This window comes from Schistocerca nitens, chromosome 4, assembly GCF_023898315.1.
Source record: "Schistocerca nitens isolate TAMUIC-IGC-003100 chromosome 4, iqSchNite1.1, whole genome shotgun sequence".
Lineage (NCBI taxonomy): Eukaryota > Metazoa > Arthropoda > Insecta > Orthoptera > Acrididae > Schistocerca > Schistocerca nitens.
In genome coordinates, this window is record NC_064617.1 from 765,049,935 (window position 1) to 765,122,023 (window position 72,089).

The 72,089-nt window shown below is 42.0% G+C and overlaps 3 non-coding genes across 3 annotated transcripts; all 3 read right to left on the minus strand.

Moving 5' to 3' along the window:
• Positions 1-44,343: 44,343 nt before the first annotated feature.
• On the minus strand, positions 44,344-44,417 carry Trnat-ugu (transfer RNA threonine (anticodon UGU)). Its single transcript has one exon. It is a non-coding gene; the product is annotated as a tRNA-Thr (tRNA).
• A 365-nt stretch (positions 44,418-44,782) lies between these two features.
• On the minus strand, positions 44,783-44,856 carry Trnat-ugu (transfer RNA threonine (anticodon UGU)). The gene has a single exon. It is a non-coding gene; the product is annotated as a tRNA-Thr (tRNA).
• Positions 44,857-45,221: 365 nt separating this feature from the next.
• Trnat-ugu (transfer RNA threonine (anticodon UGU)) lies at positions 45,222-45,295 on the minus strand. The gene has a single exon. It is a non-coding gene; the product is annotated as a tRNA-Thr (tRNA).
• Between the last annotated feature and the right edge of the window lie 26,794 nt (positions 45,296-72,089).

A 72,089-nucleotide genomic window follows, 5' to 3' on the forward strand; every position in this document is an offset into this window, starting at 1 on the left:
TGGCTGGCTCAGAAAACTTTAAAACGAATTTTCTGAAGAAGTTATTCCAATGAAATGAACTATCCCTTTCTTAGTCTTAGGAGGGCGGAAACTATAAATAGCTCAGGTCCTAGACTGATCAGTTCTGACCCCTCATTTGAGTCTAATTACCTTAGAAAAGATATCTTACTATCAGCTACGTTAACTATAGACTGTTCGACAGTTAGCCTTTCTAACTGTCCAAAACCTGTCTCAAATGCTCCAGGTGCTCGGGGAATGTGGTTCTGTAAATGACAGTATCGTCCATGAAGTTATACACACACTTGAACTTCAGTTCTGTGAGCACAGAATCGAGTAACCCAGAGAGATCTGTCACTCTGGTAAAAAGGCCGAAAAGCACCTGGCTGAATTCATATAAATTCCAGTCAACTGAAAAGGCAGTGGCCACCTTGCATTCTTCGACAAGGGGAATCTGGTAATACATTTGATTAATATCGAAAATGGAAAAATAAGGGGCCCTCGAAACCATGACATCACCCATGTAGATCAAGAAGAGGGACAGACTCCAAGATTACATTATGATTAAGGAAACAGTCCACAAAGGTTCTGAAATCCCCCTCCCCCTCAATTATTTTCAGGCACTAAGAGTATCGCTGTTGCATATAGAGAGGTGGACGGCCTTACAACGCCTCAGTGAGTATATTATCTACCAACTCATGCAGTGACTTCATCTTAGGTGGAGATACCCGTTAGCAAAATCCGATATTCAGTACAATTAGTCACACCGAATTTATCTGTCAACACTTCCGAGATACAACACAACATCTTAAGGAGAGGCTCAGCCTGGAGAGGTAAATGAACAATGTCAGACTCCACCCCATTAACATTGGTATTACAGAGACTTGACCCACTAGAATGGGGACGCAAGTGAAACTTCACCCCAGGCCGAAATCCAAAGTAAAATTTCCCAAGTGCATAAACCAAAACTAATACCATTTTACTTACAAAATCGCACCGCAAGAGAAGGTCAGTGCTTAAGCCTTCCGCCACCCACACCCCCATGTGCGAAGAAAAATCACTGGTACAACAAGAAATGTGCATGGATCCTGTCAAAGGGAGAGCTTGAGCATTAACAGTTATACACGTTCTACACATGAGCTTTAAATTGGGAAACTTACAAGTGATCCGTTATCTGGAGTACCACCTTTGACTCATTAAGGAAATATTACTACCAGAATCTAGTAGTGCACAGAGTGGATCATGATTGACGTATGCACACAGAATGGAATAGGATTTTAAGTCACCTCTTTTACTTTATTACATGCACTGTGCAATGTGAAAAGGAGCCATGCCGTATCTGTTAATGGCGTCAGCTGTAGAAACCCTTTTTTCCGTTGACCTCACTCTGGTGAGCAAAATGACCTTACCGACCACAGCGATAACACCTGCATTGGGAGGGCCTCATCTTACTAGCAGAAACGCCTGAGGTGGGTTCAGCGTAAGACTGAGATGACGCCTTTTCACAGCCTCTCCTGTGACTGGCTTGTTGAACCACATCCACAAGGGTGACAAAGTTACATAAGTCACGATAGGTAGTCGGCCTCTCAACGAACAAGACTGTAGAATGATCCTCGGTTTTAATGTCTTGCAAAGTTGGGGCAACAATCCCTGCTCAGCTGACTCTAGATTAAAGGCCACAGCCGTCGTGCATACATCACCAATATACTCAACTAGAATCTCGTAATCATTGAGAGCTGATTTCTCAGGATGGGGCAGGTTAAAGTTACGATTGTGGATGGGGCCATAATCAGTTCTCTCGGCTGCACAACAAATACGTAAACTATTTAAAGAAATTAAAATTTTAAAACAATCTCTTAAAAAACACAATTGACTGTATGACGGATGAAGGCCTTATCGCAGAAAAAAATTGCACAATTTTAGGGCCAAAGGGCCACCAACAATAACCTCAAACAACAAAAGGATGAAGGCCTGAATTAGAAGTCAGAAGAACAATTCCAAATAGCATATATTAAGATAATACCCTGTTTTAAAACAAACTGTATCACGGCTGAAGGCCTTATTATCAATGAAGTGAAATTATTGCTCGGCTGAAGGCCACACAAAACTTCAAATCACAAACGACTGACGGTCTGAATTAGAATCAGCAGAACAATTCCAAATAGCACTTTTAAAATAAACACCTTGTTATTAAAACAAGTTTGCTAAAAAAACTTACTGTAACATGGCTCAAGGCATTACCACGAAAGAATAGAAATTATTGCTTGGCTGAAGTCCACACCAATAATAAATTGAAAATTACAAATATCCTTAAAACAAAAATCACCATCTAAGGAATCAGGACAAGCGGTTCTCAGCAAGTGTTCTAAGGATCGGCCTGGGAAGGTAACTCAAACAGAAGGTAAGGTGAGACAGGCAGCCAGGAGTTGTACTCACGTAACAGGATGGCAACTCAAACTAGGGGCAGCTTAAGCGCCGACCTACCGAATAAACAATCCGCTTAACGTCCGATCACCGGTACAACGATGGAATAATTTTAGGCAAGGTCGAAGAGACAGACAGCACTAGGTCTCCAGAAAATACCCAAGGCCGAAGGAAACACTAGAACCAAGGTAGACCTTATAACACTAACGTCCTTCTGCTACTGCTATACCATAACCTCGAAGCTGGAGGCAGGTTGTGAAATAAAACTGTCTTATTAAAGCAATTATGATAAAAAGCAACAAAGCAGTGTTACCCTCTGAGAGGAATTTTGTTATGTTGACCGTGTTGTACCTAACGGAGGTGGCTTATCGGAAATGAAAGTCAGAATTACGTAAATATTTGAACAGTAACAAACAAAATTTTGCCTATCTGCACTGTTTAACGTATAAAGAAAACGGTCGCCAGCCTAACTAGGCAAGAGAATGATTAACATTCTCGTTCAAGAAAATAGTTATTAGTAATTTTAACGGATAAACACAACCTATACTTTGTCACACGGGAGTGCAATGAACTCTGACACATACATATGTTTACGGTAAGATTGAAACTAACAGTTAGAGAAGCACAAACTATTTGTAAAATTATAACAGATAACGAAACACACTATTACTTTCAGGGCATATTCAAACTGAATGGTGTTTATAACGTTACTATCAATATTCACTGCAGAATCATTAGTTGGATATAGGTTAAGTATCTCTCAGTTAAATACTTTACTATTTAAAATGAAAGTTAATTGGAATCCACTGAAAGGTTGCTTCTCACTATCATTTGAAGAAAGAAATTATGATTTTAATAATTAATGGTCTTTCCGTTACTTGTTACCGAACATTAACACAATAGACAAACTGTGGATCCAGTTATACTATTAATATATACTTCCAATACACAAGAGGGACAAACATTTAGCAAACATGAGTATATAACGTTTCACAACTGCAGTTTTCCACTTTTACTACCGTGAGACACAAAATTAACATATATGTAAGATACTGACTCACCTACTGCGATTTACAACAGGCAGTAATGTGATCATTTACTAAGCAAAACTTTATAAGCCTCAGTCTTAAGAACTTTTAATTCGAAGTTGGCAACAAGACATTAATAAGCAGTTTTACTAGGAAAATTATTTTTAACAAGCATCATTAACTTTAACTCACTCTCTTGCCACATTAACTTTAACTTTCTTTGTACTACGTTCAAGAGGCATCAATTAGCAAAACACTGGGCTTTAATGTTCTTTCAGTAAGGACACGCGAAAATCACTTTAGTTCAAACGGAGAGGAACCTGAGAGGTGTTATGATGAGGAGAAAAATCAAGGTAGGTACATAAATTCAGATATAAATTATCTTATATTTGAGCACACTAACACATCCATTAAGCTGATCCTTCACTGTACATCATTGTAGCATTCCGATGCAGTGATTGCGCAATGTGGTGGCAACTGCATGTTGGTAGGTGGAATTGCAGGTAGAATTGCTGGACTCTGTCATCTCTTGGTGGCGATGATAGATACAAATTCCAGAATAGTTCCAGCTATTTATCCATCCATCCTAGGCATTGGAAAGTAGCAGAAAAAGCCTCTCTCGGAACCAGCACAATATGCGTCTCTTGCCGGCCGCGGTGGTCTCGCGGTTCTAGGCGCGCAGTCCGGAACCGTGGGACTGCTACGGTCGCAGGTTCGAATCCTGCCTCGGGCATGGATGTGTGTGATGTCCTTAGGTTAGTTAGGTTTAAGTAGTTCTAAGTTCTAGGGGACTGATAACCACAGCAGTTGAGTCCCATAGTGTTCAGAGCCATTTGAACCATTTTTTTTATGCATCTCTTACATGGCAGTGCACATTTTGGTAGCTCGTCCCCGACTCGTAGCCCGTTCCCGACTGACTCTTGTTCCACCTTTTCTACCTAGGCCAACCACAATTTGCGCGCGCTACACAGTTCCGTTCCCAAGGGGAATCATAACTACTTTTACATACAGAATAACTAAGAACCCTAAGTGAGGATCAGCAGCTTACATAACAGCAACCAAACACATTAAATAAAACAGAACATTTGCACATATTGACATTTCTACAAAAAATTATTCACACAGAAACTACAATTATATATAGTAAGTTTTGTTCCCTCCAAATGGGACAAAGAATTTAAATGACAGGTATACTACATTGCATAGGATCAAATCATGACATCAAAGTTTTAACAAAGAAAGGAGTATACAGTTTTGTGTTATCGTTGAATCAAACAATATTTACAGAAGCTTAACGATGTAATATTAAATGAAACAAAAGCAAAATAAATCAGTAGAGCATTAGAGCTATGGTGTTACAACCTCCCAAAAATTATATGCACAGTGCACTACAAGAGGCTGTCGAACTACACACTGTGTCGGACAGCATCAAAACGACGAGGAAAGGTACTAGAGTCGTGCATGACCGAGTAAGCGAGCACAAAATACGAGATGGGGCGAGCACACCCTAACTGGATAGGCTTCCCACACTAGTTCTAGTGACCGAGCATAGAAGCCGTGACCGAATACGTAGCACATAACTTCACATTACTCGTACACGTGCCATTATCCGTGTGAGACTGCAGCCAGTACCGGCTTCTCATTTGATGTGTATCTGTCTCTGTAATCATGCAGCGCGAGGAAGCCAGTGCAGTAAGACGTAAGACTGAAACTAATGTTTACACACTGAAGAAACGGGAAGGTCTAAAAACCCAAGTATGGATTACATTTCTGTTGGTTGCAGACAAAAACAGTGTGTCTACACACCGAGCGAGGTGGCGCAGTGGTTCGCACACTGGACTCGCATTCGGGAGGACGACGGTTCAATCCCGCGTCCGGCCATCCTGATTTAGGTTTTCCGTGATTTCCCTAAATCGCTCCAGGCAAATTCCGGGATGGTTCCTTTGAAAGGGCACGGCCGACTTCCTTCCCCATCCTTTCCTAATCCAATGAGACCGATGACCTAGCAGTTTGGTCTCTTCCCCCAAACAACCCCAACCAGTGCGTCTACTGGGTACGTATCGTGCATAAACTGCTCCACATTATTGTTTCACCAGTCGGGAACCACTCATTTAAAGAAACACAGTTGTAAGAAACCTCACAAAGATACTGCTCCTTCAGGGACACCGGCAGTAATAAAAAATAGTATTACAGCAAAGTGTGTTGTAATGTGTACTAAGGTTATGAGACCTTTTAATGCTGTTTCCGGAGAAGGTTTCAGAGACCTAGGCCAAGAATTAATACATCTAGGTGCGCATTATGGAGAAGTTAACGTGGCAGATGTCATGCCACATCCCTCTACTATAAGCAGACATGTCAAAGAGCAAGGTGATGCAATACGAAACAGCATAATGCCTTGTGTTATTGCAGAAGTTATTAATAATAGATGTGTTGCGACAGTTGATATGTGGACTGATTCGCATAATCGGGAAGCTATTTGACGCTTACAACACATTGAATTAACACAGATGTGTCTCTTGTGAACAAAGCTTTATTTAAGACAAAATTCCAGGACGTTAAGAAGACGGGAGTAAATATTATTAAAGAAATTGAAGAGAGGATGGCTTGATTGGTACATTTCGCCGGACATGTTGCACAGTTTTGTTTTTGTCTCCCACTAGGGTGCCAATGTAATAAAGGCTTTGGAAAATCACGAAAGGACGCCTTGTGCTGCTCATTGTATAAACACAACACTTAGCCATACTTTCGATGAAGACAACTTCTTGTTAAATCATGCCCCTAACATCGCATCAACAATAAATACTGCGCCGGCCGGAGTAGCCGAGCGGTTATAGGGGCTACACTCCGGAGCCGCGCGACCGCTACGGTCGCAGGTTCGAATCCTGCCTCGGGCATGGATGTGTGTGATGTCCTTAGGTTAATTAGGTTTAAGTTGTTCTTAGTTCTAAGGGACTGATGACCTCAGATGTTAAGTCCCATAGTGCTCAGAGCCAATAAATACGGCAAAATGTATTGTAAGGTACATTAAGAAAAGTGGCCTCCGCTCGTCTTTGAAATCATTGTTGACACAAGAGGTCTGCACACCTAGTACAGCTTGTACACTATGCTGGAATCCTTACACACTCGATATAACGAAGTTGCTGCTTTTCTGACGGAAAAGGACTCCGCTTACAGATTGCAAGGATATGATAATGAGCTTGCAGGAAAAATTGCACATTTTCTGAGACCATTTAAAGAGGCCACATATGAATTTGAAGACGAAAAAGAACCAACAATCCAGGTAGTTCTTCTTTGGTTTCACAAGCTGCAACAAATTTGCAGTGTCAATTACACTGTCAGGTGAGTAATTACTGCAGTTAAAAGCCCTGTTTCATTATTATACGCGATAGATTTATAATTAACTAGCGTAATTGATGTGTACTGACATATATGTATTTTTCAACAGGAGATACAAAGGATTAAAAATTTAGCCTTCACTTTCGATTGTGAGAAGATTGTGATCACTTCCAGGCATAAAATTGCTACGTTTCTTTGGCCGTCTTTCCGTGATCTTAATATGCTTGAAATAAATGAAAAGCAGGAAATTCTTAGCAATGTGCGACAAATGTATGCTACTTACGCAATCATTAACATAATCGTTTTTGCATAGTTAGTGGATAGTTTATTATAGAGGAACGGAAATGTTATAATTCGTATAATAATTCATTTGCGTAAAACACCTCGTTTTTACGGGAACGTTTCGATGGTTTCCACATCAGTTCTGTATTACTTCTCTCGTTTGTTTATTATCATAGATCCTTCAAGTACTGTGTCATCACCACCCAGAAAGAGAGATCGTTTCAAGGAATGGAGAAACAACACATCATCTGCAGCAGATGAAGTAGATCTCTACATTTTAATGCACCCCGGAGATGATGATGACACCTTAAAGTGGTGGAGCAGACATGAAAGAGATCTACTAGGCCTGGTTGCAGTAGCAAGACATCTTTTATGTATCCCAGAAACAAGCGCACCTAGTGAAAGATGCTTTAGTAAAGCCGTCATATTACTAACAAATCGCCGCAGGCAATTAAATAAGGAACACGTTAGTGATTTACTGCTGATCAACAATAACTATAATTTTGTTTCTGTTGCAAACAAGTGAAAAGTATGACAAGTTACGCCTGTAAGTATTTAATGTTCTTTGTATGCTTTCTTTATGAAGATGGTTGTCGTCTAGATTACAGGGACAGCACTTATTTAATGTTTCCTATTAATGAAAGGAAAAATGAACCTTCTGTTTGGAAATGAGACTCGTCTTCCATGCGCGATTGTATTGAAATACCATTTTACTTTCCAAGTGCTTTATGAATTTAGCTGTGTCACCTACCCGTTCTTGGAAACGTTACTTTTGTATTAAAAGAGAGACAGAGACAGAGACAGAGAAAAATACATTGTGTGTGTGTGTGTGTGTGTGTGTGTGTGTGTGAGAGAGAGAGAGAGAGAGAGAGAGAGAGAGAGAGAGAGAGAGAAAGAGAGAGAGGCGTTGGATTTGTACAGTACAGTGCAGCGAGCCGGGGCGCTTCAGTCTGGAACCGCGAGACCGCTACGGTCGCAGGTTCGAATCCTGCCTCGGGCATGGATGTGTGTAATGTCCTTAGGTTAGTTAGGTTTAAGTAGTTCTAAGTTATAGGGGACTGATGACCTCAGCAGTTAAGTCCCATAGTGCTCAGAGCCATTTGAACCATTTGAACCATTTTCGAGCCGGGGCGAGGCGAGGTGAGACGTCAGCGGCGACCGGTCATGCTCGGTTATCCGCGTGTCCGGAATCCGGACATCAGACATGGGCCGAGTACGTGAGCGAGCCGAGTCGTGCGGGGCCGCACACGAGGTGCTCGGTCCCCGCGTCAACAGGCGAGCCGTGACCGGCCAAACACAGAGCGTTACAGCACTCTAAAAGGTACACTGTCGAAAAAGTACGCTAACCTCCAGGGCAGGTAACTGGGGCATTAACGGCCACAAGGCAGAAAATACCGCTGGTCGCACTTCACTAATAAGAATAATACTAAATTCTATAATGAATAACAAATTGAGAAAGACGGCTGCAATATTTCACCGCCTCGTACCACTTCACTCGTTGCCGCCAGGCTCAGCAGCCCTGGGAGCATCAACCCACCGACCAAAGGCGAGGTTGCATTAGCAGTTAACTCTTCCTTCAACTTAAACGTCCAGGGTACGGTGTGCAACGAAGTCGTCGCAGCTACCTCTCCTTCATCCGGCAGTGGCAGCACGCCGCCAGCGACCCCAGCTTGCCCCCCGCGCTGCACCGACTTGCTCGCTGCTGCGCCCCCAACCGACATAAAGTCCGATCGCAACCCCCTACTCCACACTACGCGACCCGGAAATACTAGTGATCGCTCCAAAGATAGTACCACAGTACTTGTATCGATAATCGCTGCTGCTATCACTCACGGGAAGGCAAGCCAGCAACTTAGTGACGTCAGTAAATCGAATAAGAAACGAGATGCCATAACCGCAATGACAAGGTAACAAGCAATAAACGGCATGAACACGAGCCGCCCACGGCTCAATCATGTTGGACGCGAAAAAATATTGATTAACGAGTTTGATATTAATCCTGGCAGACAGGCGTTCTCTTAGCATGCGGCGCGCAGTTCCCTTAAACAGCCCTTTCTCGATAAGACCTCAGCGGCTGTTTTGGCCAAGGAACCTTGACGCAAACCACTGAAATGTGGTTTCCACGTCATTTCACTTAAACTAATTCGTGAATTTATCAGTCTATTATGGGGTTGATCAGCCACTGATTTGAACTGGGAATCTGTGACTACTGAAGCCAAGTCTTCAACTCTCCACAACCAATGCATAGTTTACACTTGCATGAGGTACAACTCAGTGCCCGATGGGGCACTGAACCAAATAAACTTTGCCTGCTCTGCCTCTGACAAGGAAGCGATGCAGTGCATGATGGCCATGCTTACCTGACCAATACACTCCGTCGTCACCTGTACCACAGCTCCTGTAGCAGCGCGAAGACTCACTGATAGCTCTGCAATGTCCCCATCCTTTGCCAGTCCTCATATTTTATTTCCATCGTATCTCAAGTGGACTTTGTGAAGGCAACCCAACCCCACCATGACTCGATACTCGTAACAGACGAATCCACCTGAACCGCAATGCCAAAATACAACAGATTCTGCTGCCTAGATAGACAAATACATTACACATATATACACATACACATTCCTTCAACTTCCGGGAACAATACGCTCTGCTACCACAATGTTAAGCACTACTGGCGTAACTGTGAGTGGGAGTGGAAGGCTTGCGCAAAATAAGGATTGAACAGCATTTCTATCACGATTTTTATTAACACTTCTCGGGAAAAGTAACTTTACCAGTTGGTCAACAGGACCTTGACATATTAAGACAAGACCATCCAGTTAGCTAAAACACTTTAAGAACAATTACTAATAATCGATAAAACATTCTCTTCAAAGGTTCTTTTCCTTTGTTGATACGGTAAATAATTAAGTACAAAACTCAAGACTGCCCTAAATGACACTGTTGTATAACAAATATAATACGAAAGGAAAACAATCACCAAAACAGCCAGGCAATAAACATCATGAGAATGTGCTTGATGAAACTGCAACAAATAATTCAGGTTTGCCTAATAGCAGTTCATTAAAAGGAAAGGAAAACAATTAAAGCTGTCTGATATGAAAACACTCGTTGGGCAATGTGGTCTGGATGAATAGCCCCGAAATTACTTTGGGCACGCCTGATACACTGCTCACAACACACCTCCTTTTCTAAGCAGCTCATGGATAAGCACCCCAAGGCACAAAAATACAATGGTAGTTATAAGCAGAGAAGTAAATTTTAGGGAAATAGAGTAAAAACTTAAGTCAACAGTTTACAAGCTAGCGGCATAGACAAAACAGACGCTAAGAGATAGGGTAACTCATAACTCACCATGGCAACCACCCTGACTTACACGTGATTCTGAGGAACCGAGATTCAGCATCAGATCATGCCATGAGGTATACTTAATCTTCACGTGCGACAGAAAACAATGGTGGCAGGAAATGCGAGTGGTTGGCTGATGAACCACACAGACGTTCAACAGAAGCCTCGCTTAGAAATATAACCCACCAAAATTCATGCAACAAGATTTGCCCCCATAAGACACATAAGTTTGCGGACTACAAATTACTAAGGAAAGCGACTTGGTGATTTAGTATAGAATGTACTAAGAAAAAAAATTTGAACGTCACAAATAATGACACATTGAACGTAAGGAAGCTTACATAAACCCAAGCAGTTCAAAACCCAATCATTTAAAACACACAACCAAATCACAACTATATGATAATTACCAAACGAAAGCTATTATGTTTTAATTCGAGTGACATGCTCCTCAAATCGCCTGGCAAGACGCAGGAACAGGGAACAGCAAGAAAATGAGGCTGAACCGTGTTCACTATAGAAGTAACTAGACACAAACACCTGCAGGAACCGAAGCAGTCACAATTATCACGATCACAGCAGGGTGCAAGATCAGTCTCTATGAATGCTGTGTGTTCGGCACGGAAACAATGAACTAAAGGTAACTCACCTAGCACCCAAAGCCACTGTGCGGTGACAAACAGTGGAAAAGCTTGGAGCATCAAGGAGATGCGTGGATGACAACGACCCACTTCCCGCATCCAGATGTAATTGACCAAAGGAATAATATGACCACTCCAATTTCCTGTGTATGTTCAAATGCCTGGAAGATGCTCAGTCAAACAAACTTGGAAGACACACAGGTGGTACAACAAACAGCCAGCCCGTTGTCCTGCAGACTTCCATTGTCCATGCTGCTTCTCATGGGAAACGGCGTCAGTGCCACACACGACAAACGTGCGACGCCCCCGCACGCCAAAGTTCATCTTCCAGGAGATGTGGTGCGAGCTATCAATTGCACAGCGGTTCATATAATACATTTGGCCCGCAAGGTGTTAATGGAGTGTTAAAGGTCATATTGAGATACAGAATTAGAGGCTATAGCTGTGATATCGACTTTCAAATAATTTCATTCATACCTGTAAGGAAAACACATAAAAGTATGCTGTGATCATAAAGCATTAAGTTTGGTACGCAGTTGTAAATTCTTATACCCAAATTTAACTACATGGTCGTTGTCGTTGCAGGAGAGCGACTGCAGAATGTTACACATAACCGACAAGGATAAAATTATAGCCGATGCCTTGTCTAGATTACCTGAAGGTTTGAAGGTGAACTAGATTTTTCAGAGATAGGGGAACAAGAGTCAAACTTCGAAGTGTACCTTACTGAAGATACCAAACACAGATAACATTATTTGAAGATTTGTCTTAATATGGGGAGTATCCAGGACAATGACACCAGATGGTTCAAAATAAAACAAGCGTTTCAGAGAACCTGGTGCAGGACTAAAACATTCATAACAACTTTCTGTTTCATAGCATAATTTCAGTAGTGATCTATGATGTGTATGTGTTCTAAGAGAATCGTAAAAATTATACATGCTATATCTGGGGGCGTTTTAAAGTCTCAAAACGTGCACACAAGATAGGTCAACACTGCTATTTTCCAAATTTACAGAGAAGAGTACTACGGATTTTATGAACTTGTGTGATCTGTCGCAAAGTGACGCCACTAAACAGCTGTAACAAAACTGAATTACATGATATTCTTACAGAAAACGATAAGAAATCATGTCAAATGATGTTGCAGGTCCCCTGTCACAGGCTATGGCAGGTGTCAAATATTTAACAGCCATGCAAGATTAGTTCATAAAATACATCAGAAGATACGTCATGAAGTCAGTGACAGTTGCTTCCTTTGACAAAAGAACTGCGAACGACTACATCCCACCATTTGCCGAGCAGCTATTGCTTTTTTCTGACAATGCATATCACTTTACAGGTAAAAATTGAAGGCTTTTCCTACAGGAAAATGGAATGTGACATATTTTGATAATTAAATTTCGTACTGAAAGTAATATTTAGGGAATTCAGTAGGTTTCAACAGACATATGCACCAGCAAACAGAAAGATGAGTGGAATATCTAGCATTATTTGAATAAATAATCAAGAACCTACAGCAGATAGCTACAATATGGATGCCAGATGAGCTATTCTTGGCAAAATGTCAGAGCAGTGAATGGTTACACCTGTTACAATTACAGTGGGAAAACAAATCGTGGTAGAAAAAGTGCATGCAGGTCATTATTTCACTGACTGTAAGTGTACATAAAAGAAGGGAAGCTTTTGGCAAAAAGTTACAGGAAACAGAAGACTATAATGTGGGAACAAGGTAATCCTTAGAACGCATCTGTAGCCTTCCCTAAAGAAGAAAAAGGAGAAGAAGTGGGAAGTGATATACACTAGACCATTTAGAGTGGTAAGAATTCCTCACACAGGATGTTACTTACTAACATACTCAGACTTGGAAAAAATAAAAGGAATGTACTGTCGCAAAGATGTAAAGAACTATGTGCAGCAATAGTAAGGTTTATTATACACTCCTGGAAATTGAAATAAGAACACCGTGAATTCATTGTCCCAGGAAGGGGAAACTTTATTGACACATTCCTGGGGTCAGATACATCACATGATCACACTGACAGAACCACAGGCACATAGACACAGGCAACAGAGCATGCACAATGTCGGCACTAGTACAGTGTATATCCACCTTTCGCAGCAATGCAGGCTGCTATTCTCCCATGGAGACGATCGTAGAGATGCTGGATGTAGTCCTGTGGAACGGCTTGCCATGCCATTTCCACCTGGCGCCTCAGTTGGACCAGCGTTCGTGCTGGACGTGCAGACCGCGTGAGACGACGCTTCATCCAGTCCCACACATGCTCAATGCGGGACAGATCCGGAGATCTTGCTGGCCAGGGTAGTTGACTTACACCTTCTAGAGCACGTTGGGTGGCACGGGATACATACGGACGTGCATTGTCCTGTTGGAACAGCAAGTTCCCTTGCCGGTCTAGGAATGGTAGAACGATGGGTTCGATGACGGTTTGGATGTACCGTGCACTATTCAGTGTCCCCTCGACGATCACCAGTGGTGTACGGCCAGTGTAGGAGATCGCTCCCCACACCATGATGCCGGGTGTTGGCCCTGTGTGCCTCGGTCGTATGCAGTCCTGATTGTGGCGCTCACCTGCACGGCGCCAAACACGCATACGACCATCATTGACACCAAGGCAGAAGCGACTCTCATCGCTGAAGACGACACGTCTCCATTCGTCCCTCCATTCACGCCTGTCGCGACACCACTGGAGGCAGGCTGCACGATGTTGGGGCGTGAGCGGAAGACGGCCTAACGGTGTGCGGGACTGTAGCCCAGCTTCATGGAGACGGTTGCGAATGGTCCTCGCCGATACCCCAGGAGCAACAGTGTCCCTAATTTGCTGGGAAGTGGCGGTGCGGTCCCCTACGGCACTGCGTAGGATCCTACGGTCTTGGCGTGCATCCGTGCGTCGCTGCGGTCCGGTCTCAGGTCGACGGGCACGTGCACCTTCCGCCGACCACTGGCGACAACATCGATGTACTGTGGAGACCTCACGCCCCAATGTGTTGAGCAATTCGGCGGTACGTCCACCCGGCCTCCCGCATGCCCACTATACGCCCTCGCTCAAAGTCCGTCAACTGCACATACGGTTCACGTCCACGCTGTCGCGGCATGCTACCAGTGTTAAAGACTGCGATGGAGCTCCGTATGCCACGGCAAAGTGGCTGACACTGACGGCGGCGGTGCACAAATGCTGCGCAGCTAGCGCCATTCGACGGCCAACACCGCGGTTCCTGGTGTGTCCGCTGTGCCGTGCGTGTGATCATTGCTTGTACAGCCCCCTCGCAGTGTCCGGAGCAAGTATGGTGGGTCTGACACACCGGTGTTAATGTGTTCTTTTTTCCATTTGCAGGAGTGTATTTATATCTTGTATGATGTCATGTGTTTTTAATTATGTTTAAAAAAGCAGAGATGAAACTTTATAGTATATTGTAGCCTAATATGTTAGAATTTCATATGTCAACAACCCTTAAACAGGAAAAAAGAGCTTTAACATAAATATGAGTTACAAACAAGTAGAATGCATGTTTTGTTAAACGCAACGATTTTAAAGTATAAGAATGTATAACAAGTGAGGATGACGGCTATACAATCTGTATTATGTGATTTATATTGTATATAAGCTGATAAGTAATTGAACCCTGCATTTCATGAATGTTTTTCCTGTGTATTTTAGTGAAAGGTTATATCTTAGTATATACTCATAAATGTATGAAAAATTATGGACTTAGAGAAAAAATCAAAGTAACTAAGAGTAAAGGGAAATGCTGGTTGCAATGATCTTTTGTGTTACATACTTGAGAATTGGGACTCTAAATGAGTGAACTGAGTAATGTACAGGTATAAACAATATGACGTGAACTCATTAATTTGTGTGTAGAAAACAGATCAATAAAGGGCACCTCAAGAAACTGGCATAAATTATCATAATTAAATACATTCAGTACAGAGGAAAATCAGCAAGACTGAGTTAAAGAGACAACTTCTGTAGAATAGCAATCAACTGCAGATAACTGTAAGTAAACATGCACATTATCGCTTTAAATATGTAAGAGAGAAGAATTTAGTCAAGTAGTTAGTAAATAACTTTCTATGTTTATTTCTATGTATATGTAAATTAACAGTGCACAGTCAAGATGGGCAATGATGGTCTTCTGTGGGCTTGTAGAGTCAAGAACATTTTGTAATAGAGCAAGCGATAATGTTGTAGTTCTTTTGTATATGGTATGTTCTGGATTTATCCAAGACTGAAATCCTGTGAAGTAGAGATTTGGTACCCATGGGAATGAACAAAGATGTCCAGATAGAATCATAATGCAACTGTATGAAGACATGTATACATGCAATGTAAGAGAGAAGAATTTAGTCAAGTAGTTAGTAAATAACTTTCTATGTTTATTTCTATGTATACGTAAATTAACAGTGCACAGTCAAGATGGGCAATAATGGTCTTCTGTGGGCTTGTAGAGTCAAGAACATTTTTTAATAGAGCAAGCGATAATGTTTTAGTTCTTTTGTATATGGTATGTTTTGGATTTATCCACGACTGAAATCCTGTGAAGTAGGGATTTGGTACCCATGGGAATGAACAAAGATGTCCAGATAGAATCATAATGCAACTGTATGAAGACATGTACACATGAAATTAAAAAAAAATATTAGGAATGAACAAAGATGTCCAGATAGAATAATAATGCAACTGTATGAAGACATGCATACATGCAATTAAAAAAAAATATTAAAAATTAAAAGGAATACGAAGACCAATCTGTACATGTTAGGCCATTGGTCATATCGACGGTCAAATAAATGAATATATGGATGTTAAACCTTCGATATAAATATCAGTGAGAAAACTACCATGTACAGCATATTTAAAAAAGCTTTAAAGTTATTATTAATAAAAATAATATCATGATTATCTGAGGATAAAAATACATACGGATCAGAACATGAAAAAAGGATGTGTAGAACATGATGTGTCTAGAGAGATGGGGAAAAGTGCTTCAGGGGTCTTGACATTGCAAGTAAAGTATTTGTCTTAACTCAAAAGGGACATATGTGGACACTCGTGCGAGTGACACTGGTGGGTCAATGTACTAAGAGCAATGGCATAACGAACAGCGACTAAAGTTACCCTCAAGAAGAATAAAAAATTAGTGAAGTGATCATTTACCTTAGTGATCTTAAACTGTGTAGTATGAATCAAGACCAAATCCATTAGCAGTTTCTGTAGTGGACTCTTCAAATAAAGTGATGCCCTTCCACAATCACAATGGAAGACACATTGGAGACGAGAACACCTATATAAACTAGTGGCAAGGTAGTGCAACTGTGAGTCCGAGTTTCAAAATTGTCTTAATGGCGATATATTTTCAAAAACATTTTCACCCCTTTTTCACCCCTTAGGAGAGGGATTCCTAACGGTCACTTCTTAAACAGTGCTTACAATTTAACATTAAATCCTCTCCAAATTTCATGTGTCTATCCTTAGCGGGTTGGGCTAAGCAATGATGAGTCCAGTGAATCTTTTTTAAAGGCCTCGTCCCTACTACTGTGCAACTGTTGTTACACTAGGCCGAGTTCGTGAAACGGCTTCTGGTGCAGTACACCAGTAAGACAATTTCTCCTTGCCACTATTACACAGCTATGCCCCAGAGTTACGTAACAGGATAGGAGAACAGAGGTTCTACAAAACTGCTAAAAATTAGTAACAAAATCACACAATTGACTTAAAATGTTTACTTATCTTTGTTATTTGTTGAATAATGAAGTCTGCAACACTGCGTGTAATATAGCACAAAAAAGAACCTCAATGGCTAAGTCCAAATAATCGTAGGTATACTTCACAGTACAAAGCAGATGCAATTTAGGACAACTGTCTGTTCATTTCTAAGAGCTCCTTGTCCAAGTCAGGCCTGGGAGATGATCTGTAACCAAGTGTGGAAGATAATCTTCTGTTTTCCGAGTTAGCTTCTGTCCGTTGTCGTCTGGTCTTTGGCGGACTGTACTCGCCTGGCAGTCGATATCTTCATCTCCAGCTCCACCGTGGCGCAGAAGGAACTCGCGCAAGTGGCGAGTCTCTATGGCACTGACACCAGCTCACGTCTTTGAGGTTTTTGTGTTTTTGCCCTGGCTGTCTCTTGTTCGGACGGCACAGCAGAATTGTCTGGCCCTATTCCACCCCCCTTAAGGGTTCAATTTTCAAAAACAGTGAGACATGTACTTTTTCATTTTGAACCGAGAAGCCAAAAAGTAATTTTCAAAGATTTGACTTTAAAATTGCTCCCATAATAAATCATCCTCATGAAATATTTCACCCGCTATTTCACTACCATAGGAACTAGATTTCTAAAAATGCTGAAACGCGTATTTCCTTATTTCTGTCCGAGAAAACACATGCCAATTTTGGTTGCTCTAGTCTCTAAATTCTCTTAATAGTGACATTTTTTTAAAAACATTTAAACCCTACTTACTCCACACCATCAGGAGTGGAATTTCAAAAAAATCATTCTCATTCGATGACTACAGTTTAAGGTCAACACCCTACGAAAATTTCAAGTTTCTATCCTTAGTAGTTTGGGCTAGGCAATGGTGAGTCAGTGATTGAGTGACAGTGTCTGGAAGTAAGTTAAACCGTTGACCATAACGTGCCACTGCAACGGTAATGTGTCTTTTCTGAGGTAAATTCATATCCGTGAGCAGCGTATTTCTTATTAAATTGAATATTTCTCTTATTTTTTTACTTTCATCTGCCTGTAAGGAAAGTTATGTTACACTGAATTATTGGCACTACTGATCTAACTTACAGGTATAGGTACAACTCGCGAGGACTGATTTATGCTTCTACACAATGGAAACTACAGGACACTTCGATGGAATACCGTACTGAACAGGAATTTCAACATATGAATTTAATACAGATGTGCAGAGAGAAGAAATGGAGGTTGCTATGCTTTTAACGACCCATTTTCTACTGATTATCAGAATCAATCAAACATTATGACATTTCCACAGAAGGATAATAATTTTATCTACCATTTTAAAATGTTTGTTATCTTTTGAATCCAATGTTACGTTTGGCTGTTGCACAATGGAGACTTTATGATGCTTAGATGAAATAACGCACTAGACGTTAGTTTTAACAAGTGAATTGAATGCGCATTTAGTGACATGGCACAGCTTGTTACACTGTAACCACTAGCCCCCCTGAAACTGTAACAAACTGCTCCATGCATCTCCATGCACATGACATGGGGCACATCGTTATACCGTGACAACTAGTCCCTACAAAATTCTTATAAATTGTCCCATACGTTTCTATGCATGTGGTACTGTGCAAGTTCTTACAGTTTCAGAAAACGTGGCATCTACCGATAAAAATGATATCAGTAAATAATCATGCTGTTATTATGTAGCTAGTTATGGAGATACAGGCTGTAACGTTTCTAGAGAGTCTTGCCACTGTAATTCTATTGGTAAATGTCTGAAAATTCGTTTTTGGGGTTATGACGTGCATTTTAACCGGTAACTTCCAGCAGTACTGTCCACATCCTTACATACTTTTGACAGACAATTTATAGATTTGGTAGTAATACAGTCATGTGTGCCTCTTAATCTGCAACTTATACTAGCAGAATCAGTACCTATTTTCAGTACATGGTACTACAAACAATTCATTGGCTTGAATATAACATTCTGATTCGTAATTTGAGGGTTCACAGTCATTTTCAGATGTCTGAGAGGTGTGCGACTGTATTAGCTAGTATTATTAGCAGAGAATGACAAACTTTTTTACTGGAAGATGATGGGTCACTGTAACGTTTAACTGACTTTCTAAAGCAGCTGAAACTGGGTAATTCAAAGCATAGCAACCCTTGTTTCTTACCTATATGCATGCAATTTAGATATTACACTACTGGCCATTAAAATTTCTACACAAAGAAGAAATGCAAATATATTATACTAGAACTGACATGTGATTACATTTTCACACAATTTGGGGCATTGATCCTGAGAAATCACTACTCAGAACAACCACCTCTGGCGGTAAAAACGGCCTTGATACGTCTGGGCATTGAGTCAAACAGAGCTTGGATACCGTGTACAGGTACAGCTGCCCATGCAGCTCCAACACGATACCACAGTTCATCAAGAGTAGTGACTGGCGTATTGTGACAAGCCAGTTGCTCAGCCACCATTGACCAGACGTTTTAAATTGGTGAGAGATCTGGAGAATGCGCTGACCAGGGCAGCAGTCGAATATTTTCTGTATCCTGAAAGGCCCGTACAGGACCTGCAACATGCGGTCGTGCATTATCCTGCTGAAATGTAGGATTTCGCAGGCATCGAATGAAGGGTAGAGCCACGGGTCGTAACACATCTGAAATGTAACGTCCACTGTTCAAAGTGCCGTCAATGCGAACAAGAGGTGACCGAGACGTGTAACCAATGGCAGCCCATACCGTCACGCCGCGTGTTACGCCAGTATGGCGATGACGAATACACGCTTCCAATGTGCGTTCACCGCGATGTTGCCAAACACGGGTGCGACCATCATGATGCTGTAAACAGAACCTCGATTCATCCGAAAAAATGACGTTTTGCCATTCGTGCACCCAGGTTCGTCGTTGAGTACACCATCGCAGGCGCTCCTGACTGTCATGCAGCGTCTTGGGTAACCGCAGCCATAGTCTCCGAGCTGACAGTCCACGCTGCTGCAAACGTCATCGAACTGTTCGTGCAGATGGTTGTTGTCTTGCAAACGTCCCCGTCTGTTAACTCAAGGATCGAGACGTGGCTGCACGATCCGTTACAGCCATGCGGATAAGATGCCTGTCATTTCGACTGCTAGTGATGCGAGGCGGTTGGGATCCAGCACGGCGTTCCGTATTGTCCTCCTAAACCCACCGATTCCATATTCTGCTAACAGTCATTGGATCTCGACCAACGCGAGCAGCAATGTGGCGATACGATAAACCGCAGTTGGGATAGGCTACAATCCGACCTTTATCAAAGTCGGAAACGTGATGGTACGCATTTCTCCTCCTTACACGAGGCAACACAACAACGTTTCACCAGGCAACGCCGGTCAACTGCTGTTTGTGTGAGAGAAATCGGTTGGAAACTTTCCTCATGTCAGCACGTTGTAGGTGTCGCCACCGGCGCCATCCTTGTGTGAATTCTCTGAAAAGCTAATCATTTGCATATCGTAGCATCTTCTTCCTGTCGGTTAAATTTCGCGTCTGTAGCACGTCATTTTCGTGGTGTAGCAATTTTAATGGCCAGTAGTGTAAAACTACTAGTTGGTATGATATTTAATGTAGTTTCCGCTGTGTGACAGCGTGAATCAGTCATTATCAAGTGTATCTTGACCTGTAAGATTAATAGAAACACATGTATTTCGCTTCTTTAAAAAAGAATTTGGCATGATAAATACATTGAACGCTCAAATCGAGGGTCCGTTGTGCCTTGCATCACGTATGGTACAAAGCTCGCACTTTGCTCATCGACAAATGCTGCTTAAGCTTTAAGTCAGAGATATAGAGCCAAAAAGCTATATCCGTGTGTTTTGTGCTATAGTATAAGAAATTTTTTTACCTATTTTGATAAATAATGAAGATAATTTTAGGTTTCTTTAAAGTGTTTTACAAAGATTGAACTTTTCTCATCGACTGGTTCAAATTAAATTGTAATTTTAAAATAGTGAACTATGACTGAGTGTTCTGTTTTACTGGATAATAAAACACTGTGCTCTAACTGGGAGATCTGACTCTGTGTGTGTGCGAGTGTGTTTTGTTGATGGAATTGTATGAGGTTGCTGCTGCCGAGAAAGCTCTTGTCACTCCTACATGTAGGCAACCCGCCTTATATCATAAGAATGATCTTTTAGACCTTAGTAAAACTTTACACCTCTAGAATTGCAGTCCACAATCATAATTGAATATATGATCGATAATGATAAGAGGGAAAAATCTTGACTTTATGGGTATTGTACAGCACCAAGCCTATACTGTGGGTAAGAATCGGTATAGCTATAATTCTGAGTACAGCTGATAGTTCGAAAATAATAAACTGAATACTGATCATGTACTGTAGCCAGAACCGTAATAAGAAATAATTTCTACGCTTACTAGCAGGCATCGACATGACTATGAAGAACTATTGTATTTCCCTCGTATCTCTTTCTGATTTCCTTTATCTAACGATGGCCAAACTATCACTTGCACTTCAAAATATGACTAGAGAAAAGTACTGTGTTTCTCTTAAACGTATATCTCAGTGCCTTTATGAGTTCACAGGCAACCATCATTTATAAAGCGGATGAGAATCCTCCATGCATGTTTTCCCTTGCTGCGAGTACGCCACTGCATTTCGAGAAACGTACGTTACCTAAGAGCTAAGAACTTCATTCCATGGCAGACCAGTACAAGAGGCTCAAACACTTGAAGATTGTTACAGCCTTCATCTGCCACCCCACTGGGGTTAATTGCCTGAGCGCCCGTTCAATCTCTAAAGCAGTAACTTCCTGTGTGTAAACCCTCCACAAATAGGGCTGTTACTCGTGCTCTTTGACTCACTGATGGAAGTGTTATTCCTCATTTCCTCTCAGGTAAGGCTTTGCAAGCACTTCGTCATTAAAAGAAACGTTTCTCTTACTAATCGTCCAGTTACTGACGGTTTTAGTACTTTTAACTTGTTTCTCTGCTCGTTTATTTGTGATATTCAAAACAACTGAAACATCATCTGTCACATGGCATTAAAATAGTATCACCAGATCCAACTGAGCACGTAAAGGGGAAGAAATTACTATTTTTTTATTAATAGCTGCTTGGCTGTTTCTGTGACGAATAGATAATGTCTAAATCTTAAAATCCGAAAGACCGCAATTTACCACGCGGCGTAAAACACAAAATATGTATGATCATTATGTGTTCTTTATATTTGGCTTGCGGAATTCCACTAATTCTTATTTACTTAGCCCTAAAACGAAAAATTCAAACTGATGTTCTATGGGAAGCCACACTAAATATGTATGATCACACAACATGAATGACAGATTACTGCGTTTTTCTTCGAAAAACAAACACTGTTAATAAACTCTGCAGCCAGTAACAGCTGTTACATACAAAATTAACTTGTAACCTTAACTCTATGGCTCCTTGCTGACCATTCTTCTTGGAATCAATAGGTCCTCCCGCACCCGCGTAGCTCTAATCCCGATAATAGTAAACAGTATTGATTTTCCAAATCTCCATTACACGCTACTTTCGTCCAGGTGAAACTCTTTACTCCTTACCAGTAGCCTGGTAATCAAACCTCACCTAGAAATGGCTGCCCTCTTTGCTTTCAACTGTCGTCTTAGTTGCATAACACTCCAGTTATGATTAGTTCACACATATATGTTAAATAATTAAATATGTTACCTGGAGAAATGTATTTCCAAAATTTCATTGTTCTGGATTAATTATGTTTTATTGTTGCGATTTATTTCCATCTGTGTATAGGGAATGTGCGAGAAAACATTTCATCGTACAGGCTTTTCCGCAACAGAGTGCAAAAATGTAACAGAACATAGACAATGCTCCACTGAAAAATTTGAGGTAGGGAATCTGGGGTCGGAGAACCCAGTTTAAGGAGACACGGAAGTAAACTTGTGTATCGCTTTGTTTAGGATTACTTTTTTCCAGCTTATTTACGACCAACATGCGTACAAGCTCACACCTGTTGTGCTGTTTATTTACGTGTACATTCTCTACTTCCTGCATGGAAACAAGGGGGAGGAGCCTCATTACAAGGAGGTCTGAATGGCCACCTCTACTTGAGGTTCGTGCAAAGAGTTCTACCTGAGTTGTTGGAGAACGCATCCTTGACTGTTCGTGTGAGTATGTGGATACAACATGACGGTACACCGCCTCACTTCAGTGTGAATGTCCGCAACCATCTCAGTGCAGTACTTCCTGGTCGCTGGATTGGAAGGGGCGGTCCTATTCCATGGCCTACGATGACACCTGATCTCTATCCCCTAGATTATTTGCAATGGGGATATCTAAACCCACTTGTGTATAAGACCCAAGTGGATACAGAGGTGAATTTAATTTCCAGAACTGCAGCTGCCTGTGATGTGATTCGAAACACACCAGAGATATTTGTCAGGGTGGGTCAGAATCTTGTTTGCCAGTGTCATGATTGCATTGAGGGTGATGCCCGTCAGTTTCAGCACATTTTGTAAGATATCGTACAAATTGTACGTTCATTGTGTCAGTGATGGTATTTGCAGTTGATTGTAACTAACGTAAATAAAGAAGTGCACAGTAAGTGAATTTATTCCTATTATCTCCTTAAGCTGGCTTCCCCTACATCAGGTTTCCTACTTCAAATTCTTCCCTGGAGCATTCACACATCCTGATAAATTTTTGCATGTTCTTACGGAAACACCCTGTATGCCTAGAAAAGTACCTGAATGTGTCGGAAAAGGCTGAGAAGTCATTTTTAGAGCCGAGATAAAAACAGACGCTGGTGGAATAATCAGTTTTATCGATGGAGGAGCCGGAGTGAGGCGAAATGCGGCGATGAGATTAGCAGGGCCGCCTCGGTTCGCGTGCTGCTCGACGTTCGCAGGCGTCAGTTGAGGGCTGTCAGCTGGAAGTGGCAGCTTCCACAGGCTTCCAAAACGACTTTGGTTCTCCAGCAACCACCACACCAGCGCTCACTGCTGCTACTACAGCGAGGGCGCATTTCCAGGGCGTAACCAAACACCGTGCACCTCACTACACCACGCTGTCACCAGGTGAAAAAGAAGATTATTGGATTTTCATGAAAGAATACTGACCGTAACTTTTGATTAAAGGTCAATAATGAATTTAATAACTGGCGACAGCTGAAGTTGACAGCTCAGGTGCCACCTCACATTTTTATTAATACAGATCTGGACTCAGGGTACCTTTAATTTAAATCTTTGGTAACAAACAGTACAGTTCAACGTGTAATCCGAACCATGCCGAACCATGGCCGTTCCTGGCGTACTTCGCACCGTTGTGAGTCGAAGAGTGGGTTCAATGGTTAACTGAAAAATTTCCATGCTCCAACCGGGATTTCCAGCCAAGTGCTTCCGTTGTTACTCTCCCGGCTCGACTCTTCGTCATACACTACAGACAAGCACTGTGCGCAATATGCAGAAAATCATAAGCTGTCTGCTGACAGCCGTAAACGGGCCGCTCGCCTTGTGTTTCACATAAATGGTGCGGGCACAATGCAGTACATTGGCCACCGGATTTGACCGTGTAGACCACCTGCTGTCTCACGGAAGCACAGGGGCAGCTCGTAGCTAAAATTAGCGGGAGTACTGCTCCAGAAAGTTTTTAGTCTCTGTTTTAAAACTGTACAAAAGGAAACAGATGTGTATAAGAAGAAAATTAATTCAAAAACTCGCTAAAATCCTGAAAGAACAAAGTTAATTTTTTTTGGGTTGGAAGTAGCAGCCAACCATTCGCCTAATACAGCTTTATTAAACCTTGGCCATGGGTTCGACAGTTTTAAAACTGTATTCTTCGGAAAGTATATTGTACGTATAATCACATATTATCTATATCCGATGTTGGAGTCGTTGACTGTCGACTACACGTGCATATCATCCACATAACCATCATTATAATACATGATTTAAAAGCAATAGTTCTGTACTGTAGGGTTTTGTCTTAAAACTTTTTAAAATACCACAAATTAAGTTTTAAGATAAAGCCCTGCAATAGAGAAATACTACTTTTAAATGATGTATTTTAAATGTTCATTAAGTGGATGACACGCACATGTGCTAGACAAAGTCAACGACTCCCACATCGGATACATCGGATACAGATAATTTATGATTCTAAATACAATAGCTTCTAAAGAAAACAGTTTTAAAACTGACTAAACAACGATCAACCTCTTCATGAAACAGTATGGGTGAATCGGCAATGTTTAACTGCTGTCAGGTATCGTGGCGAAATCTTGGGACCTCATGTGCAATTATTGCGAGGTGGTCATCGACCTCATGAGTAATTGATGTTTTCTTGGAAACGTTAGATATTGCACGCATGGCGTGGCCTGCTCCCTCTCCCGATTTGAATCTCATAGAGCATGTCTGGGGTGCACTAGGAAGACGGGTTGCATCACTTGATGAGCAAACAAATTCAATTGTGTCCTCTGTTAATTTAACGACAATTGATGACGCGGCACGTTCTGGTACAATGAACGTTGCCCAGTTTGACACACCCGGTTTGCAAAATTTGAATTGTGAACAGATAAATTTTTCTCACGAAGATGAACAATGTAGTCAGAATACGTCAGATTTATTTGATTCCGATTTAGTGACCAATAGTGCACATCCGATTAGCAAACCTTTTCAAGAATCAGAGGATGACCTAATGGTTACACAAAACGTGACAAATGCACTTACACCATTACACAACATAGAAAATAGAGTCGATAATTTTGGTTTGGATCAAGTTATGGCAGTATTGCTACAACAGAATGAAAGACAAGACAACAACTTCAAACAAGTTAGTGAACAGATTGCAACCGTTGCCGTGCAATGTCATGATACTAAAGAACAATTACGTGAGGAAATTAAGGCTTGTGCTAGGAATAGTGGTGAAGAAATTAGTTCTGTGGCACAAGAATTAAGCAATACACATGCAGCCACAACTAAATTACTTAGAGATGAAATTAGTGCAGTCGCTAAACAATGTTCTGAGAACGCAACACAGTTACGCGACGAGTTTAAATTAATGTCAGCAGAACTTTCACGCACACTGGAAGCGAAAGTAGACACGAAATTTGACCAACAGAACAGCCAAATTGACGAACGTTTTAATCACCACCTATAAAACAGTGAAACGCATTACCGTAAATTTATACAGGAACAGAATAATGTAAAGAAACAAGTTATGGAAACAATTACGGCACAGAGACAGGAAGACAAGCGTAAGTTATTTACGAAAGCAAAAACATACGTAGACAACAATATTGCTACAGTATCAGACGAAATCAAACAGTTGAACACCGAATTGCATGATGAAATCTCCGATCTTAAAACAAAAACAGACACACACACATTAGACTTTCAGACAATGACCAACAGACTTGAAAAGTTGGAACTAATACAGGATCCCGATGTCATCAAAGCTGACGTTATGAAATTGAACAAAACCACACGTAAAATACAAAAACAAATTAATGCTTGTGATACTAAAAACGATGATCAGGTAAAAGCACCGACAGAAAAATTTGGTGAATTGGCCAGTCGTATTGATGTTATCGAAAATAATAATGACACCAAATCAGACGACACTTCACCAGTTTCGTTTAATCAAACACCCGAATTTCAAAATTTACTGCAGACGATCAGTGAGATAGGTTCGTCCAATAATACATTACGTAGATAATTGTCATCTTTACAGCAAGAAGTGACGGAAATAAGAAATATTTCAGCCTTTAACACATCACAGCATACGCCACTTTCCGAACATTTGTCAGACTCACACAGCCAGTATAATTTAGGTAATTTACAGAGAGTACATGAGTTAGATTCTGAACAGTCACAGACAAACAGATTAGCATACAATCCTGAACCTGTTCAGACATTCAGAGACGAAAATTTTGATTACAAGCACTTTCTATCCGTGAGAAAATTTAAGGTATTTAAAAATGACAGAACACAGATTCACCCCTTGGATTGGATACAACAATTTAGCTTTGCTTTTCCACCAACTTGGTCCGTAACACACAAACTTGAATTTATTTGCAGTTTTTTGGAAGGCGAACCGGCAACTCGAATGAGACCGATCGCGAGACAATGCTATTCGGTAGAAGAATTTCAGAATGCTTTTCTGTCAGCGTATTGGTCGAAGACGACACAGCGCGGAAACATGGATCAACTAATTAGTTTACCGAATTATGAGAACTCAAATTTTCCCACTGTCACGCAATTTTTTGAACACATGGTCCAACAAAACCAGTACTTAAGTGAACCATACAGTGAATCTGCACTTATTCAATTAAGCATTTCTAAATTACCACGGTCATTAAGAGTGTCACTTTTAACAGGACAGCAGAAAGAAAATATTTCGGCATTTAGAGATCTCTTACAGCTTTTGGAAGTTCAGCAATCAGACTATTCTTTCATAAACAAAAGTTTTTCACATCATAACCAAGGCTAACAAACATGTAGTAATTACGATCAGCTACGCTATTTCAATAGCAAAGATGATCGACGCTCCAGGAATGACAACCACCAGAACTTTAATAACAAACAAAATTTTAATTATCAGTATCGTCAAAATTATCAGCAACAGGAACCACATTTTGGTAACAATAGAGATTTTTCCCAACAACAGCAACAAAACCAGCCGGTTAGCATACCTAACCAACAATGTAATGTGCAAGGTCAACCAAGCTTTAATGTTTCGCCGCCTACACGTATAGCGTCGGCTCCGCCAAATAGTAACGCACAGCAACAAGGAAATACCTACGTACAGAAAACACACCATTTCAACTCATATCGCAATGCGCCGTATACAAAAGACTATCATGACAGACGTAAAAGTAATGAGCACTATTTTCAGCGTACGTTTAATAACAGTCGGTCTTACCAGCAGCAGAATCATCCGCAACTACAAACTATCATGAATGAACCAGACAGTCGGTATCATCCCGAACGTAATACGTCAGGAAGAAATAACAGAACAGTACAAATAGTTGAAATACCACAGCATCCTACCCGCAAATAATGGCACGTCAGAAAGAATTTGACTAGATACAGTGCAGAATGAATCTTCCAGCAACGTAAGCAATACTTTTGACACACAGAATCTTGTTCACGAAAATGTTATTACTTTTGACGACATTCGAGACACTCTTTTGCAGGAAAAACCAGTTATTCAAAAAACCATTTCACACCCTGTCATTGAAGTAAAGATTGGATCATCCAGATTTTCAGCAGTAATAGATTCTGGATCACCTATGTCAGTTATAAATGAGGAAACTTTCAACGAATGTAACAAAGAGAATACCTATTCTACGTTACCATTAGGCAAAACTAAAGTAAAAGGAGCAGTATCTAGTAAAGGAGTAGATGTAAAATTAAAGACACACTTATCGTTTTGTATTGCAGGTCATACGTTTCACTCAAATTTTTGGATTGTTCCCTTATTGACAACAGACGCTATTTTAGGTACGAATTTTCTGGTACAACATGACGCAATTATTGACTTTCAAAATTCCTATTTAATGTTAAAAGATGCAAATGTACAACTGGCATTAGAATTTCAGCACTCGTTATCTGCAGAAGAATAAACAATTAGTCGGACAGAGATCATTTCTGCATCACGTAACACGGACTGTCATTCCACATTGTTCACAGATACGTATGTTCACAACTATTATACACCAGACGAAGTCGACTATGACATTATGCAGATGATTTCTGATAAAGTTAAACAGAGCAGTGCAAATACAGACGACGAACGCACGCAACTACGCAAAATTCTTTTACAGAAAGCTCCAGCTATTGACAACATCCCTGGTACTATGTCCGGTTTTATGTATGAATTTCAAGTTAAACAGCACGATACATTTAAAGCCAAACATTATTCCATTCCGTATATTCACAGAGAACAAGTTAAGAAAGAATTGCAAGCTATGCTTGACCAAGGAATTATTGAACCGGCAGTTAGTCCGTACATAAACCCGCTCCATATTGTTAAGAAAAAGGATGGTTCACTTCGCCTCGTACTTGATTCGCGTCACATCAACGACATTATTATTAATGAAACAGTTCGCCCACTGACACTAGAAGAACTTTTACAGAAATTTCATGGTACTGCTATTTATTCCACGTTAGATTTGAAATCGGGATTTTGGCAAATTCAGCTCCATCCGAACTGCAGAAAGTACACAGCTTTTCTCTGTTTTGGTGACTGTTATCAATTTTGTAAATTACCGTTCGGTTTAACTATTTCTTCAGCAGCGTTTATTCGCGGGCTGAATACTATACTTCCGACAGAACTTAAAAGACAGAATCACAACGTATGTAGACGACATTCTTATTGCAGAAGTTAACTGGTCTGAACACAATCTAATTCTTGAACAACTGTTGCAAACTTTTCGTGCAAAAGGACTCACAGTTAATCTTAGCAAATCACACTTTGGCAAAACTTCTATAAACTTTCTTGGACATGTAATTTCAGCAGAAGGCATTGCGCCTGACCCGGAAAAACTTCAAGCTTTACGTGACATTACTGTTCCTACGACGAAGAAACAACTACGCAGCTTTTTGGGTTTAATTAACTGTTTTCGTAAATTTATTCATTACTCTCCGTTAGACACCCCTAGATTATGTCAATTGACAGGTAAAAACACTATTTGGTCCTAGGATAGCCAAGCGCAGTCTGAATTTGTCAATCTGAAACAAACTTTGTTGAATGCACCACTTTTATCACATCCAGATCTTACTAGAAATTTTTCCATTGCCACCGACAGTTCTAACACCGCTTTAGGCGTACACATTTTTCAGGAAATTGAAGAAGATGGTTCTACAGTAATTAAAAACATCGCCTTTACGAGTCGCATTCTATCACCTGCTGAACTCAATTATTGTGTTACAGAACTTGAAACATTATGTGTTGTATGGGCATTTACGAGATTTCGGCATTTTCTTTGTGGAAGACATACGACCGTTTACACAGATCATAGAGCTATCCAGTTTTTACTTTCAGCAAAATTTACACATGACAGGTTAAGCAGATGGAAACTTTATTTACAGGAATTTAATTTTACAATTGTTCACATTCCCAGTACACAAAATATTGTAGCAGACGCACTATCACGTTCTCTCAGCAACAATCAGCAAGACATCGCAACCAACTTCTGCCAAGTAAATTTTAGCGCCATGTATATTCAACAAGTTGCATTTGAAAATTTCATTTCGTCGTCATTACGAGACATAGCACAAGAGCAGAGCAAAGACAACGTGTGGAAAGAAATTAAACACCTTTGGCAAGATAGGAATAATGTTACCATCAGAAACCATTACACTGTACGGAATAATATTCTGTTTCGCCGCTCTCACCCTGACAGCAACAACTGGTTACTATGCATTCCTGACGAACTTGTTAACAAATTAATTTGGTATACTCATTTAAGTTACGCACATTACGGAGCCAGAAAATGTTTTCTTATACTGAGACAGAACTGTTATTTTGCCAACATGGAGAAACGTATTCGACGAGTTTTAGCGTCATGTAAAATCTACCAGAAAGCTAATTCAGACACGACTTCACATATTCCTCCGTTACATCCCATTGTACCTGTTAAATTGAGACACATGGCCGCTGTAGACATTTTTGGTCCGATTCCCAGAACTAATAGAGGTTTTTGCTACATCTTTGTCGCTGTTGAACCCACTTCAAAATTTGTAACCTTCACTCAGTTACGTAAAGCTACTGCTAAAACTATTTCGAATGCATTTGTAAAACATTTTTTATTTAATGTAGGACATGTATTGGAAGTAATTTCCGACAATGGACCACAATTTCGATCTGCTATATGGACACGTATGTTACGAGCAAGAAACATTTCTCCGATCTATATATCCAGGTACCACGCTTCTTCGAACCCTTGTGAACGACTAATGAAAGAAATTTGTAAACTATGTAGAATATAGTGCCATAAAAAACATATTGATTGGGATACACACATACTGTCATTCCAGGATGTAATTAACTCGATACCAAATGAATCTACTATGCTATCTCCGACTGTTGTATTGAAAAATGTTGAACCACCTAACAAAATTAAAGAATTAGTATCCTTTCCTACATCTCGTCGACTACGCCACCATGAAATAATTGACATTGCACTTAACAACATCAAACGTGCCGCAGAGCGCCGGAGAAGACAGCAAAAACAGGTTTGTACACGCCGTGACTTTCACGTTGGACGAAAGATATTAGTACGCACACACTATTTATCCAACAGAGGAAAGAGTAGATGCAGTAAATTTGAGCTTCTATACACAGGTCCATATAGAATTCGCAGTATTCCTCACCCCAATGTAGTACATGTCGAAACTTTGAGAACCAGAAAAAGCAAAGGCAATCACCTCGTCTCCAATATTAAACCCTTTATTGAATGAACATAATTTATGATTTATCACACTGTAATGCCATTTCCTGATTTTTATATGACCACGTATGCAATTAAATTTATATAAACACTTACCGATGATTATCTTATTTTTTCCTGGCAAGTGCCCGGCTAGGTAAGGCTAGCAGGTAGCTTTTCTTGTCGTTACACATCAGACCGTGCACATTTTTTCAGATAAACTTACACATTTTATGACCAATTATGCAATTCTATCTATGTGACTACTTATTGATGATTATCATATTTTTTCTTGGCAAGTGCCCGGCAAGGTAAGGTTAGCAGGTCGCTTTTCTTGTCGTTATATATCAGACCGTGCACATTTTTCATTTTTCGTGTATGTATGATTGTTTTCCTGTTTTGTTTGTATGCACAACGAAATCTTTAAGATATAACAAACACCAGTTGACTTTGCCATTTTTCCTTATGATATCTCAATATCTTGACTATTTTACATTTTTTTTTGGTACTATATTATGATACTCCGTGTACATTTTTTTCCACTTGAAAACTGTCTATGTTTTTGACATAATACGTTTTCTGTCATGCTATGCTGTATGCTTAATTATATCACTAGAAACAAGTTTTTATTTAATGAGTATATGATTTAAATGCAAGATATTAATCCTTATTCATCATTTTCAGAAAGCAATAACGTATAAAAGAAATAACTTAAACAAACCACAGTGGATAACTATGAAATGGGAATTTCACCTTCGGAATGAATGAAAGAAAATGCAATACCTTGTCATGAAGAGTAAATGGATCAGAATTAACAAGCATTAACCAGAATATACTATACACATCGTATGATAGCAGTCTTGACTAATTATTTTTCTTTCAGAATACGAGGCGATTGATGCAGGCTGTCAGACAGAACTACACATCTTAGTTTTAGTGATGAAATATTGTATAAATAAGTAACTCTATACTACGAATAGTTGTATCAAGTAAATGGTAATATGAATAATGAATAATGAAGTGTCTTTTTTGCAGATGATAATGAATGATGATGAATAGTCATATGAAGAATATGCTAATATGAATAATGAAGTTTTTCTTTGCAGGTGATGATAGTAATGAAGATATGGTAATATGAATAATGAAGTTTTTCTTTGCAGATAAGGGTAATGATGAAGTTTATATATTTACTATTAGTTAAGAGATGCTATGTAGTTATTTAAGTATTTGTTGCGGTTCGTTTTGACAGTATGTCTTATGTCGCATGGTATAATGACTGAATGTTTTGGAAAGGAGAGCTAAAGTACATACATATTGAGTACACGTTTCATTACCTGTTAATTCGAAGTTCACTACTTTTCAGCATAATATGCGTTTCTTCTTTCAGCTCAATAATCCATTTTGTATTTTTTCCAGAAAAAGCTATTCATGAAATTAATGTGCTATAAGCAGTTAGTCATTAAACCTGTTCTAGTACTTGCATTTTTTTTACCCATTTGTGTATGTCATTCATGAATGTGATGACATATACTCTACTTGTTTCATAACCTTGCTACAGCTGACTTATGACGAATGACGTTATTAATCCTTATTTCCAGCAATAAGTCAAAAGCAAATATTTTCATGCCACAGCAATTAATTATCGATCTCAACGCAATGCATTGCTAGCACAAAAAAATGTATTACCAGTCCCAAATAATGCTACCAGTTTAAGAGATATTTCTAGTTCTAAATATAATGCAAATTTCTCAGATGTATTGAATCCATTATATCTCTGTATTATTGGACCACAGATCTTGAGTAATAGTTACAGTGTGTTACATTTTAAATATGTCCTATGTCACTTGAATGATGAATTCTGAGTAATACTGAATGATGTTTTGTAATAATGCATAAATGCTATGCCAATAATTTCTGTAATTAATATTTTTGTTATACTCTATAAATGCTATCAATAATTAACTCTCATTTTGAATGATGACTTCTGAATAATACTGAATAATGTTTTATAAAACTGTATGAATACTTTGTAACTGGCCAATGAATGCCACTGTTTCTTATATTTTCAATTTGTCTTATGTCATTTACATGATATTATATATGAATACCAGTAGCTTGATGCTACACTCATTAGCTCCTGTTTTGAATGATGACTTCTGAATTATGCATAAAAATGGTTTGTAACTGGCCAGTGAGTGCCAATAATTACAGCAATCAGATGAGTTATGAATAGTGTTTTGTAATATTCAATACTTGCTACATGTTTAGTAACTGGCCAATGAATGCCAATGATTACTATAATTAGATGAATTATGTAAATGCTATGCCATTAATTAACTCTTGCTTTGGCATAAAAATGGTTTGTAACTGGCCAATGAGTGCCAATATTTACTGTAATCAGATGACTTATGAATAATGTTCTGTAATACTCCATACATAGTACAGAAATGTTTAGTAACTAGGCAATGAGTGCCAACAATTACTCAAATCGGTTGATAGACTAGTGTAATTCTCAATGATGACTAGCATAAGACTTAATGTCCTTCACCTTCTGACCTAATTACCAGAAATTACTGCAATATCCGTTTGTCCTGTCCACCCTCATGATCATGGAACACTATATTTGGATTTTGCACTAATTCTACGTTGGTGAAAGAGTATGGATTCTACAAGAATGTGGTGTTGACACATCATGCTGTCCACCACCTTGAACGATGGAGATGTTATTATGGTCCTGCTGTTTGGTGTACCTAATGTACTACCAAAATGATAACATTGAATATTAATACAACACTTCAGTGTCTTGGCTACACTGATTAATACTTCAGGGGAGAGAACTTCAGATTGTCTCACTTGGTGTTGTGCTTCTGTAGAAAGATATGGACTTTCAGTGCAGCTACATGCAACCTACTGTGCTACAACCATGATGCAATCCTTCCCATTCCTTTCCTTGTTCTTGTAAAATGTTAAAAATATATACAGTGCGTGTGCACTTTATGTCATTTGTTAATATGTTTTGTACTCATTGCGTACACATTTTGTCATTTCTTGATATGTTCTGTACTCAGTGCATATGCACTCTATTTCATTTCATGCTCTGCACTTAGATCTATGTATATACTCTGTGACTGTAGACTTAGTTAATGAAGTAGATTATAGAAAAATTTGTTGCTCATGGCAAGTCCAATTGACTCACCATCACTGCCAAATTTTTGCCCCCCCCCCCCCCCTCCAGTGGAGGGATATGTAAGAGGTCCGAGCAGATGTAATTTCGATGTATTGCTCATGCGCTGCCTGCGATATGCAAGGTATAAATCTATGACCAGAGAGCAGTGTTGACTGTAGTAGGAACTGTGTAGCTGTAGCAGTAAGTTGTTGTTAGTAAGCAGTCTGCTCTGGTCTGGTCTGATGTATCGTGTTGGTTGGCCGGTCGTGGTGCAGCGATGCCGGAGCCTGAGCATTATTGTATAAGGTAAAAAGCAGCCTCGCGCATATGAGGAATGTTATCTCAAGTCCCATGTAAATGTTTTAAAAATCTCCTAATAATAATCTTTCTCATAAAAAATAACTTTTTAACAACCATTCATTTCAATTTAAAGAATTTACTAATTTCTCCAATCCATGATCATCCCGATTATTACAAAAGACAAATCAGTTGTTTCCTTTCATAAATGACAAATCTATCGGCCAGCATTGCACAGGGCTGTGCCAGAAAAATTTATTGTAAGAGCAGATGTATATGCGTTATCCGGCGACTTCATTGAGGTAAGAACTTTTCTTTTTTTTTATTCAGAATGATCTTTCAGGGCCATGACGCAGCACTGCTGACGTCCAAAATTTACCAGGTTAAATTCACAGTCAGTTATTGAGAAGTCATAAGTGAGCGACATTTAATTGAGAGTTTAGTAACATTGTATTATTACGAGGTTACTGAATTTATTTTTTTGTTGGGACGTTACACTGAATGTGAACGACATAATTATAATATTAATGTTAATATTTTCTGTTGGGAGGTTGCGGAATTAAATCTTGTGGGGAGGTTACACCCTACTTATATCTCCCGAGGAGATCACGTATGTAAAATTAGAGAGATTCGAGCGCGGTTGAAGGCTTTCCGGCAGTCGTTCTTCCCGCGAACCTTACGCAACTGGAACAGGAAAGGGAGGTAATGACAGTGGAACGTAAAGTGCCCTCCGCCACACACCGTTGGGTGGCTTGCGGAGTATAAATGTAGATGTAGATGAACCAGTCAGTGAGCTATTTTCGTACATTTCCATGCGAACTGAAGCGCTGTTCAGCGAGAGCGTGTCCCAGTGAGGCAAATAGATGATAACCGGAAGGAGGCAAGTCTGGAGAATAAGCCGCATGCCCTACTATGTCCCAACTGAACGCCTCGATTGTCTCCCTGACCAGTTATGCTGTGTGTGATGGGCCGTTATCATGGAGCAATATGACTCTGTGTTGCCTTTTTCCATGTTCTCGTCGTTTTTCACGCAATGCTCAATTTAAATCTATCATTTACTACTGGTAGCTATCAGTGTTACCGGTTTTTCCAGGTTTTAGCAGCTCATAAAATGTGACACCTTTCTGATCTCAAGAAACAAAGATCATTGTCTTCTTTCCGAAGCGATTTGGTCTTGAAGTGGATGTCTGTGGTTTGCCTGGACTCACCCATGATTTACGACGCTTAAGATTCTCAAAATATATCCATTTTTCATAACCTATCACTATTCGCTGGAAAAACGACATTCTTTTGTATCCGGTGAGCAGCATTTAACATGTGGCCTTTCGATCTGCTTGCTGTCTTTCATGCCGTTCATGTGGAACCCATTTTCCCACTTTATGCACCTTTCTCATAGCTTTCAACCGAAGAGAAACGACTTTCTACGTTACATTCAATTGTTCGGCGAGTTCCTATTGAGTTGAGTATCCTCTTTATCCAGTAAGACCTGCAATTCGTTGTCTTCGAACTTTTTAGGTGGTTTCCCGAGTTCGTCGTTTCTCATGTCAAAATCAGCACTTTTGGATTTTTTCAAGCACTCGAAACACTGTTTTCCCAAGAGCATGTTCGCTGAAAGCTTAGACAAGCATTCGATGCGACTCTGCAGCAGTTTTCTTCAAATAATAATAGAAAACCAATTCTGTCCGCAAATTGCAGTTAATAGGCACAAAACTCGACATGTTTACTGATTTGAAACAGATACCAGTGTATGGGACTTGGGCTACTCTGTGTTGACATTCGTCGTCAGCCGTTACAGGAAGCAGATGGAGTCGCAGAGGCGCTTTCACGGGGCCTACTCTGACGGCTACTATCTATAGGGTAATTCCGGTTTCATACTTCTACATATGGAAGTCGCTCCCTGTAATTAATCCCTCCTAACTTCAAAATTTCAAACAGTGAAGTCCAGTAAACATTGACAAAATCTTTCGATAAATCTCAAATGCTGTAAATGTAATTTTCTTTTGTTCCACTTAGGTTAAGCAGGGTCAGTATTGCCTCGAAAGAACCGTAATTGACCTTCCTCGGGGTACAGTTAAAAAGTTTTTCCATTCTTCTGTGAATAATGCAAGGCAATTTATGCAATTTATTAAACTTATGATTCGGTAGTATTCACACCTGTCAACAGCTGCCTTCATCGGAATGAGAATTATTACATTCTTCTTAAAGTCTAAAAGTATTTCAACTGTCTCATATACTTATTCATGTGTAGCAGGGGATATAATTTTTTCATGGCTAGCTCTCCCATGGATTTCAGTAATTCTGAGGAAATGTCGCTTACTGCAGGTGCCTGGTTTCCGCTTAGGTCTTTCATTGTTCTGCCAAATTCTTCTCGATATTGTATGTCCCACTTCATCTTCACCTACGTCCCCTTCTCTTTCTATAATACTGTCCTCAAATTCATTTCCGATGCTCTACATATTCTTCCACCTTTCAGCTTTCCCTGCTTTTCTTAATACTGGCTTGGCATCTGTGATCTTCATCTTCATACAAGTTTTTATCCAAAGAACTCTATTTTCCAATAGGCGGCATCTATACTTCCCATAGTGATGCATATATCTATAGTATTGCAATTCCCTTCTACAGAATTACTTTTAGCCATTTTTCATTCTTGGTCAATCTCAATTCTTAGGTGTTTTTATTTCATTTCGCCTGCCCCACTTGCAGGATGTTTATATTTTCTCCTTTGGGCAATTAAATTGGTAACCTTTTTGTTATCCAAGGATTCCTACTAGGCACGGACTTTTTACCCATGTGCTCTTGTGATGTCTTCACTATTTCGCCCCGCAAAGTTACCCATCCCTTTCTCCACCGTCAGTCCAAAGTTGCCCAATGCTCCCTCCGAAACTCTCGACAACCTTTGGTTCTTTGTACTTATTATGGTCAAATCTGTTTAATATCTTCAATGTTAAGCTGCAGTTTACAACCAATAAATGACACTAAGGTACAACAGCTGCGCCTAAATATCTTACAGTTTAAAACTTTTTTCGAAATCTCTGTCTTACCAATACATAACCAATCTGAAAACTTCCAGCGCCCGATGTCTATTCCACACACAAATACAGTAGCATCCAGTACTTTGAAATTTCGAGACTACAACTTAGTTTTAGCACTCAGTACTTTTCACTTCCTGCAGAGATTTTTCCAGTCAGGTAAAGACACCCGTTCACACGCTGACTATACCTACAGCCGACCACAAATCAAACGCATTACGGAAATCCACAGGCAGAAACAGCAAACCGAAGTACGTTGAGTACGGCAAGTCAGTGAAAGGGCCTGCCTTCCCGAACCTAAGTGGGACTGACTGAAAGCAAGCACAGTTCCCTCAATCGAACGCCCGACTACTCATTGTTTACAGATCTGTGTTCAGCGACAAAGTAGTACTTGAAATACTGATGTTGCTGGATACACACATCGATTTTATGTTGTGCAAATTTTGCGGTTTACATTGGTATTGTAGATGTGAAAATAAATTCTACGACAAATGCACTTCACAAATTTTCATACGAATACTTCTGGAATGCTGCGTTTTTCCTGGTTGCCATTTCTTATAAATTCGTTAAAGCGTTCATTAAAACAAGTTCCTATTATAGCAAAAACATTTCATATATTTTATTGTTACTTATATTGTAATCATAGTAGTGATCTTTGGCACATTAAAACAGCGGAAGGGCGGAGAGGGGTGTGGGCATGGCAAGCTGGCAATCCACAGGGTGATTTTTTCCTCCGTGTACAAATTCTAGGGATTGATCGATGAGAGGATACGGATCAAAAAACTTCTAATGAGCTTATGTCGGGAAACGCATGATTTCCGTGCTAGAGTCGTTTATTCAAGCATAAAAAAAAAAATGGTTCATATGGCTCTGAGCACTTTGGGACTTAACATCTGAGGTCATCAGTCCCCTAGAACATAGAAATACTTAAACCTAACTAACCTAAGGACATCACACATCCATGCCCGAGGCAGGATTCGAACCTGCGACCGTAGCGGTCGCGCGGTTCCAGACCAAAGCGCCTAGATCCGCTCGGCCACACCGGCCGGTCTATTCAATCATACATTGTTACAGAGACTGCGGTCTATTACGCGCTGTACCTTACAGCCACAGTTACAGTAATCTTGGAAATGGTTTCCATGTTCTTCAACGCATGCGTCTAAGAGCCGTAGCATGTTCTGGCTCACACGTTCACATCGGCCAGCGCTGCATCCGAACAGCGTCAAAGGCAGCATAAATACGCTGCGGCAGTGTATTCACGTCTGGAACGGGCTCTGCATACACGATACTTTTGAGATGGCCCCATAACTAGAAATCGCACGGATTGATATCCGATAAACGAGCAGGCCGTGAAACTGGACCCCTCGTCCGATCGATCGACCGGGGAAGACGCGATTGGGATGTATCCGGGACGTTAACGGCTAAGTGGGCTGGAGCACCATCATATAGTAGCCACATCACCCTTCAAATCATCAGTGGCACTTTTGCCGGCAGAAGAGAGAAAGTCACCCGCAAGAAACGCCGATAGTTCCTACCTGATAGGTGATCTGGAAGGAAGACTGGTCCCAAAAGATGGTCGCCAATTATCCCCACCCACACAATCCAGCTGCACCGATGTTAATGATTCGCTGTCACAGTACCATGGGGCTTCTGCATACTAATCCACAGATGACATAAAAGCTGAAGATATCACTCCGCGTAAATGTAGCCTCATCTGTGAATAGGATGGATGACACAAATCTCGGAATCGTGGTTGACTGATCAAGAAACCAGTGACAAAACTGCTCCCGATTTGGAAAGTTGTCTCTGGTAAGACCTGCACACGATGTAAGTGGTAAGGGTAGTAATAATTGTCATGGAGAATGTTCCACACGGTCGTCTGGCTTACCCTGTACTAGCGGCCGACTGTCTGGTACTAACACGGTAGTCGCCTTACGCAGTGTTACTCAAATTTTCCTCCAAGTCTGGTGTCCGAACATTTCGGGTACATGATTCATGATTCCGTTCTTCCTGGAACGAAACTATCTCGGGCAAACGCCGTTGCAAACATTGAATGCTGTGGTTATTGTCGGCGGGGATGGATGTCCTGACCCAATCTTGCTGCCCGCTGTCCATTACCATTTGCCTCCCCGAAAGTAAACACAATGTCGGCAACCTCTCGATTTGAATATGGTGCGGTAGCTTTCTCGCTTCCCACGCCCGGGTTCCCGGGTTCGATTCCCGGCGGGGTCAAGGATTTTCTCTGCCTCGTGATGACTGGGTGTTGTGTGATGTCCTTAGGTTAGTTAGGTTTAAGTAGTTCTAAGTTCTAGGGGACTGATGACCATAGATGTTAAGTCCCTTAGTGCTCAGAGCCATTTGAACCATTTGATTTGAACATGGAACCATTGTACACAACGCTGCATCACATCCACTACAAGGTGAATCAGCAAGAGAAGTGAATCGGACAGAACATTTCCGGTTACTATGGCAAGAGAGGGCGCAGGGGCATGACGTATGAAGAACAGTGCCACCCTCTAGGAGGAAACCATGCATACTGTAACTGCAGCTGCGTGGTACAGCGCGTATTAGACCACAGTTTCTGTAACAAAGAATGACTGAGTAAATGGTCTCTAGCATGGAAATCACGCGTTTCCGGGCATAAGTTCATTGAACCTTTTTTGTTCCGTATCCTCTCATCGATCAATCCCTACAGTTTGGACCCGGTGGAAAAAATCACACTGTGTATTTGGGGAAGGGAAGAGACTGCCCCCACCTCCGTTTCCCTCAACAGAATCGGATCAAAGCCTGTCCGAGTAGACTTATTTTGCAGAGACACGCCCCGAAGGAACTAGCTAGACAATACGCAGAAGGAACGACGGCAGTTTCCAGCTCTTGGAAGAGAGCTACCTCGTGGCAGTGGGCGGGATCGTGGCGGCGAATACGGGGCGCTGCCGGGGAGATTATCCTCCACATCAGCGTCCCCGCATCGGACGCAAGGCGCTGCTTGGTCGGGAGAAGTCCGAGATACTCTCTGCAAAGCAGGTCGCAGCCTCGGGATAGCGGTAAAATAATGCTCTCTGCGTAACAGAGATCCCGCCGCCAACTTACTTATTTCCCTCGGGACGTGTTCGTCTTACAATAGTGGGGAGCCAGAGATAAGTGATATGTCTGCTGCGTATCTGATCTGGTTCTGAAGCAGTGTTTGTGAATGCTCTAGGGAATTGCACAAGAAAGACGTGCTAGCATGTTCGATATGAACAAAACATTTGCAGAATTTGCACTTGCTAGAATGGCTGGAAATGATCGTAGGACCTTAAAGTCGTGTTCGAAGAAGATTTCCTACGAAGTAAAAGCACTTGTGTTCCATAAATCAACTTAAAAAGTCTGGCTTATAGGTCAGGATTCAGTGCATCTTGGACGACAAGCTCAATAAAACATGGTTAGACTGGAGAGACATCTCGAAGGAACTAAGCCACGTGAATTCGAAAAGAGTATGAGCGCATCACCAGTTCCATTGGTCGCTAACGATGAGGGAAATGACTTGACACGTTCTGATGTCATAGATCATGCACCGGTGGTTAACCTTAGCAATACCAATGTATTTTCCACAACGCGTCCTACAAAGGTGTACTTTATGCCCACCAAAAACAAGATAAAAAGGAATTTTCGTTAATTGTTGATAACGTTTACTAAAAACATCCTTTTTAAATAGGTACTGATGAATAAAAGCGTCCAGAACTTGAAAATATCATTTAACACAATCTCAGCAGTACCAACGCATAATGTGCTTACAGAGAGGAGGGGTACTTTATTACCACCAAAACAAGATTAAAAAAATACATATTTCATTAGTTGTAGTTAAGCTTTATTCACAACATACTTCTTAGAGACCTATACATGCCTAGGAAGGGTCCAGAACTTTAAAATACGAATATTACATTTGTTGCGAAAAGTCACATTTACTAATGAGATTTAAATTTTTGGGTTACCCTTAACAGAAAAATTAAAAACAGTTACAGAACCTGGTAAAAGAAATCACTAGAAACAACAAACATTTTTTTCAAAATTTTAATACATGAAGTACGTGTCTAGATAACAATATTTCCAAAAGGTAGGCATAGAGGATTCCCCCCTCCCCCTCCCCCTCCCTCACACGCCACGGCACTGGGAAGTTAAGACAGATTTTATCCTCACAACCTTTTCAGTAAGTAGACGAGTTGGTGAATAATACATAAGTACGTGAAATGCCTCGATAATTTCTTTGGAAATAATGATGTTGCCCGAAACAGACAGTTATTGTTTAAACAAAACGTATGTTTACTAGAGCGAAATTACTTCTTTAGCAAGACACCATTTTGTACTTGTTTTTACCCACCCGTATTTCAGCACTTTTTGTGCTATCTTCACTGGATTTATTTGTTTATTTCCTTTCTGCAAACTTGTTGTTGCATGTTAAATCCTAAAGAAATTTTTGATACAAAATATTTACATTTGTAAAATGACCGATTTTTATCGAACGTTTTTTTAGGTTCTATGGGACCAAACTTTTGGGTCATCAGTCCCTAGGCGTACACACTACTTAACCTAAATTAAACTAACTTACTCTAACGACAACATACACGCACACACAAACACACACACACACACACACACACACACACACACACACACGCAAGGGAGGACTCACATTAGTTGTTTTCACACAGTACAGATTTGAGTCATGTATCAGTTTGTCGAGGCAATCTATATTGTTAATCAGCGGTATGTCTAAAGGTTCCGGTTTTATACTAAATTTGGAAATAAAGTGGATCTGTACATTTGTTTAAGTACCTCACATCGAGCCATTGGTCGTTTATGCTGGTAGTTGTTGGCCTACTACACAATCTACAGCTTGTCAGCATGTCATCTGCAAAAAGCAAAGCGTTTTGTATTTTATTTTTCTGTTTATTACAGAATTCCCGACTGAGATCGCTATACATTGGGTTATTCAGGCGCGTTATTTACTGTTTTCAGTGCTGTGGTGAGTTCTTCCTTTGCTTGTATAGAGGTAACACGTTTATTTACTTCGATGTTGCCGTCACACAGGCATTTTCTAAGATTTGTTCACCGAGCACAGAGTTTCCGCCGTCATTACGTGTTTTTAAGGCCGTTTATTTAGGGTGTAGCGCACGGACCGCACGCGCGCGGTGCTGTTGATTTTTTGGGTCTGACTGTTTTCTTCTATCGTTAATTCCTGGTATAGGCTGCAATTCGTTTTACGAATTTTAAAATCAGCTTCTATATTCGTTAGGCGGCGATTCTGTGCTACCAGGTGATCTGCAGATGTTGAGTGTGAGCTATTACTTCCTAGTGCTGTGAGATGTTCTGCATACATGGTTCTAAACTTCCTGTATTTTTGACCCATATACATTGATTGGCAGCAATTGCAGGATAGTTAATATATATCGGACTGACTGTATTTGTCAGGGTTGGTGTTATTTCTTTCAAGTCTGTTCTGTATCTTGTTGTTGGTTCTGTATTCTATGATGTGTCCTCGAGTCTTTAGTATATTTGCCCAGTTAGTGCGCGACTTTGTTGTTTTAAGTCATTATGTGCCATTTGTTGTTTAGTATCTGCTAATTTGTTGTAAATTGTGTTTTATCTCTATGCGTGTTGTATCTTGATTAAATGTTGCCTGTTTTGCTATTGTGTTGTTTGTTTTATCTACTGTCATTGTAAAATACCCACTCTCGTGTGCAGTTTCTTTTATTGAGCTCAGTTTTTCTGTGTAGTAATGATTGTTGGTAGCTATTTTTGTTAAATCTGTGTAATAAATATCTGACACTGATTGTGCGACGATTGTAGGTTCTCTTGTGTATGGTGATATCCAATCAACAGAGTAATATTGATACATGTGTGAATGGTGGCGTCACATAAATTTCCGATTTAAATAAGAAAACAATTAAACAATAAATATTCTATATAGCGTGGATAGGACATTAAATACAGAAAAGGATGCGAGCAAAGTTCATTTAATGGCTCATTAATTCTCGAAAACGAAGGGAACACTTTCATAGTGCAAATGTGTAGTTTCCCATTATCAGTAGCGTCGTAAACTAAAGGTCGGTATCATGAATGACCACTGAGAAAACATGTAACAAGTTGACACACTCGAATATACAAGGGGCGATCAAAAAGTTTCCGTTCGAAGGCCACACTAAAACTCTTGCCTACATATTGGTGCTTGTATACAAGAATCGGGGTCTAGCTGTTTGTACATACGTTACAGCTACGCCCTCAAATGGAAACTTTTTGTTCGACCTTTATAAATAAGAATTACATTAAGTAATTTAACTTCAGAGGTGCTTAAAATATCGTAAATATAAGTTCATGAAGTCGCGCAAACTCTATCACCGGAAACATCGTTGCATAAACCAACGAAAAGTTGTAATTAACTTACTCAACTGCTCGGCAGCAGAGTCCCCTCGACAAAAGGGTAATGGCCGCCCACCTACGAAAGACAGTAAAAGACCAAACGACTATTGTTCGCCCTTAGATATTTACTGTGACGTCACACATTACTGAATCACAGTAGGGTACTTCAATAATTGATGACTAACTGACAACCTCAGCTGCTGACAGGTGTTGTTGTTATACCTCGATGTGGACAGCTGAAAATGTGTGCCCCGACCGGGATTCGAACCCGGGACCTCCTGCTTACATGGCAGACGCTCTATCCATCTGAGCCACCGAGGACACAGATGAATAGCGCGACTGCAGGGACTTATCCCTTGCACGCTTCCCGTGAGACTCACATTCCCAACTGTCCACAATTCTACATATGTATTGTACCTTATAGACATTTGCCCACCTACTCATTACTCGCGCACGCGTTGGCGATTCCCGTAAGAGCTTGGGCAACCTGTGCGCATTCGCACAGACAAAGGTCAATGGCTAGGTAGCCTTTTAACTATATATACAAAGACAGTAACTTGTTCTCGAAACAACAGTTATTGTTGATGACCGTGCAGCTTTTCCCTGAAATAAATGATGACTAACTGACAACCTCAGCTGCTGACAGGTGTTGTTGTTATACCTCGATGTGGACAGCTGAAAATGTGTGCCCCGACCGGGATTCGAACCCGGGACCTCCTGCTTACATGGCAGACGCTCTATCCATCTGAGCCACCGAGGACACAGATGAATAGCGCGACTGCAGGGACTTATCCCTTGCACGCTTCCCGTGAGACTCACATTCCCAACTGTCCACAATTCTACATATGTATTGTACCTTATAGACATTTGCCCACCTACTCATTACTCGCGCACGCGTTGGCGATTCCCGTAAGAGCTTGGGCAACCTGTGCGCATTCGCACAGACAAAGGTCAATGGCTAGGTAGCCTTTTAACTATATATACAAAGATAGTAACTTGTTCTCGAAACAACAGTTATTGTTGATGACCGTGCAGCTTTTCCCTGAAATAAATGATGACTAACTGACAACCTCAGCTGCTGACAGGTGTTGTTGTTATACCTCGATGTGGACAGCTGAAAATGTGTGCCCCGACCGGGATTCGAACCCGGGACCTCCTGCTTACATGGCAGACGCTCTATCCATCTGAGCCACCGAGGACACAGATGAATAGCGCGACTGCAGGGACTTATCCCTTGCACGCTTCCCGTGAGACTCACATTCCCAACTGTCCACAATTCTACATATGTATTGTACCTTATAGACATTTGCCCACCTACTCATTACTCGCGCACGCGTTGGCGATTCCCGTAAGAGCTTGGGCAACCTGTGCGCATTCGCACAGACAAAGGTCAATGGCTAGGTAGCCTTTTAACTATATATACAAAGACAGTAACTTGTTCTCGAAACAACAGTTATTGTTGATGACCGTGCAGCTTTTCCCTGAAATAAATGATGACTAACTGACAACCTCAGCTGCTGACAGGTGTTGTGTTGCTGACACATTTTCAGCTGTCCACATCGAGGTATAACAACAACACCTGTCAGCAGCTGAGGTTGTCAGTTAGTCATCATTTATTTCAGGGAAAAGCTGCACGGTCATCAACAATAACTGTTGTTTCGAGAACAAGTTACTGTCTTTGTATACTTCAATAATGGTCACCATTCTATTTCAGAGCTAACTGCATATACATACAAGATCCTGCAACACTGAGAAAATTATTGCAGTCATTTGGCGACGTTTTATTAAAATAACAACTCAATATGGAATAAGTTATTGGCAAATTAAAACTGTGTGCCGGACTACGACTCGATTCGCAGGAAAGTGCTCATCGACTGAGCAGCCTAACGTGACTCATGACCCGATCTCAAGGCTTTACTTGCTCCACAACCTCATATCTTACCTACCAAACGTCGCAGAACATCTCCTACGTAACTTTGCAAGTCTAGCACTCCCCGAAGAAACGATGTTGCGGGGACATGGCTTATTTGCGGAGACTTGGCTTAGCCAAAGCCCAGGGGATTTTCCAGAATGAAGGCTGTGGCTAAGCCATGCCTCCGCAACATTCTTTCTTCCAGGAACGCTAGTCCTCCAGGTTTCTTAGCAGAACTTATATGAATTTGCGAAGGTAGGAGATTAGATACTGGCGGAAGTAAAGCTGTGAGGCTGGGTCCTGAGACGTGCTTGGGTTGTTTAGTCGCCAGTCTGGCTTTGTAGTAGCCGAACAGTGCGGACGTCCCGTATTTCCGACTGCAGAGCGTGTGTGCTTCTTTTATTCACCTTCTGCGGCCGTTACTTGTGCGTCGTCTTGTACTCCAGACCAACGGTGCAATGACTATGCAAGACCAAAGGCGCTCTAGGTAGAGCACATTCTTCGCAACGTAGACAAAATCCCGGCGAACGACATAGTGGACTTCCATTTATCAATACTGAACAGCACGGTGTATGTAAAATCACCGTTGACGCGACTTGCGATAAGATCCTTCGGAACCCCCAGCAGTTACTCTGTTTCTGCCGCGGCGGCAATAAATTCGGGCTGGTGGCGGTCGATCACACAGTATTACACATGAGGACAAATCGGGTCTTTGAACTGCCGTTCGACTCCCCGACGGCCGAAGTCATGGACACCTTCCGTCCTTAAAAATGGTTCAAATGGCTCTGAGCACTATGGGACTTAACATCTATGGTCATCAGTCCCCTAGAACTTAGAACTACTTAAACCTAACTAACCTAAGGACAACACACAACACCCAGCCATCACGAGGCAGAGAAAATCCCTGACCCCGCCGGGAATCGAACCCGGGAACCCGGGCGTGGGAAGCGAGAACGCTACCGCACGACCACGAGATGCGGGCTTCCGTCCTTATGGCACCGTTCAAAGCCATGTAGCCGAACAGTGGGCACAGTTTAGAACATACTCGGTCATCAATGGAGACCGCAAGATAACCGTAGACCTCCACTGTCATGTGCAGCTATGAGGCTGCTGCTCGGTCGTCATTTACGACGGCCAACTCCGAACTTGCTCAGGACGCGGAAAAGAAAAGCACGTTCGATCAGAATGTCTCCAGCGTCGCATCACACAATCGCCGGCCTCACTAGCACCACAGCAGACGTGCTCTCCGGTCTCCTACGCTAGACCTCTCGTTGCCGCCGCAACTCCGCATCACCACCTGCATCCTATATCGGCGCCTTTATCGGACGCCACCAGTACAACCGCTGCACAGCCTCCAGCAGACGGTCCGCAGCTTGTGGTCTAGTGGCTAGCGTTGCTGCCTCTGGATCACGGGGTCCTGGGTTCGATTCTTGACCGGGTTGGGGATTTTCTCTGCCCGGGGACTGGTTGTTCGTGTTGTCCTCATCATTTCATCATCATCATCATTCATGAGAGTGAATAGATTCGACTGTGTACAAAATTGGACTGTGATAAAATTGGGACTTTGTACGGGCGCTGATGACTGCGCAGTTGAGCGCCCCACAAACCAGCCATCATCCAGCAGACGGCCGCGTCGATATCACTGGCGCCACCGCCAGCAGAAGCCGATTATTCCTCAGGCGACAGGATGGAGTTTACATCAACGATAGTATTGATGCTGGATGGACGCGATTCACTCCCGACCTCCGACGTGGAAGGCAGTGGTCACTCAAGCTCTGTGAATGCACACCGTCGCACGGTCTCTTATACGTATACTTCGCCTCTCGATGACATCTCGCTGGCAGTTCCCCTGGACGCGGACCACAAGTAGATAAGTCGTGGACACCAATGTAACCCCGACTCCCACGAACCCTACAGCAAGTTAAGGTGTTGTCGAACCGGTAAATGCATCCGTCCGTGTGGACGTTTCTGCATCAATCAAGCACCCTGTACTTCTGGAGCGTGTGATGATTCGCCAGGTCTCCACACTTCCGCGTGGATCGACCCTGACCGCCGGTCGGCAGCGACGCCTCCAGTGACTACGACCTAAAATATCTGTGCTGCTGGACAGGATGGTCTATGACCGCCTTGTTCACCCCAGAGTACTAAAAATGTGATAATGAACCTCACCTTACCGAACAGCCAATCATACTAGATTCCAACGATCAGTATCAACCACATCAGTTCGCCTCTGAAATTATCTCTACTACATACATCAAAAAAGTTTTGCGTCACCTCGGTTCCGAGAGTTCCGGAACCTGTGCTGAAAATTGGAATAGAGACCAACATAAACATCATTTCTGCACTTTTTACTGCTCATAAAAGCCACACATTACCTGTTGTACCACCATACAGCGAGACCTTCAGAGGTGGTGATACAGATTGCTGTACACACTGGTGCCTCCCATGCCCAGTAGCACGTCCTCTTGCATTGATGCATGCCTGTATTCGTCACTGCATACCATCCACAAGTTCGTCAAGGCACTGTTGGTCCAGATTGTCCCACTCCTCAACGGCGATCCGGCGTAGATCTCTCAGAGTGGTTGGTGAGTCACGTCGTCCAGAGACAGACTTGGACGACTTGCGAACGACGACTCGCTACCTATGGAACGACTTTAGGGTGATGGTTAGGGTATACCATGCTTTCCTTACAACAAGCTATGTTGCGATATGGGAAGAACATGGCGTAATGGGGTACAACTGGACTAACTACTATTACACCATCTTCTGAGACTTAGACACACATGGGCGCGGTCCGCCCATCCAGAAGGAGAGGCAGAGGATTAAGGAGCGCCTTTTCAATCTATCTCAGGCATGTGTTGCTTGAGGCTTTCCCGACGGACATGTTGTATATATGGTTCTCGGGCGAGACGTCGGATGTCATATGAAAACTGTGGTGTCACCGCCAGACACCACACTTGCTAGGTGGTAGCCTTTAAATCGGCCGCGGTCCGTTAGTATACGTCGGACCCGCGTGTCGCCGCTATCAGTGATTGCAGACCGTGCGCCGCCACACGGCAGGTCTAGAGAGACTTCCTAGCACTCGCCCCAGTGGTACAACCGACTTTGCTAACGATGGTTCACTGACAAAATACGTCCTCATTTGCCGAGACGATAGTTAGCATAGCCTTCAGCTACGTCATTTGCTACGACCTAGCAAGGCGCCATTATCAGTTGCTATTGATATTGTAAATAATGTATAGACAAGAGCTACGTTCAACATTAATGGATTAAAGTTAAGTATGTCACCATCTGCGTCCGTGTTTCTAAGTTATAAAGTCCTTGTCCTGTTCCAGACCTCACGCCAGCCTGCGTGAGCTAAAACGCGTGCCTTTCGGCTTCCTCCAAACTCCGTGGGTTGGCTCCTGCCAATCCGCAACAAAAACTCCACAATATTTCGTCAGCGCAACTGGCCGACATCTTCAGGTGCGACGAACACATTGCTAAGGCAGGACCAGTGCTCCCTATTTACGCCAGTCTTAGGCAGGAAGCGCGCATGCGTGGAGGCGCCAAATTCGATGGCCAATAGCGACGATATGAACCGTAGCTGGAAGGACAGCAACGCCACCTACAGGATGAAGAACTAAAGATATTCGGCGCACGTGCGGAGGCTGCCGCCGCTGCTCTGCGCTGCCATCGGCCGCCCCAGCGACCTCAGTCGGAAGCCGCAAGCGCGGAGGCTGCCGCTGTTACTCTGCGCTGTCATCGGCCGCCCCAGCGACCTCTGTCGGAAGCCGCAAGCAAAAATGCGCGTCCACGTAGGCGCCTTGATTATCCTCCCGTTGTCAACAGAATATTTATGTTGGTGGCGAATCGTCATCCGTCTTATGGTCAATAGTACTCATTTCTGCTCGAAGCGACTTCAATATGGCCAGTGCTGGATCCCAAGCTATACTAAGCTGAAAGCCCGTGTCTCTGTTTACAAGATTCGTCGAGCTACGTATTGCCGATCGGTGGACAGTGTGTCTAAGGCGTTCAGACTGACCGGGTTGCCTCCAAACACGTCTCCGACGATTGTCTGTTTGAAGGCATATGCGACACTCATCGGTGAAGAGAACGTGATGCCATTCCTGAGCGGTCCATTCGGCATGGTATCGTGGTTGCAAAGATGGACATCGCCATGGACGTCAGGAGTGAAGTTGCGCATCATGCAGCCTGTTGCGCACAGTTTGAGTAGTAAGACGACGTCCTTTGTCTGCACGAAAAGCATTTTTCAACATGGTGGTGTTGCTGTCAGGTTCCTCCGAGCCATAATCCGTAGGTAGCGGACATCCACTGCAGTAATAGCCCTTGGGCGGCGTGGGCGAGGAATGTCATCGACAGGTCCTGTCTCTCTGTATCCCCTCCATGTCCGAACAAGATCGCTTTGGTTCACTCCGAGACGCCTGGACACATCCCTTGTTAAGAGCCCTTCTTGGCACAAAGTAACAATGCAGACGGAATCAAACCGCGGTATTGACCGTCTAGGCATGGTTGAACTACAGACAACACCAGCCGTGTACCTCCTTCCTGGTGGAATGCCCGAACTGATCGGTTGTCGGACCCCCTCTGTCTAATAGGTGGTGCTCATGCATTGTTGTTTACATCTTTGCGCAGGTGTAGTGACATCTCCAAACAGTCAAAGCGATTGTGTTTGTGATACAGTATCCACAGTCAACGAATATCTTCAGGAGTTCTGGGAATTGGAATGACGCAAAACGTTTTTTGATGTGTGTACATTAAATGATCTGGCCATCTGACGTTAACATTGCAGTCTTACAGGGGGCTGCTCTGTCTCACGTTGTCAGATACGTACCCTACAGCTCTGCCAGTGTCACCCTTTGCAGAAGCGTATCTGCATACGCTTCTGAAGGAATCAGTAGTACGGATCTGACCACTCTTCCAACAGCGCGAGACATGGCCTTCACCACTGTGGACATGCATATCATCAATATCTACGCCCCATCCATTTCGAACCGCTGGCAGGAAAGAGCCATATTCCACTATGAAGACATTGCCCCTTTGGTCTTAGGGCTTATGCTCGTCGCATATTTTGAGTCGATTTCAACTGAATCTGGCAACAGAGAGATCAGCCTCCTCACTTAAACACCGGTCAATTGCTCCGGATGATCGTCTGAAACTTCTGGCTCTGTGACAAATGGAATGAAAAGTATCGCAATACCTGTAGCCCCACATATCGAATAAGTTGACTTGATAGGAGTTACGTCTCCTAGAGGCTATTATCTGTTGTCCAAGACAATGAACTGCGAATGCTGGTTTTCTCTGGCAAACACCTGCACGATTCTCATTAAATCACAACCACTATGGTAAATGAACATATCTCCAGGAGGCGTACTGTCAATGGCGCATGACAGAGACTTGGACGACTTGCGAACGACGACCCGCCATCTATGGAACGACTTCAGAGTGATGGTTAGGGTATACCATCCAGAAGGAGAGGCAGGGGATTAAGGTGCGCTTGGTAACGATGGCCTGAAGTCGTCTACAGGGGATCCTCGTGAGAACGCTTCTACAGGATTCACTGGACCAAGAGATACCTTATATGCTTCATATGGCAACTGATAACCAACGACGACGACGACAACTCATAACCAAATTTGTCATGCCACAGGCATCAATCACAAATAGTCACTGCTTTCGCTGATCACAACAAAAACATCTACGGCGCCAGGACTGCCAACACAACAGCAACTGGTCAAGTATCATATTACACCACCCACAGTATCGCCGATGGAAAGAAACTGATTACCATGGATCAAGAGGAGTTTGCCATCGACAAGGGTGCCTTTAACAGGTCCTCCAACATTGACGGTCCGCCTATAGAGTTCTATCATGCCTTCCAGACGTTAATGGTTCCGAGATGGACCAGTATGTTTAAAGAACTTTTCAAGCTAGGCCATGTTGCCCTTCCCAGCTTCGTCACAGCATCGCCATTCCTGGAAATAAACTACTTACCCTCTATAATGCAACCACAATACCTTTCCCTGCATTTTAGCATCGGCCTTCGTCTCCTTGTTCCAGCATCCTCTCACCAGAACAGACAACTGTAGGTGGTCAGGTAACTATGCAGACAGTAACTGGCGAATGTCTTCGATGTGATAGCACTGGCTGTGATGTACCTGCTCTGGGCAGCTATACTCGCAGTTGACTTATACAGCGCATTTGACAAAGTGCATTATGTTTCCTTTCTGCTGTAATGGCTAAGATGGGCTTCCTACCCCCTTCCCTTGACGTCATACATGGCGTATATGACAGTGCCATCTCTTCCATACAGTTAAACTGTCTTGACGAGTCCAGTTCCCATATGGCGATTTATCTGCCAAGGTCTATCTATCGAACGTGCTACACGTCTTAGTGCTGGAACACCTTATTGCGAACCTCAAATCTACACTCAAAGGAGTCATCCTCTGACAACACACTTTCCATCGTCGAGCATACGTCAACGATCTGCTCCCCTTAGTTCTCTCTAGAGCGGAAATATGACAGACCATTGAAGCAATCGTGACATATTGTTTAGCAGCAGGCAGATGAATAATTCTTCACTGCTGCCAAAAGGACACGACCTCCATAACTTTGAACTAGCTTTCTTCCAATGGATGTGGACCATCAAGTGCCTGAGCAATGTCTTTGCCTTAATACATGCCATACAATGACCACTAATTTTCGGAGCGCATTGCACAGTGTTCGCATCAAGATCTACATAAATCCTCCTCACCGTCTCAACAATCTACAGCATGCGGTCTACCTCAATCGCCATGTTGTTTCGAAACTGGTACGTGTTACAACGCTCCTGCTCTTCGTCTGCGAGTGACCTTCGGCTACTATCTGATGGCGGGGACGATGTTTAAGGTCCGGTACATCACTCTTACCCTTCCTCCATATGATGGAGGACTTGGTCTACTCAACATACAGCACAGGGCTGATGCTCTGAATATGCAAACGAAGCAGAAGCAATGGATTGGACTGGGAACACCTATCGCACATAGTTTTGTGGGTGTCCTAATGCCAGAGTCCATCCTTCTATCAAAGTCAGTTGGTCACATTCAACCTCATTGTCACTTTTATTGTCGATTATAGTTGTGTACATCGCGCCCTCTTAACCACGCATTCTCTTATGGACAAACACATCTATTTCACCCTGCTACATCGAGTGTTGCTCAACATTGTCATGCAAAAGTGCCCTGCGATCCATTGGCACCATATCCACCAGGTTTACCTCTCCATATATGTTTGAACAACATATTACTTGGTTAGCAATGTCAAATTGAGACAGAAAAGAAATTATATGCAGTTGGGTTAGCTGACTCCTTACTGTATGCTGCTTGCCAACAACTCGACAAGGAGACCGACCCACCGCCCCACACTCCCACCAACCATTATCATCTGGGTTCTCACCCGCAAGATAGTTTCCTGCTTTCTCCACATTCCTCTGACCGTTGTTGAACCCAAGGCATACATATTTCCTGGGGCCATATACTATCCTGCCGCCAAAACCAACGCCATACTCTGGATAAAATGTTGGACTCTCAGCTATTACTACGGCGAGGCGAGACATCAGGCCTCTGGTTTTGGTACAGATTACAGAATGCCTATGCCACTCAGGAGCGACGACCCAATTACTGTTCGCCACCTACTTGCATGGAGTATTTATCCATTTGGAGCGTAATACGGCAATTACCAATCCCCCTCCCCCAATCCCCAGCATGATTTCCCTACTTTCAATTACAGGACGTATATACAGCCACTTCGGTTGCACAAAACTTTGTCAATTGCCCACGGTTTCGATTGGACTAGGGCAATCTTCATCAGAATAAAAAAGTTACATGCAATACCTAAAAATATAATGACATGGATTGAAATAGTGTACACTTCATAGGATTACTTCAATAAATTACGTACAAACAGAATGTGCTCACATGTAATCACACCATGGTTTAAAACGTCTGAGCAAAAGTGCTCTCGTCTACAGAAATGTCATACGAATAAAAACTAAAATGTAGAAGTATAACGTGATTGTCAACCAGAAAACATACTTCATGGATTATTGCTCTGTATTACGCCGCTCTTGGTCCTAAGCGACCTTGCAGTTGTCATTATATTCCATGACGTAATTTATCTGATTGACAATCATGTTGTACTTTTACATTTTAGTTTTTATTCCTATGACATTTCTGTTTGACGTCTGGCGTTTTAAACGATAGTGTGATTACATATAAGTACAGTCTGTTTGTACGTAATTTATAGACGTAATCCTACTAAGTGTATATTATTTCAATCCATGTCATTATATTTTTAGGTATTCTATGTAACTCTCTTATTCTGATGAAGATAGCTTTAGTGTAGTCGAAAATGTGGTCAACTGACAAAATTTTGTGCAACCGAAGTGGCTGTATAAACGTCCTGAAATTAAATAGTGTATGCTTTCCACAGCCAATCAAATGTTTAAATTTTCAAGTTCACAATTTTTATTTACTTCCATGATTGAGTTTCGCATTATACTTCGTGATTTGTGCAGAACAGACGAGCATTCCGTGAGCATAGGTATACCAATAAATTTAATTGCCATCAAAGCTCATGTCCATTTTAAGGCACAGTGATAATCAGTGTTTTCGTGAAAATATCAATATCAGTTCTGAAGCTTAATACCAGTAAAGGATTTCAGTAAAGTGCCAACTTGTGGATTTTCAACCAGTTTTATCAGACTGTCAGTGTATTAATTTTTACATTGTTTTGCTCTGTAATTGCAGTAAAAGTTCTAGTACAGTAATTGTTTGTAAGACTAAAATAATGTTTCGCTGTTTTCATGGTCAACATTTTAATTTGAGTCGTTCGTTTTCAAGTCAGGTAACATATGTAAATTTAATTGAAAACGGATTTCTTTCTCAGGCGAATTATTTGACGTACCGTCTAGTCTGTATTTCGCATCGAGTAGCGTGAGCTTTCCTTCAAAATAAAATTTTCAAATATTTCTGTAGCTCTGCACTGAGATTTACATGTTTCGATGTCAAAATAAGTTTTTACACATTTCTCAGATGCCAACTTGAGACTTAACAATGCGAGTTTTTACAAATAACAAGAAACTTCCACATGTCGACCTTTTCTGCTGATTTCTGCAGTCATATCAAGTTTTGTTCTGCAACTACAAATTAAAAATCCAACAATAGGCTTTGACTTAGCAATTGCTTTTATTATACACTGTAAGCCATTACAGCATCACAGTTTGTTTTACAAGTTTTACATATTTATTACTTTAATTGTACTGCAGAAAATTTATTTCTCGTATAACCAGGCAACTACAGAAGAATGCTGAAGATTAGATGGGTAGATCACATAACTAATGAGGAGGTATTTAATAGAATTGGGGAGGTGTTTGTGGCACAACTTCACTAGAAGAATGGATCTGTTGGTATGACGTGTTCTGAGGCATCAAGGGACCACCAATTTAGTATTGGAGGGCATCGTGGAGGGTAAAAAACGTAGAGGGAGACCAAGAGATGAATACACTAAGCAGATTCAGAAGGATGTAGGCTGCAGTACGTACTGGGAGATGAAGCAGCTTGCACAAGATAGAGTAGCATGGAGAGCTGCATCAAACCAGTCTCAGGACTGAAGACCAAAACAACAACCAGGCAACACTATAAATAAATTTTCTGCAGAACAATTAAAGTTTTCTTGTGCAGGAATAGACCTATTGTGTCTTCTCTGCAACTCTGAGCAGCGATTTTGTGAAAAGTACTTTATTCTCAGTTGTGAACTTTTGAAATATTACTAGTGTAGTGCAAGTGAGATTCTTTCATATAATGCATTTGTAGCGTTGTATTGTGCTTAGAATAACTGATTTCCTACTGATGTTTGCTATTGCTGTCAATATACTCTCAGTTAAAAGTATTCCTATTTACTGAATCCTAAAGTGTTATATGGTTAGACAGGCAGTGATTTTTATGGTATATGCTACTTTGTGTCTTTTACTGAAGTGTAGGTATTTCATTGCATAGTGATATTTACATAATTTCGGATTTGCATTTCTTCAGTGATTTTTGTCAGTGTTAATTTAAATATTATTCTGTTTTCATTAACATTTTTGGGAAGTGATTTTCTAGTATTTGTCAGTGTAGTATTGATCTACTGTATGTGAGAGTTTTCCTTTTTATTTGCTGCTTTCAAAAGCTACCAAAGCTAGATTAAACGCTAGACCTGCAGCTGATGTAACTTTTGGTAATTCAGTAGACAGAGAAGGGACAACTGAACAAGGATCCTCTCACAACACTGATTTAACTGAGACAGATGGGACAATGCCTAACAGGATTCATCATGGCAGTCTTTCAGTATCAAACATGGAACAAGAAAGTGCAGTTGGGGATTCTGCTTTGGAAACTGAGGCTTTAGAATGTAATTTGCCACAATAGTCAGGTTCTGTAATTAAAGATTCAGGCTTTGCAGCCCCAACTGTCGACCAAACTGAGCCACTCTCCACTCCTTCCCGTAGTAATGCCAGAGATGGGAGCAGTGACTTTGTGCAAAGTATTCTGAAGGTATTATCGTAGCACAATAAAGAACAGGATAGAAAATCTGAAGAAGGTTTGAGAGAAAATCTGAAGAACGTGGAAGGAGATTGGACAAAAATTTGAAGAACGTGGCAGAAGAAAAGACAAAGAAGTTTGAAGACTAGACAGAAAGCTAGGGGATATTGCCAGAAATCGATAATAGAATAACAAAAAATTTAGAGAGGAGCTTTTGGCCAGTTTCATTAGGAAACTAAACAGGTTAAACAAGGTTTACGTGAGGAGTTCAGCCCTGCAATAAACAATCTAAAATCAAGAGTCGAACACATTGGAAGTGCCGAAACTGCATAGTTAAAACAGCAGAATAGTCATTTTGAAACTCAGATACAAAGACTTGAAGATCAGTGTGAATCGTTTAAGGCTAAAGAGACAGAATTTGCTATCCAAGAACAATTAAATACAATTCTCAATTAGGTAGACGAATTTTCTGTAACCATGACCCAGCTGTCTAGCAATGCGGACAAATATTCTGATGTCGCAAAGTCTGTTTCGTTTTTAAACAGGAAAAAATGACCATCAACAAACAGCACAAGTCGGATGTAAAGAAACTTGATGATCGAGTATCGCGCACTGAACGAAAATCAGTCATAGGCATGTTGATACTGATAGCCGTACTTCGCGTTTTAGTACTCCTGGCGAACTTTCTGATTCGTGGCATGTAGGCGGCGAAGTGATACGCAAACGCAGTACGTTACTCAGACGAGATAGCGTGGACACCTCACGTATCGCGAAAAACAATTTGTCCTACTACCTGAGTGATTCATTCGATTACAATCCTTTTCTTACAATTCGGAAGTTTAAGGTGTTTCGAAATTCTCCCAATGAAATGCGCTCGAGACAGTGGCTGCAACAAATCCAGTACTGTCTCCCAACTTCCTCGTCAATTCGTCACAAACATGAATATATGTGTGGCTAGAATGAAATTTTCACTCTACAGCGGAGTGTGCGCTGATATGAAACTTCCTGGCAGGTTAAAACTTCGTTCCGGACCGAGACTCGAACTCGGGACCTTTGCCTTTCGCGGGCAAGCGTTCTACCGACTGAGCTACCCAAGCACGACTCACGGCCCGTCCTCACAGCTTTAATTCCGCCAGTACCTCGTCTCCTACCTTCCAAACTTTACAGAAGCTCTCCTGCGAGGAGGCTAAGCTATGTCTCTGCAATATCCTTTCTTTCAGGAGTGCTAATTCTGCATGGTTTGCAGGAGAGCTTGTGTAAAGTTTGGAAGGCAGGAGACGAGGTACTGGCGGAATTAAAGCTGTGAGGACTGGGCGTGAGTCGCGCTTGGGTAGCTCAGTCGGTAGAGCGCTTGCCCGCGAAAGCCAAGGTCCCGAGTTCGAGTCTCGGTCCGACACACAGTTTTAATCTGCCAGAAAGTTTCACTTGTGTGGCTATTTAGAATAATGAACCAGCCGCAAGAATAAGAGCAGTTGTACACGACTGCCAAACACAAGTTGAATTTTAGCAGGCATTTTTGTCAGTATACTGGTCTGAAGCAACATAAGACAGAGTAAAAGACATAATCACTATGCTAAAGAATTTTCAACATTCGGACTTTCTAGCCCAGCAGACTATTTGCTGCACAAGATACGCCAGAATCGCTTCGTATCGAATCCGTACAGTCGCTCTGAATTAATAAGAAACTGTCTGACTAAACTACCGACATACTTCCGACACATTATTTTGGGAGGCCGCTGTAAAGATTACATTGAGGCTTTTCCTAGTTTACTGGTAGACCTTGAAGTTGACAGTGAGGAATTTTATTCACTAAGTAGATACAGAGGTAGTATCAGGCAGAATCTCCAATCGCAACGTAACAGGTCGGATGAAGGAAATTCTACAAATCACAACAACAGTTATGAACAGAATAATCAATTTTCTAATAGCCATTATCACAATTACTCGTACAATTGGCAACCGGGAGGACAGTCTAACAATCGCAGCAATTTCAGAAATAGGAACCAAAGAATTTACGGCAATAATGGTGATTCCAACAGAGATTAGTACGATGAAAGAAATAACAGTAACTGACGAAATTCTTCTTCTTCTTTTTCTTTAGCGTATGTACCAACTGGGTAAAGGGTCCGCTGATCGAATTCACTGACTGCATTTTGTTCGATCGTGGGCCATGCCTGGATGAAGATTAACAGCCTTCATATCGTTACAGAATGTCGACCCATCGTTGTCTAGATCGTCCCTTGGGTCTCTTCCCCATGACTTCCACTGTGTATGCTGCCGTTGCTGTGGTATGGTCCTTTTCACGCAGCACATGTCGAAACAATCGCAAACGGCCTTCTCGCATTTTCTTCTGGTTCAATGACGCCTCGAAACGTTCTTTGATACTGTCATTTGAGACATGATCCAGTCAAGTGACGGCACCGGTCCATCTAAGCAACTTAGTATCCATGACCTACAATCGTCTTTCTGCCTCTTTTGTACCTGGCCAACACTTGGTGCCGTAGAGAGAAACAGGGCAGATGACAGTCCAGTAGATCTTCAACTTCAGACCACCCATAACCCAAAGATTGCAGGTGGGGCCTGTTGTTACTTGGATGAAGTGGCGAACGTCAAATCAAATTTTGTCAGGCGTTTGCTCACAATTCTCATTACATATTCTCCAGCTGATGTTTTAGATTTGAAAATGGCGACGTAGTTCGCTGGAACCGGTAATGTAACCCTTTTTTTAAGGAAAAATTTTGTGTACTGTGACTATGGCTTCACTATTGTTGGTTAAAATAAATAACTTATATAATGGTCACACTCCTTTACGACAATTATATGGGAATATAGGACTGAGAACACGAATTTCAGATCACATGACTAACATTACAACCAAACACTTAACAATTATCGTAACAGTTATTACGAAGGAAATAATCAGGAGGGGAAATTTTAGTCCAGAACGACTTGCTGAAGTAGTTTAGATTAATAAACGAAAAGCACCACTTCGTTTTTGTTCTGCAGTATTACTGTAGAACACTGTAATACTGTAGAAGAATGGTTCAAATGGCTCTGAGCACTATTCGACTTAACTGCTGAGGTCATCAGTCGCCTAGAACTTAGAAATAATTAAACCTAACTAAGCTAAGGACATCACACACATCCATGCCCGAGGCAGGATTCGAACCTGCGACCGTAGCGGTCGCTCGGTTCCGGACTGTAGCGCCTAGAACCGCACGGCCACTCCGGCCGGCAATACTGTAGAACAAACTGGTGCTTTTCATTTATTATACTGTTGTTCTACCAAGGAACGACGGAAGATTCAGTTAACATAGTTGAGGTTAGATCGCCAATCCTCGTGATAATGTTACACGTGAAGAGCCGTCACAGGGATGACTGATGGTACATGCGGCAAAAGACTCATTTGTCAAAACAGGGAATTCTTCCATCCATCCCATAAGAATCATACATTGTGCCCCTTTAGTGAACAAAATGAACATCCTATTATTTGCTAACAGCTGTTAAGTGAAACAGCACATGTCAGAACGTCCGAGAGGTATGGTTTGGAAGAGAGCGATGGCTCACGCCGAAGCGTGCAGAGAAACACTGGCGAGTGTGTCATTGACTTTATCACATCGAAGATACACAGCCGGTCTTGCACTGAATTCGGCCCGGCGCCGCGCAGCGTGCGTGGGTCAGCGGACCAATGCGAACGCCGGAATCTGCAGTGTCAGCGTCCGGTCGCCCAGCATTGCGGACGTAGCGACCCCACTCGCGCCACGGATAACTGGCCACCGCCTGCATTATCTGTACCCATTGCACAGAACACGGCTGACTGCTATCCCAAGCGCGATTCGTGGATCCCAAGTAGAATGCCGAAGGGAAGCAGCTGACCGCCGTCGTTGAAGTGGGACTTAGAAACTCCGGTCGTCTGCTCAGGGCAGCTCGTTCAGTGCCCGCAGACAGCTGTGCACCCAGGAGCCCGCGAGTTCGCGTCCCGGCCCCGCCACTGCGAATGGCAGCTTGCGCTCCGCCGGATTATGTGACCCAGAGAACAGAGGCCAGCAGCCCTCGCACTCCTCGCGCCGGTGCAGCTCCAGGGTGTGACGCGCGCCGCCACAGCAATGACGCGTCTGTGCAGCGGAGGCTGGAGGTAGCTTCAGCCGGCCTGTTGGCCGCCGATATATGTCGCCAAAAGGTCATCGTGGTTGGACTGCAACTTGAACAATCGTCATTCTCTCTGGTGTTAGACATGTACAAAATGGCGACACGACTGCTTGCTTTGGGTTCTCTGGGATCGCTTCTGACGTAGTTCCTCTGGATGAAACTTGTGGAGCGCTCTTTGATAATTACAACGTCAGCTTTCCTCAGACTGCTTTGGTCCCTACACACAGGTCTCTAGGCACTGTTGTAACTGCAAAGCACATCGGTGCCATTGTAGATTACTTCACATTTGTGTACAGTCTCCGCCGGGCCGTGCCTTCTGCCAACGAGTGGTGTCGCAAATCTGCCTCGCAGAATCGTTTTCAGAATATCAATATCGCCCCCGCCCGCCATCCGATACGCCAATAGGTCCCTTAACTACTGCCTTCCAGCGTTATATGCGAGAGATTTACAAGAATAGGCAGATCCACGCCCGTACTTATTCGTGGCGCAGCGTGCCTCCTCCACTTCGAGAACATTCGTCTCCAATCTTTAACATCGTGCTCCCACTCAACTACCTAATAATTTACACATAAAGAACAATTCCCGAATTCCCCATACAGGACTTTAGTACTACCATATATCCCTTATCATACCTTATACACTAATTAAACCTTAAAACTAATTGTTCTGCGACCAATGCTGGTCAACCATTCTACTGGTAACTGGTGTTTTGGCAAGTACGTAGCCTGTGCGCTCTCGCGTCTGACCCAGAATTAATCGCAAACGCCAGCTAGGAACATGTCCCAACTGGCGGCCAATACGTTCACCACTAATACTTTGTGCTGTTTTTCCCGGAAGTGGTGTACATGCTGCCACATTTGTTCCATCGAAATTCCCCCTTGCTGCGACTCTGTTAGTCTGTCCAAGGACTGCAAAATCTCTCGACATTTAAGTACATTAAATTTTGAATGGGTAATACCATTATAGATGCTTCTGACCAGTGCAACGTATCCCGTGACAACGTGATAACAGTTGAGCCTGTGAGCGTAGCTGGAAGATGAAAATCCGACCCGACTACCTCGCAAATCGTGCGATTAATGATCATTCCACTTTCCCGAAGATCGAGTTTTCAACGCTACCGGTCTGCCTCCTTCGTTTCTGCGTGAATACGGAGTATGATAAATGAGTACCCACCCTCTGGAAGTACATTCAGGCTGGCAGAAGCTCCTTCCCACAACTGGTCTCATTTACTTCCCCAGAAACAAACTCGCCTCACATGTCCGCGTATCAGTCCGTACTTGGCCACCAGACGGATCACAAATGGTTCAAATGCCTCTGAGCACTATGGGATTTAACATCTGAGGTCATCAGTCCCCTAGATTTAGAACTACTTAAACCTAACTAACCTAAGGACATCACACACATCCATGTCCGTGGCAGGATTCGAACCTGCGACCGTAGCGGTTGCGCGGTTCCAGACTGAAGCGTCTAGAACCGCTCAGCCACAACGGCCGGCGACGGATCACAATTTACTCTATTACTCTCTCCCTCTTTCTGAGAACGCAGAATTCACAAATAAACGATATCGGTGGTAATGATATGAAGAACTAACAGCTCCTCAAAAATAAGAAAAACAACTATCCCTACGGCAAAAAAATAAGAAAGAAAATGCATACTCCCTGATAAACTAAATCAAAATAAAAAACCAACAAACTTAAATTATGCAACTTACTTACGCCACCTTAACCTCTACAGCACATCATGCGCTTTACGTTACTCACTTGATACAGGTTCCTTCTTTTTACCCTTTGTAATATTCACCTCCTGGTTGGCTGCCGATAACTTTTGTATCCCCTGTGCCATTCCTTTAAATGGTTTTATGCGACTGACGTGTATAAGAGACGTTTTTGTGCAGAATTGTATCTTCACGATCTGGTATGGTCCCTGGTAATTGGTGAAAATTTTCTTCTTATTCCCCTCCAACGTATAGGCACTAGTGACCATAACCCATTGTCCCCCACGGTATTGCTGCAATTTGCCCATGCATCTGTTTGGTGGTTCCTGGCGTTCTAGCACTTTCGTGTTTGCCTTTTGTACATTCCTTCAAACTTCCCTAACTCTTCTGGCAAACATCCTCATCGACTCACCATCCAGTCCAAATTTAGGAATAAAAGCGCCAAAGGAAGATGGCATTTTCTGTTCCGGCATAAACTTCAAGCGCCGACACGATGGTCAGGAACATTAGAGCAGAGAGGGCTGTGAAGAAGACGTCAGCCAAGAGTATGCTGACCGACCCCACTCTAGAACGTCACCAAGACAGCAGCGGCCTCTAGGCGAAGAGAACGTAAGCACCACACTGTCTGGCCATGGCCCAGTTGAAGAATAGCCGTTCTATGGGTGCTACAGCAGCAGCTTAGCAACTGTGTAAGTTCACTTGCATTAGGCACTGTGTATACTGAAGAATTTTCTTATTTTGTCTGTCGCCCATTGCTTGCGACACCACATTGTAAATTCTCAAAGTTAAGAATTGTCATTTATCTTACTGTAATAAAAATTCATTAACATGATTTGCTTGATTGGTGTGTAGCGATCCGAGAAAGCAAGTTTACGTGTAGGCTGGACACAACCCCTTGCGACGAGGATGAGATTGGATTCCATAGTGACAACCCAGAACCTAGCTGCCAGAAATTTTCTTTTGTGTTTTGCTAGCGCCTTAATTCTACATTTGCTTCTCTTTGAAGGGGTGTATTTAATTGCCTTAACAGTCTCTTATAGTGTTTTTGCTAATTAGTATTTCCAGGTGGGCATTGCAGAAATTTTCTTTGCTTTTGTACTTATTTTTCTTGCTTGCCTTGTCTCTTTATGGCATTTATCACTCCCAGTAAGAGCAACGCACCTAACCCACCCCCTGCACAGGTGCCTCAGCTGCAAGTGTTAAATGTGATGCAGCTAATGCAGATGTTTCAGTTTCAGAGTCAGAAAATCGCGTTTCTACTAAATACAGTACAGCAGCTGCTGGAGAACCAAATGAACACAGTGCAGCAGGAGCCTACAGCAGCTCCACGTGCTATACCGCCTTTTCGCCAGTTTCATGAAAAATAGGAGGAATGGCTCGAATGGTTGCAACAGTTTGAAACCCACATAATTGCTTTCAACGTACCAGGTTTTGTGAAATTACTGTATTTTTTGTCAACGGTAGGAAGTGCGGTGTTCAGAGTCATTCAGAAGTTATTTTCTAATGCCACTCCGAGTGACCTTTCCTATGATCAGGTTGTGATTCGCTAAGTAACTGTTATGACTAACAAGTGAATGTGGTAGTAGCTAGGTAACAATTCTTTTATTGTAAGAAACGGTCAGAACAAACATATAGCGAGTGGGTAACAGATTTGCAAGGTCTGACGAGGAAATGCAAATTCGGATGTGCTTGTGGTGCTTTATATTCAGATGTTATGTTGCGTGATGCGATTGTATACAGTGCAACTGATGTCAGACTCAGAGAACAGATTTTAAAACAGTCCGATCCCTCATTTCAGCAAGTAGTGCAGATACTAGATCAGTAAAATTCAGGTGCCGTGTAGGCTGATAAATTTGAGTGGCCAGCAATTTGTCGGGTCTAGTCACCTCTCGCACACAACCGGCCCATTAGGCAGCGGCAGCTCCCGTGTGCCACGCCGCGTAAACAGGTCGCTCGCGCCAAGCTGCGTAAACAGTTCTCTACACAGGCGGCTGCAGTGGTGAACGGAGTTAAGTCACGCCCTCGGCGCTATTTACAGCACAAACGACAAGACTGCCCATCCCAACAAGCACAGTGATTCAGTGATCACTTGTTTCAAGAAAGGAAATGTACAATCCATATGTTTGCAACGGAACAACCGTAAGACTTCTACCCACACACAAAAATCTAGTCACAAGGCCCATGTAATTACTGCAGTGTGTTCAAAGCCTGCAAGAGGTGTTAGCACAACTAGCAAGCGAACAGTTTCTTCAGTGCTACGCCAGTCCAACAAGCTTCTTGTTCAGTTGCTTCTTTGTGGAAAACATGTGAAATTTCAGTTGAACACATGTGTCTATGTTACATTGCTGAATCGTAACACAAGCCTGTCTAAAACTAGCATACACCTGACAGCTTATACTCGCCAAGACATTCCCATTCTCAGAAAATGTACTTTGCCTGCATGTATCGCTCACATATCGCGAACTGTAACTTTCACTGTACTGCAATCACGTGATTATGAAAACATATTTGGCCTTCATTCATTTGAGTAGTTTGGCTTTAAAATTCAGGACAATGCGTTGTCAGTGACTGCATTCAATGTTAAAGACAGTGTAGCTAACTTGCTGAAAGAATTCCTGAACTCTTTTCTGAAGGAAGGTTTAGCCAGGGCTAACAGTTTTGTTACTCATATTATTCTCAAAGACAATGCTGAGCCGAAATTTTGCCAGGCCAGAACTGTTCTCATTGCATTATGGGACAAAGTTGCTTCTGAACGTAAAGAACTGCAAGATAGCGGAATTATTGCGCCCATACCAGCAATTCAATGGGCGAGTCCACTGGTTTTGCTTGAATTGGTGTCTAGCGAACCGAGAAAGCAGGTTTTCTAGGAACCCCGTATTCGACGTGCAGGCAGGACACATTTTCCTGCTGTACACCATCTCAAGTGACAACCAGACCATTGCAGTATGAACCTTCGAATTATAAGGGCACTGTACATATGGTGAATAGCCAACCCAGTCGTTGTGACTGGAACGTAGGTAATAGCTCAAAATCTTTGCAATTGTCTTGTGCACGAATTCCGTTCTCCTGTTGGCCTGCGGATGAAATGGACTCGTCCGTAACTTTCTTATACGCAACACACAGCGTAGCTTCTTCATTAAATCCCAGAGAAAATTCGTACCTTGGTCGGTAATTAGGGTCTCAGGCACCCCAAACTTTAATATCCAGTTGTTTATTAACGCCTGCGCTACAGTACTAGACCGTTGAGCTGGAATCGGTACCATTGTCAAAAATCGAGAAAAAGATCGATGATGGTGAGAACATAACTATTTCATGCAGGTGTCTTATTAAATGATCCGAGAACATCTAACTCCAACACAGAAAATGAATCGGACGCATCTGGAACGTTTGTAATGGCACTTTCTGATGCGTAATGTCGGCGCTCTGTGTGCATAGTATACAGTCAACATCCTGCTTCATGTCACCCCTCCTGTTCCTCCACCAAAGCTGCTCTGCTACATATCTATCCATCGCACGCTGCCCACCATGACCTGGCAACATATCGTCGTGAGCCAGCTTCAAAACTTCCTTCCAAAAACCCTCTGGCACCACCACACTTGGTTCACACATCGTCGTTCTACACAACAAACCCTCACTCATAACGAAATGTGGCTGTGACATACGCCTTGCCTGTGCCTGCTGCCACTCTTCAGCGCTCTTTCCTAGCGTACTTAACATTGTTATCCAGCGGCTTAACGAATCTGCATTTGCGTGTGATCTCCCTGGCTTATGGATTATTTCGTACTCGAATTCACTAAGATTAAGTGCCCACTGAGTTAATCTACTAGACAGATCTTTTAAACCAAGCAACCCTTTCAGTGAGGCATGATCTGTCACGACCTTACACTTTTTACTATACAGAGAAAAACGAAAATATGTAATACCATATATGACAGCCAAAGTCTCTTTCTCCATTGTTGAGCAGTTACACTCCATCTTCTTTAATTGCCTTGAAGAATCAGCTACCGGCTGCTCCTAACCATCTACCATTTGTCCTAAAACACAACTGGCTGCCTCATCTGAAGCATCAAACGAAAGGATAAACTCTTTTTCGAAATCCGGGAAAACCAGTACTTGATATGAAACTAATATTTATTTCAGTTTTTCAAATGCTTGCTGATATCCTATGACCAATGGATTTTCGTCTCCTTCTTCAGTAGCTTGTTCAAGGGTCCGGTTATTTTCTCAAAGTCTTAAAAAAAATAATAATAATTGCTCTGAGCACTATGGGACTTAACATCTGAGATCATCAGTCCCCTAGAACTTAGAACTACTTAAACCTAACTAACCTAAGGACATCACACACATCCATGCCCGAGGCAGGATTCGAACCTGCGACAGTAGCGGTCGCGCGGTTCCAGACTGAAGCGCCTAGAACCGCTCGGCCACACCGGCAGGCTCTGAACTAAGTCTGTAAGATTTTAACGTATATGCAACCAATATGTAACGTAGCTACTGCCAATATTGCCTATGTTCGTCTGTGAAACTGGACTCGATAAGCAACCTAAGCTATCAGTAAACGCAAATTAACCTGCATAACGCTGTGTGCATGTTGCATGAGTGTCAGTTTCACTGTCATTTAAGCCCTCAACAGATCGTTACATGAAAAACTTAAAACTAACATTTGGATAATTTATCTGACTGCGTATTTGAATATGATTTTACAAGTGATATAGAATCTGACTTGTGCAACGGAATTTACTGGACTAGAGTGCATGACATGTTCTGGTTGAGCCGTGGCGAGCTGGCGCCAGTGTTATTTTGTTCATGTATCGTTGAGATCGATTGTGGTTGAGCTAAGCTATCTTTGCTTTTTGCGTGTCATATCTTCAGAGTTGGCGGGCGAAGAGATTGGGTTGTTAGCCTTCGACGGGTAGCCCTCGAGATCTCGTGACATTCGCTGGGAGACGAGTGGCAACGGCTGCCGAACGTTATATGTTGTGGTGGGAAATTGGTCGGGCGTTTTGGCGACATTGGCAGCTTGGAGGTACAAGTTCTGTGACTTCGCTGGGAACAAAATTTGAAGTGAAGCGGTGAAGCTGTGGAACCCGCTCCTTCGTATAGTGTACGTGATATGAGGTGCGTGGTCGTAATTGTGTTTTGTTGACCGACGCACTCAGAGGCATTTAAATTTTATTATTATGGTGAGACTTCCATAGTCGAACTTTAAGATGATGGAAGAGTTCAGTTGGCCTAGTAAAATAGTGGTGGTTATTTGAAAGTTTTCTCAGAAGTTTTACTAATGCTCTGTGTTTCTTGTAATCAAATGATTTTATGTTAGCGTTTTCAAAGCCTGCACTCTATTAATACAGTTGTCCATGTGTAAAATGCTTAAGGTCAAAGTTGCGAATTTGTCAGTAGTGTAACGCGTTCCTTTACACGCTTACGCATAGATCGAGTCAAATGTTCTGCCGAGTGTTTCTATGTTTCAGAGTTATTGGAATGTCTTTGTGATTCGTGCAAAAACCTTTGTTTGTGCCATCGCATGGCGGGGAGTGAAATGTCATCCGAGGTCTAAGCCTTGCAGTGTCTAAGAACCTGGCCATTACCGTGAATTGTTCACATGCCGCCTTCCAAAGTTTAGTACTAAGCTTCCTTCTACATAGGCGGGTTAAGCTGGTAGATATATAAATATATATTGTATGTAACCTGTTCTTATACGAATCTGTTTTCTTAAATATTAGCGACTGGCAACTGGCTATACTTTAAATTGCATAGCATCTGCTGAGTTCCTTGCGGAGCTCTTTGTAGTAGTCTTTTATCAACACGTCTGAGCACGTGAACATTCATTTTTAAAGATCAGTGATTCTGCTGTAGTTTTTTATGTGAGGTTCTATCATGTTATGTAAATGGACCTTAGCTTGGCACTAGTGTTGAAGTATCATTTATTGGTAACTCTTTTCATTATACGTATTTTGAGAGAAATCCTATATGGGAGTTTGAATTTCTGAAGTTTGTCAGTAATTCTGTTTTCTTAATAAGGGAAAATATAGTGTTAAGTTTGTAATTGACCTTTTAACAAATGCTTCTTTAACAGATTGAAATAGTTAGTTTATAAGGGTATTTTAGTGAAGAATGTTAATTGTGGCCATCTTAATGTAATAAGTGGTTTTATGGAGTTTGATAAAGCGGCTATGTAAAGTAATTGATAATTGCTGTGCTTAAGGTTTCTATAAATGCCTGGCACATTAATTTTTCTATAACTTTCTCTTAAGGGACTGTTTATTTAAGTACTGAGTACGTTGGGTTTCTATCTGTATTTGCAAAGCTTTATGTAGTGGCTCGTCCACAATTTGTAATTGTCAAACTCATTAAAAGGCGTAATGTCAATAAATTGTCGTAATTATAAATTGTGACTACCAACCATGATTCCATCCCGCTTCCTCTTTTATGGTATCTAAGATATGGTGGGTAAGTGCGGTACGAAAAGGGACCACGTACCTGTGGTGTGTCTCTCTGTTTTGGCACTAAGTTTTGCCATCACCTCTTTAGATGGCTGCCTTTTTCCATGTGGTTTACAGCAATACGCAGCAACATGCAGAAGCAGCGGCTAAAGCTTATTGTTACGAAGACTGAATTTAATGAAATGGAGTTTGCTTGGGTCCTGTTAACTGAAAAAAAAAATGACTCTAAGCACTATGGGACTTAACATCTGAGGTCATCAGTTCCCTAGACTTAGAACTACTTAAACCTAACTAACCTAAGGACATCACACGCATTCATGCCCGAGCCAGGATTCGAACCTGCGACCGTAGCAGCAGAGCGGTTCCGGACTGAAGCGCCTAGAACCGCTCGGTCACAGCGGCAGGCTCCTGTTAACTGCTAAATAACTTTTGAAACGAGATTTCATCAGTTAAGTCTATTTAAAACTTCAGAATCATCATGAACAAATATTAATAATGACAATGACAAATGACATATGTGTCAATAATGGCTGAGTGCCAGATTAACAAATTATTTCCATTTCAAAGTTACATTAAAATTTACTAATCACATCATATTATTTAGATGTGAAGAATAATTATTATTATTTGGAGTATAAGGAGGTTTCTTTCACTGACAAGCAAAACATGGGATTATTGCAAACTCGGACTGAGAATCGCGAGCCTAACCCTGCAATTGCTTTTGCGCTATGCTTGCGAGTTTTACCTTAAATTTCATCTTCAATCGTAGTTAAGCCATCTAAATATCTCCTGGCTATATACATGAAATCAGGCCTTGAGTGTGGTAAGATCTGGCACCACTGACGTGAGGGCAGCGTGACACGTCTTCTGTCTCCGAGCTCTCGACCGAAACTATGCTTCCACTCCTGCAGTCAGACCTCGTCTCACAACAATGTTTACAATCGCGCTCCCATGTTTCGTCCTCAGATTGTCACTATCGATATCTGAGTGCTTTCACAATACAAAGAATAGTGTTGACTGTATTGTTTTATGTAATGCAGAGTTCTGACACAGTCCTTACAAGATGAGGATCGGTCTGTACTCACGCGCACTAATCACGTGCCCCAGATAAGTTTACTTGAGTTTGCGCAAAATGGCACTTGTCCACATTTAACGTTAAACGTGCCGATCGCAGTCTATTAAAGGCATCCTCCAAACGTCTCACATGCTCCAGTAAATCCTTTGAATAAACAATTATGTCAGCAAGATAGACTAAACAAGTTTTTGGCTTTAATCCTCCCAGTACCCCATCTAACAACCGATGAAAAGTTGACGGTGCGTTATTTAGTCCAAATGGCATCGTTTGTAATGAAAATGACCTGCTGGGACGGTAAACGCTGCTTTCGGCCTGTCTCCAGGCGCCACCTCCAGTTGATAGTATCCACTCCTTAGGTTCATAGTTGTAAAGAACCGACACTTCCCAAGATTATCGGAAGTTTCCCTGATTTTAGGAATTGGATAAGCTACCGAAATGGCTCGCGCGTTTAGATATCTGTAGTCACAGCAAAATCTATATTTCCGTGTCCCATCTGCCGACGTTTTTGACACGATGACAAACCTGATACTCCTGGGACTACCACTTGGTCCTATGATCCTATGCCGTAATTGTTTTTCAATAAATTCCTGTAGCAATGGTTGCAGCTGCTTTGCCATACGGTTTGGCTTCCTATAGACTGGTGCACTATCCCCTGTCGATATGTGACGTAGCATCAGCGGGGTTACTGGTAAACGTCCGTTCGCACAAAATAAATCACAAAACCTCGACAACAGGCTCTCCATAGTCATTCGATCACTGCTCTTCAAATGATCTACTTTCCATCGTAACACTTTCCTATCGACAGTTTGCTTGTGCTTTCCTCTACCCTCGATCTAACGAAGTCCTTATCTTCCAAGACTTCAAAAGTGGCTGTTATTGACTGCCTTCCGACAGCTGAAGCAATCTCGTTTGCGTTTAACGGCTATTTCCCGTGCCAGTGCTTTTCACCTTCCTGACAATACATTCAAATGATCGGTGGTTCGCCGGCCGCGGTGGTCTCGCGGTTCTAGGCGCGCAGTCCGGAACCGTGCGACTGCTACGGTCGCAGGTTCGAATCCTGCCTCGGGCATGGATGTGTGTGATGTCCTTAGGTTAGTTAGGTTTAAGTAGTTCTAAGTTCTAGGGGACTGATAACCACAGCAGTTGAGTCCCATAGTGCTCAGAGCAATTTTTGATCGGTGGTTCACTATGTCACACGCATAGCACTCTGGTTGCTTCACTGCTTCCTTACATGCCCCTCCCGACCAGATCTACTTGTAAAACTCTTCAGAAGCGAACACGCGATAGTCCACTCTCTGCTTTGTGATCATATCCACCTCCTCGATAAGAGCTGACTCAAAGTCCTCTGGATTCTCCATTCTCCCTCCGTACCCTCCGTGACATTACCCCAAGTATACCACGCAAGCATCCACCACCCTATCCTGTGCCTCCCGTAACAGTATCCTATTGGCATCTGCATTCTGGTTCTGTACATATGTCTTTGGGTTTAGCTTCCGGGTTCTATCCGAGAACGCTTCCACAGACTTGTTCGTTGCAGCGACAACGTATTTAATGTCGCCGAGAAAACTGCGTACTGTTCTGATTTCGGCACCGCTGACACAATCCTGCGGCCTACTCCTGGAACGTATGTGCTTTACTCAATGTCTCGTGATACACTATAGCCTTGGTGTGACGTCACTGTGCTGGACAGCTGTTCAAATTGCTCGTCAATATTGTATACAGTTTTAGTCTTTCGTTACTTATTTTAAAGTTAATTTGTGTTAATATTTGCTGTAAAAGTAACTTATTAGTGGATTTTCATTTATCTCAGTGTTTCTTTCTGTGTTATTGACTCGAGTGGTCTGCTATCGTGAGTGTGTTTACGTCGTTCATCCAAGTCTCATGCCTCAGCAGTGTGTTTACATTTCGCGGCATGCGGTTGCAGCTATAGCGGTTATGAAGTTCATTTCTGAAAAAGTTTTTCGTGCGCTGTTATACAGTTATTAAATTTTGTGCCTCGTGCTGTTTGTAGCGAAATAACGGTTTAGTAAACTTATGGAAACGTTCGATCACTGTGTTTTTTTAGAGTTTTCTGTGCGTTGAAGTCGTTGTAAATGTCGTGCGGTAGTTTTCTGCTGATGTTTCTTATTTTTTTCTAGTGA